We start from the raw sequence: 53,822 nt of genomic DNA on the forward strand, positions 1-53,822 counted from the left end.
ATTCGAATTTGAAACTTGCTTGCAATGACGGCTTGCTGCAACGGCTTTGCAATGACGTAAGTCTTAGTTCGGTACATTAATTAAGAGTTGAGATATATCAAATTAAAAAAAGCTAATATATGGAATTTTTGGACCAAAATTGGGAACTTCGAACCGTAAAATTTCGAAAACTAATCAACCTTGAAGATTGAAATTTGGTATTTTTCAATCTTGCTATGATATCTTCATGTGACGTAAAAATAATCAAAATCTGAAGGGGTCAGTATAAAACGGTGTGTTGAGTTGATTTGGAATAACCCATTTGTGTTTTTCATCTACAGGAACCATATGCTTTTTCGACAGGAATAGTGGTTTGAGGAGCTTCCCATTCTCATTGACCACGTCGACCTCTCGTGGATCTTTCGGAGAGTTGTATCTGCAAAAGTGCTAAGACAGTAAGATTTTCTCCTCGTGAAAACTTCCGTAAGGGTTTTGTGATGACCGGTAATTTTCACTTTAAGATGTTTCATATAAACAGATTTATACTACTACAAAATAATTAATATCAGTTCCAGTCTTACCCTCTTGTAAAAAGGCTGTGAGTGAAAGATAAGCTCAACCTATTACAAAGAATGTGGGAAAGAAAAGTATCAGACTCATGCAGTCCAATATGTTGCAATTAAAGAAAAAATATAGTAGTACACACGCTGAATCAAGCTGTCCCAGTAACTTAATGGCATACAAAGCCGAACAGGTTGAGCACATCAGAAAACTTAGAAAATGCAGTCCGTTGATGGAAATGTTCAATAAGAAACTAACTGAAGCTACTGAAACTGGAGAACTTTGGGCATCTTCACGTCTCAGTGGAATCTCATCGTCTACTAAATGATAGTCGCAGAGTAATTTCATGTTGGAACCTCCTGAACGCAACCGACGAGAGGATTAAATTGGAGGCGGAGGACCAACATGTAGTTGATGTAGCTCAATCAAAAATAAGAAGTCAGCTAGACTGATTTCAACTCAGCTTCTGATTTTTACTTACAGTCTGTCAACTCTCTTGCAATTCGTGAAAGTTGGGTATTATCATCTGGAAGTTCAACATTCATATTCAACATAGCAAGGTATGTAATCCACATTTATTTTCATGTAGTATGTTTCTTTACTTCCCATTTATCAATTTATTCTTTAATGTTCTTTGTTTAGGAAATTTAGACAAATATATCTAATTCCATCTTTCATTTTAATTTTCATAGCGAGCTTCTCCGTGACTAAACGGTTAGCGTACGCGCCTTTGGCGTGGGAGATCCGGGTTCGATTCCCGGCAGGAGCTCATGTTCGGATTCCACGTTAATCAGTAGGCCCGCGTCTCATATAGCCTCACTGCTGAAAAGGGACGTTAAACTCAAAATTAACTCAACTTACTTTTCATAGCTCAATACAGAAAATAACCTTTGTAAATCTCGTATGTAGCACATTTCCTTGAAACTTATCAAAAATAAATGAAGTCGGAAGTATGTCGGAAGTCGTTGTAAGTTCTGCAAGTAGCACATTTCTTTGGAACCTAACCGAAACAAATTATGCCGAAAGTACTAGTGAAAATACGTCATGCTTGTACCATCCAATGTAAGTTTCGTAAGTAGCATATTTCTTTGGAACCTAAGCGAAACAAATTATGCCGAAAGTATTGGTGAAAGTACGTCATCCATGTACCATCCATTGTAAGTTCCGTAAGTAGCATATTTCTAAGGAACCTAACCGAAACAAATCATGCCGAAAGTACTGGTGGAAGTACGTCATCCATGTACCAACCATTTTAAGTTCCGTAAGTAGCGCATTTCTCTGGAACCTAAGCGAAACAAATTATGCTGAAAGTACTGGTGGAAGTACGTCATCCATGTACTATCCATTGTAAGTTCCGTAAGTAGCAAATTTCTTCGGAACTCAACAGAAACAAATGATGCCAAAGTATTGGCAGAAGTACGTCATAGTTGATCCATTCACTATAATTTCTATATGTGTCGCATTTCTTTGGAACCCATCAGAAATAAATGATGCTTGAGACGGCATCCATTGGTTCGCTGAAATTACTGACAATTAAAAACAGCAAAGTGGACCCATTGAGTGGATATAATATACCTTTAGTGCAGAGTACAAGAAGATTTACAAGTAAGTTCCTTACTAAGGAGCAGAAATTTATATTGGAAAGATCCACGCAAGAAAATATTATATAGGTATATAATTCATTGCATCAGACGAAGTCCCAGCGCAATAATGATTTGAGAGCTATTATTTTATTATTTTTTGTTTCTCTTTAAAATAGAAACAAAACTTTATAAATATTAAAGTTCCTAATAGCCGCGATATCTCAATGAGTTTTTAAAATAATTTCCATAAACTTATTAAACTACAATTTTCTTGTTTTTTAAGTGCTAGTAAAGTATTCATTACATCAAGGTGCTTAGGACTAATATGAACCAAACCTTTTACATGCCTAAATGATCTTGAACTCGGCAACTGATTCTTTCGAATGTTTACCAATATATGTACTTCATATCCTCAGGAAAGTACTCACTAAGAAAAAGCGAATAAAAGGAAGGTGTACATATCACTCTTCTTTCTTTTTACCTTTCAAATATTGCACAAAAGTATCTGAATGCGATAAGATACAAGCTATATAGAGCTTTTTACCTTTCAAATATTGCACAAAAGTATTTGAATGCGATAAGACACAAGCTATATAGAGCAACTTAGGGTGAACACAAATAAGACCTTATACGTACCTGAATGGTCCAAGATGATGTATCTCGCTGAAAATTCGAAAAAAAAAAAAAAAAAAAAAGTAATTGACGCTGAGTTTAGAATCATTCAAGCCTGTACGTGCTTTTGTATAATGAATACCTTGCAACATTGAAACGAAACTTTGCACAGATTTGAACAGATAAAAACAAATAGTTGTCAATTTGGAGGACTATCGTTTAGATGTTTTTTTCTAAATACTTTTTTTTTCTGAAAATACCAAAGTGTGATGGTCTTTGACAAAAATCGAGAAAATAAATCTTACGACGCATTTAGAATTATTCAAATATTTAGAAAGCAATACAAGTAAAAATAGTTACATCAATTTCTTTAGTGTAGTTTGATCAAAAATACTTGTACATTAGAAATATAGTATTAATAATGAGGTAGGGGTTTATAAGAATAATAAATATGAGACTTATTTGATGTTATATATTCTCTATTCATTTTAGATATTGAACAATGCAAATCATTAAATTTTTGGTACATTTGTACATAAAAATTATCATTTGACATTATTTAAAATATTTACTTACAATAAGCATATATCACTTTCCTCAACAACAATAACTTCCTAATTTTGTTCCTATACCACGGTATAACGAAATCATCACCAAGATATATCTTGAATAACCACACCGGTTACTCTTCCTCTCTCGTAGCGGAAGTTTGAAAAATTGTCTTCTTGGTAAACTGAGGCAACACAATACAGTATAGAGTGATTGCTATTTAACTACTTTCAGATAAAAGCTTACATATGTATATCCTTTACTTACTTCTTAATATCATATCATTTCTCCCCAGTGGCGTATTTACAATTTTGTCTTGAAGGGGGCTTTGCTAACTTTATTCCTGGAAATATGAAAATTCAGCAAGATACTTCATTTACTTTAAAATAGTTTATTGAATAAAAATGAAATTCAGGCGGATTAAGACCGGAAGACCCCTTAAATACGCCACTGTTTCTCCCTATTCAATACCGTATGAAGACTACTGGGTAATAAAGATGAAGGCCTATTTTTTATCTAGATGAACGCAACAATATTTTTGAGCTCTGCACAGATTTAGAACATTAGAGAATTAGCAGGAGCAGATGCAAGAATGAGAGTTCAGAGATATTTGCTTTCTCTATTGACTAGATGTACGCAAGAGGGTTGAGGATCACAGACAAAAGAGTTCGATTCATATACGAATTATAATTATTAGACCTCCATCTCTCTTATCCCGTAAGATGTAAACACAAATATTGTAATGCATTGCCAAAAATCTTATATATCTACACTTTAAACAGATGCTTCTCTCTTCTTCACATTATGTACATAAAGGGCATTCCTACTCCAAATACTTTCGATGAACTCAATAATATGTCATCCCATGTGGAAGGCCTTCTTAATAAGGACATTCAGGATGATCTTTCGTTCTGCAAAATAAATAAATATCAAAAACTAGTCCGAAAATTCATAACGTAATCTACGTAAATCGTATACTAACATTGTACAATACTTCTGGATAAATATAGTTATATTGTAACAGTAACAGATAATGAAATAATGATAACTGATACCAACAGGTGCATTCATAAAGTAGCTAAATGGTTCACAAGATGTAGCTAAAAATAGCTAAACTTACATAAAACTATACCTAAATTTATGTTCAACAGAATTTAACAACAAAGTAAGTAAATACATTTCCTAATATTAATGTATTAATTTAAAATTAATGTTATATTCTCCCTGATATTCTCAAATCAAATATTTCTCCTTTCCTCTCTCCCAGTCATACTTAAAATATTTACAGTAGGCTTTGTTCCTTCATTGAGTAGAAGCACTAAAATCCCTTAAATTCTTTTGTTCGTTTCAAATTTTTATGGTAATGGTGGGTATATTTTGTTGACATTATTAATTTAGCACAACAATGAAAACGCACAGTTCGATACTAAAATACACTCGAAATAAACCATACAGAAATTAAATGTGGTTTCAAATAAAATATGAAGAAAACAAGAGTTTTCGTAACCTTGATTTGTCGTGAGACCATGAGGCATAGGCGAGAATGATATAAATAAGATACGTATTGTCGTGTGAGAATATAAGTGGTGCTGCAACTAGAAGGGTTAGAAAAATAACAACCTTCGTTTCAGTTTAAATTTTCCAAATAGTAATTTTGATCGTTAAAAAGTTTTAACTATTGCTAATAACAAATTTGTAGAAATTGGCAATTTTGGATGTAGAATTGGCCAAAATTATAGCTAATAGCTAAACCAAATTTTATCTAGCTAAACAGCATATGAAAACTACTAGATTTTGTCATACAATGGCAAAGTTGACAATACTGATAATGACCGTCTCAAAAAACAGTTGTGTCGTGTAAGTGGCATTCCGTGCACATCCCTATATACATATATTTGGAGAAATTTTGCATATTTGAAGGGTTTTTAAATGATGTAGTTGCCCAGATGGATCTTTCATGAGCCTAACAGTTTGACTTTATGACTTTTTTTCTTTACAGTGAAATGGTATCCAATGTCCTATCCAGAAAAAACTGACCTCATGACTTCAAGTTTTCCTCTCAGAATGGCCATATTTAACTTTTAGACTATCCCGACAGATAAATTTTTGATGAGTGCCTGTGTTGTGTAAGTGTAAATTAGTATCAAAAAGGAAATCACAGTGTATCCCAGAAATTCAGCAAAATGGTGACAAGGAAACCACAATAAATACTATATGAACAGATGTAGTTCGGGTGTACTTGCAGTATTAATAAGAACTAAGTTTCCGTCTTTGACTGAAGACAAGAGAAAGCATGCATAAAAATGCATAGTATTCAGGTAAAGAACATACTATAAAATAAAATAAAACTTAAAAAGTGCAATAGGACAGTACTAATTCTCATATTTTGTGTGAAGTAAAATTTCACCAGTTCAGAAAAATAGCATAAATAGTGGATAATATTAATAGTGATTTAAGAGACGTGGTTTTCCCACGTCAAGGGAATTGAACTATTTATTGAGGACAATGAATATCGGATTACAAAAATGTTACTATACTATTTACAGTATAGGAGTTAAGACAGACAATTAGTTATAAGATTTGTCAATGTCAAGAAGGTTAAAGCAGAAAACGTATGAAAATTAGTGAAACTAATGCAAGATTATGTATATCCGAAATCTAATGTTACAGCGAGCGAAGAGCTATGAGTCGAATTGAACTTACTTAGATTTCACTGAATAAGAATCTGAATTTTTGTACCTAGGTATGACCACGAAAAATGTGTTGCAACATTGAAGAAATCAGGTGCGTGTATTGCAATTTAAGTCCTTGTGGGATAGAGTAGTCGCTGATTTCAAGAGTGAACGCTTGAAGCGTATTTTTGGTAGAAAACAGTAGAAATTAACTTTTGATAATGCGATAGCAATTGCTACAGTAAGTGTGTGGCGTATAGATTCAGTAACTAATGAACAAATAATAACAACAATAAAAAAATAAATAAAATAAAATAAAAATGAAAAATAAAAAGAATTGCGAAGGATGTTACCGCTGAAAGGGGAGCAAATCTTAAGAACAGAGTATGACATACCACTAGCAGGACACAGAAGTCATTACATAAAGAAAGTTAAATTATAATTATTATAAAAGGGACGGACATCTCAAAGCACAATGCGCATATAGAGATTCACAATGTAGCTTTTATACGAAGATAATCGTTTATTAGAAACCTATTATCGTAACCCTACAGTAATAAGATAAATAACATGTCTTTAGGGGCACGAGTTTATCGCACTAAGCTTTTGAAAATATCGCGTTACGTTTTACATATTTCGCATTTTGCCGCATTTCCCAAATAAAGTTTCGTATTTTGTAGCTCTTGTGGAAAAGAATTTCCTGACATTTTTACAATTGTTCCTTTTATTCATAGATCACTATAAAAATAAACCATTAACTACCTAAAAACAAAATACACTAAATATTTCACTTGACAATGTCAATTTCATTTATAGAAAATTATATATATTATATTTTAAATCAAATTGAGGAAAGTCAGTAACTAAACTTACTATGAGTAGGAAAGTTTTGCTATCTTTTAAAAACACATAAACACAAGTTACATTTAAGCATTAAACATAAGCATGTTACATGTTTCCACATTCCCTCCTTCACTGTTGTACATTTGTCACTTATCATCAGTCCATACTTAGAAAAAAAATCTCTCACAATTAGCATTGCTTGTTGGAAGCCACACGTATGTAAGCGCATTTACAAAAAAATGAAATGAAATGAAATCTTTAAGTTTAACGTCCCACAGTTATGCCAGTTAGGCTAAAGGAGACGGTGATAATGAGAAATGAGTGAAATGGTGGAATGAAGAAAGTGGGAGGAAACGTGAGAACCCCGAGAAAACCCACGAGCACGGTGTTTGTCCACCACAAAGTCCACACGGCACGAGCTGGGATCGAACCAGGGAGCCCAAGCACCGGAGGTGAACGCTCTACCACTGAGCCACCGCGCCCCCAGCGCATTTACAACAAACTTCAAACAATCCACTTCGGTACTCCCCATCTAGCGTCAATGGTGATAGCTAACGAGCAACATGTTCGCTATAGTCGTATCCTAATCACTCAAAATACACAGTTCATGCCACGTTCTACCGTTCTATCAGCGGAAAACTAGCATTTTTAAAGTAATGAAAACGTATTTTTAAAATTTCGGGTTATATCGCGTATTGTTAGAAATTTCGCGCGAAACTGTCAATTTCGCGTTTTATCGCGCAACGGAAATTAATGAAAATACACATAGAATATCATAAAACGTCAAGAAACTGAAAATTACTTAATTCTGACGCATTTCGTTTTATCGCGCATTGCGAAAAACTCGTGCCTCTACATATCTTAAAAGACGGTAGGGAGAATCAACAGAAATAAGATTCAATGATATTTTGTAGATGTAAAGTCCGAAACAGCAAGTAATACTTATGATTAGGTATTATAAAGGACATTGTGAATCTATTTCGTACAGACGATGATCAAGTAAATGTTCAGCAATGATAATTGTACGAATCATTCAATACTAGAACGACTATCATGTTGAAGTAGAAAAGAACAACATATTGTTGAAGCAGGTTGTGATATTGTGCTCTATAGTGAAGAATATTATGAGAGAATGTTGAAACCTTGTAGATTATAACCTACTGATAACACTAAAATGTTATACTAATGAATATTTAAATCATTATATAAAATTGATATGTCAGGGTAAATTACTCTTGTATGTGTAAACAACTTGAATTGTAAAACGATAATCGAAACTTCAATGAATAGATTTTAGTTGAAAGTTTTATTATTTACTTTTATTTATTTAAATTGTCAAATAATTTCCGAACTAATAAATTTAATGTGTTCTAAAATAAAAGCTACTTATAAAAAATATGAAGTAAAGATCTTCCTGAAGTTTTCATGAACAAACTACTCACAAAAGCGAGTGATCTAATGATGACACCAAAAAATTTAGTTGAAATAGAAAAGTCGACTTTTTGTTATTTTCCATTGCATCTAAGAGTAGAAAAAACTGTTCTTATTAATTAATGTAAACCAAGAACAGCGTCTTTCTCTTTGAATTAAGCAGACTAAAAACAAAACTTGGTCCACTACTCTTTCTTATATACATTAATGATGTGACACAAGAAATGTTGCCTAATAAATGTGTTTTATTTGCTGATGACACCAATGTTATTATTACAGGTAACTCACTAACATGATATTGAATATAATCTAAACACTACATTTTCACGATTAAATAACTGTTTAAATAGAAATAAATTAGTTTTAAGCAATAATAAAATTTCCTTGCTAAATTTTTATTATCCTCTTCAAAATAAAATTTATTCCTTATGTAATTGAAAATAACAAAAAGTCGACTTTTCTATTTCAACTAAATTTTTTGGTGTCACCATTAGTTCGAAACTAACTTGGAACGAGTATATTTCTTAACTCAACAAAAAATTAAGTAGTATTTGCTTCGGCCTCCGTAGACTAAGAGGTAATGCCACAACACAGGTTTTAGTTTCAGTGTACTATGCAAAATTCCATTCTTTAATAAGTTACGGTATTATTTTTGGGGGTTATTCTATTGAATGTGTTAGCACGTTTCGCTTACAAAAGAAATCACTAAGGGTTGTGTTTGGATTGTTACCAAAGACTTCTTGCAAGCTCATCTTTCGAGACAAAAATATTACCATTACCTTATGTGTATCTATATAAAATTATATTGTTTACCGTAAGTGATAAACACTTGTTTTTTTAAAAACAGTAATGTCCATAAATACAATACTCAATTAGTTAATAATTGGCATGCTATCCCTAAAAACTTCTCGTTTCTTTTTTCTTTCTTTCTTTTTTTTTTTTCAAAAAAACGTATATATTAACTGTACAAAAATTTTCAACAAGTTACCTGACTTTCTAAAGCAAAATAAATCATATACTATGTTTAAGTCTGATCTTCACAAGTTCTTGGTACATAAATGTTACTACTCGGTAAATGAGTTTATTGAAGACAATGTATAAATGTATTTTCTTAATTATGTTATGAAAGTCATGGTTATTTTATAATTATTTTGTAATTTTTGACAACTGTATGCGTACTCGAGAATACTCTCATTTGTATGCAAAACAAGCAAAGAAATAAATAAATAAAAAGCTTTTAAGTTTGTTATGATTTCAGAATGGTGAGCTTCCATTGTGCCAGTATATTAAAACCTAATAGTATTTTTAAAAAAAGAAAGAAAAAAAAAGAAAAACCCTCATGGCAACTAAATTACAGACAGGCATAGATCACTGAAGATAGAAGATATCTTTGGAAGTTTACTTTTGTGTAACGAATTTAGTATAATTGATCTGTCTCAAGCATACGAACAATACTGGTAAATGAGGAATTTCGAAACTTTACTGCTATCACTACTACCAAAGAATTCCTTATTGCATAAGGGTTTCTAGTAGTTTGGCATCAGCCCATCTATTTTTCAAAGCATTCTGGATGAACGTTACGAAAGTTACCAGGTTATATAGTAGATTTAAATGATTTACTAATTACAGGCGAAACTGGCGAAGAACATTAATAGATTAATGAAAATGCGTAAAAGATTAGAACATATAGGTTATATAATTAATATAAATAACTATCAACTGTTTCAAGCTGATTAGTACTGATTGGCTGATCCACTGGAAACTTAATGGGAGTGCCAGCGATGAGTCACTTAGTATATTGATGATTGTAACTGAATAGTCTCCATATATCCCAGAATAAAATATAACCAATAATAGATGCTCCAAAATCTGGGACAATGTGGTTGATGATAATTAATGTTAATGCTAGGTTTCTTCCAAATGTATAATCTTTGTTAAATTTAGTGTATAATCCCTTGAAGAAAAGTGCATGTTTTACGTAATTTGATATAAAACATTATACACCTATTTATGTACTATTTTCCATATAGATAAAGTTTGATATTTCAATATATGAAATATCCATGATTTCTAGTAAGTCTGTATATAATTAATATCATTAACAATTTTTGTCCCCTAGCTGTTTCTAACATTTTTTGAATATGAATAAGTATAAGAATTTCTACTCAAAGAGCTCAATGTTGAAATGAATTTAAGACAGGAAAATCATCTAAGAATTTTGCAATTATTCTAATTATTCTCTCTTGAATCATGAATGTTTTTCTTAAATTAGTTTGAGCTAACTAGAAGCTAACTAGGAATTAAAGAAAAGAACTAACGAATACTTACAATCTAAGAAAATCAAACGTTCTTCCTTCTTCTCCTTTGTCAAGTTCATTTAGTTGCTTCATTTCCTCATCAGACAACTCAAAGTCAAAAATCTAGAAGAAGAAAACCAAACAATACAATTATATACATGAAATTTACAGTACACGTTATTATTATTATTATTATTATCATTATTATTATTATTATTATTATTATTATTATTATTATTATTATTATTATTATTATTATTATTATTATTATTATTATTATTATTTCATACAAGTTGAATTTTTACCCGTTCGCATAGGGTAGTGTGACAGAAGATTGCCAGAAAGAATTATGAACTTCTACATAGCGAAGAACTTCGGGAAAATTGTTATGAAATATGGACTTCTCCTACAAAACTTTTACGTTAAAATGTTCGATACAAATCCAACAGGAAAGTGACATTTGAATGACAATACAATCGAATAAGGCAAACTTCTTAGTATAAAGCAAAATAAAGAAATACTGATTAATATTAGTCAAACTATCATATGACACGGTTCTAGTTGCTGGAAAAAACTTCGTAAGAAAAATACCTCTAAATGTGCAGGCTTCAATCTCTCTAAAAATGACTCGCAAATTTACCTAAATCAGTAGTATTCGTAATATACCAATTATAAGATACAGATTGAAATAAAAGAAAATATTCGATCTGGACTTTATTACAAAAATTTAAATATTTTTTTTTTAAAAAAAAGATTTAACAAACCAACAATAATAATAACTTGAACTCTAAGAATGATTTAACTAAAATAAAGCTTTAAATGCGATTAAATATAATTGAACAAGAAGTTTATATTGATTGAAAAATAGCAGTCAAATATAATAAATTACTTTTCGTTTTATATTTTAATTCAATGTGAGAACAATCTGATCCCTCTTAACAATTTCAAAGGTTGCCTGAAAACAACCAGAATAGAAAGACGCCAAAAACTAAATCAAATGACCACGACTTTAACGGCAAATCTAAATATCACAAAAATTTAAATACTAATAAACGCGTGAAGCAAACAAGAAGTAATAATTCGACGTCGAAGAACTATTTCTTCCAAGATATATTCGCGAAAAATGAAAAAAGTATATGACAAAATGGGACGCTAGATACAACTTATTTTTTTAAAAAAAAGAAAGTTTCTGAAATCAACGTGAATAGAATTTTCTTTCCAAGATTTAGTCTAGTAATCTAATAATCTAACAAATCTAGCTACTTGGGTTAGTAGGAAAAAGTATTAGCAGAATTAATAACCAGGGTTTATAGGAATTAAGGTTCTAATAACTACACTCAGGTTTATACTCACCAATTCAAGACTGCTCCATTCCACCTTTGGTATGGTCTGTCAAAATTCTCCTCTACTAGCCTCTACCCTTCCAAATTAGTTTTGTTAAACATACGACTCTTGGCTGAAAATTCGATATAATCAACGAACGCAAAATCAAATACCGAACGCAAAATCAAATAACGAACGCAAAGCCAAACGGTTGCTTTTAAATTCTTCGTATTCTATAGAACACACTTCCGTCAAAAGCGATCAGATGTATTCCACTAGGTACTCCCAGACAAACATTCCAACCAGACAGACATTCCACGCAGCAACTGACTCGCTCACGGCTCCCGCACACGAGCGAGGCAGCCGCCCACGCGCAATCGAGCAGACACAACGTCATAATTTAACCTTGAAATTGTCACAAACAAACTCGCTTCTATGTCCTTCGTTCATTTTTCTCATTACATAAGATTTTAACTTTTTTTATATACAAAAATTAGGAATAACTTATACAATCAGAAGTTATACATTTTTCCTTTCTTTCTTTCATATTCTTGTATATTCTTAATATTAGTCCATTTTTTCCGATTCACTTCAAAACACCAGGATATACAGGATGTTCCAAAAATTGAAGGCAGCTCGAACTCAATGTAGCTGACTTGTGAGCATGCTACAACCTCCTTCCTAATAAGTGCTCTTATCTTGCAAAATACATACATTTTGACCTCACGACTGTGCTGGACCCACGAGAAAACTCCCCGATACCAAAAATGAAGCGTGTATCTAAATAAGTAGTTACTTCAAACTTTTTGCAAAATCTGCTCAATTTTGAGACTTTAACACTCATAATTGAAACACACTTACGATCGAGGATTTCTCCGTTTGCATAATTGTTTCATGTGTAAATCAGTTGATTGAGCATAGTAACGATATGAAGTCAGAGTAACACCTCACGACCTTCCCTAGTGAGTATAGGATCCAGATTAATCCCAATGTTATCGGAAATTGTAATGAACAAATGGGATCAGAAGCTGAAAGAAGGAGGAGGAAGATTGGATATGTTCATCAGATATGTGGACGATTATATAGGAATTTGGAAAGGAACAAAAGGTAGGTAGAATAGATTGTGAGAAGAATCGAGGATAAAGAAAAAGGAATAAGCCTAGACGTGGAATTAGAAGAAGACGGTGAAATCAACTTTTTGGATATGACAATAAGGAGAGATTTTACAGAACGTGGTTCAGGAAAGAATGTTCAACAGGTGCGTATTGTCACAGAAGGAGCGATGTAGATGAAGTGACTAAAGAGAATTCTATTAGAAATATGAAAAAAGGATAGAAATGGATAGACAGTGAAAAAGAGAAAAGAAAGAAGACATAGGGATGTTCAATAGGTTATTAGTGCAGAATGAGTACAATAGAGCAAAGTTAAAGAAGGAGAGCAAGAAAGAGGAAAGAAAGAAAGAAAAGAGAGTAAAAGAAGGAATATAAAATAGGAGATAGTTTGAAAGAGAAAGCATAGGAGAAAAACGGAAGTCCTGAAGAAGCTATTAAAGAAACGAGGAATGAGAACATACAGAAAAAGGAGTAGAAGAATATTAGATTTATTGAAAAGGAAGAAAAAAAGAAGAGAAATGGAGATTTGACAAAGTGAGGAAGGGGTAGTATATAGAATTACTAGAAAAGTATGCGAAATGAGTTATATAGAAGAAACAGGAAAAAAGTTATAAGAAAGGATTAAACAACACAAGAACGACATTAGATTGAAGAGACTGGAAAGGTGTGGAAGGATTGGAAAGAGAAAGAAGAACCATTATAAGAAAATTGAAAGAGGCGAAATGAATACGAAGAGAAGAGAGAGAGAAACTGATGAATGAAATAGTGGACTGAATATCCACGATTTGTGGAGAAAAATTTTGGATTGAGCAGGAAAGAAAGAAAAGATAATACAGGTATGTTGAGGTTTACGAGGAGTGAAGAAGGTATGAAATTAAAAGTTTAAATTTTCTAAAAATTAAAACTTTCATTATTAAAAGTTGAGATTTATATGCAATTTAAAGTTGTTAAAAACGAAAGGATCTCATTGGTTCCTTAGAAATAACCGCCTCTGATTTTCTGATATGTATAAACTGTAGCATTTAGATTTTATTTCATAATGTGTCTGATGAAGATAATGATACATTGCCGAAATTGCAACATCATTATTTACTAAAAGTGATTTGCTTTGATCAGATTTTATTTTTTAATTTTTTTATTTATTTTTTTTAATTAAGGCAAAGAAATTTCAAAGCTACAATGAACGGCATTCATTTGCAACTTCTGCATTGAAAGTAGAAGGAATTATAATTGTGCACTACAGTAGTCGAAATGGTTTCATTAACCTCTTTCTGCATGCTTTTTTTTTCTTTTACGAATTAATCAGTATTGGAAATCCTCATATGGGAACTTGAAAAATGAATTAAAACTTGAATTTCAGATTTTTCACTTAATTCCGACGAGAAAAAGTAAGTGCCATATATGACACACTTACAACTCACAAAGAACATGCCAAATGACACCAAAATCTCTTATTCATACACGTCAATATCTCACACAGCAGACAAAACAGTCATTTGATGCCTTTGATAAATCAGCTAAAGTGAAAAAAGGGTATGTGCCATATATGGCACGGCATGCGGTAAGGGATTAAAGATGTCCTTCTTGTAATAATGAGAAACATTTTAAACTTCTTGCCAATTACCATGACACAATAACTTTATACGTTTTCGAAGAACGGTTTCAAAATTCCTTATTAAAGCTATTATAAAATCAATCTGTTATAGATTTAGCGTCCTTGTTCAGCAGCAGCGTTCAAATTTTAATGTTCTCCCATCGGGAATGAAACCCAAGACTCCTTGCATCAAAGCCGCATATTAGTCCCTAGACTAACAGAGAAGGCTCAATATGTTATAGTGATGGACAATACAAAATATTACTCTCAACTGCTTGTTTTACTGAAACTCATCCAGGAAAAAGCTATTCACCAACAGGATAAATTTGTAATAGATGAGCTTACCCGTATTACGATCTTAAGACTATTTCCGTACATTGTGTGCCCAACCCCATCGACCAAGTTTGGTCAGATATAAAATACCTGTGCCATTTTGCAACTTAAAAAGCCGTTTAACATTAGAAATAATTACACTTTTTAAAAAAACCAGTATACTATATTCCTCGTACAAAATGAAAGAACTATATAAAGTAAATCGAGAAAAGGTATCATGTTTTACAAAATATATTTGATGTGGACGTTAATCATGTTGCTATCTGAGGATCAATCCTCATCAGAGAGCGAGAAAAATCCAGGTGAAGATATATAAATCTTGAGAAGATAATAAAATATATTTATTTTATCTATTTATGTCATTAATAACTTCATAATATGTAATCATTCGTCATTCTCAGCAGGAATGATCTAGTATATAAAATGAAATGGTTTTCAGGATGTACGAATAGCATCAACGCTGATAGGGTATAATAATAATTTATCTATACATTTGAACGCTGCTCGTTCTAATTTTTAAACTACATATAGCAAATCAAAATAAAATCTAACCAAAAATCAAACACTTACAGCCACTACTGGCAATGATATACGATTAAATACTAAATCAGGGATGCAAATTAGCACTCGCCAACTCGCTTGGGGCGAGTGGTTCATCGGTGCGGGCGAGTATTTGATATCATACCGAAGGTAAGTAGATCGTTTCTATTGTGGGATGTGGGCTAGTAGCTTTTTTCTTGGACGAGTAAAATTGTGTTGCTTATTTGCATCCTTGTACTAAATGTTTGCTTTGATCAGATTTTATTTTTCTTTAATATACATTTAATATATACATATACAAATTAAAGAGTAGAAAACTATAAGTAGTTATTAAACTTCCTCGTCAGTGTTTGAACTTCATATCTATTTTTCAGTTTCTTAAATTTTCCTTCTTTTATTTCTGTCTTCCCTTTCCCATCTAATGAGTTACTTAGCGAAAGTACTAATAGTGTACTTTCTTTTTTCACACGTTTACTGCTATGTAACTCATCGGTTGGTAGCCATAATTCGGTTCCAGATGCCTCGTGACCCACCAATGAATCACTGTAAGTTTAACGTTGTGATTACATGTATCACTGGTGGATAACATTTTCTGCAGTTTTATATGGTTATATAATTTTCGGCGGCCTGGAAAGCAATCTATCTAGATCAGTTTCCGAACTATGTATTTCTAATTTCAGACATGTATTTCTTTATTATTCGTAAAAATGGTACAAACATTCGAAAATCCTGGAAATAGAACTATTTTTGTCTCGTACAAATTTATGTAAAAATTCATAAATATGGGATGTGGGATATACTGTGAAAATGTAAAACGTCCTCTCCAAGGTACGTTGCTTTCATTGATGCAGATCTCTTCTTCAGGAATATAGGATTCCTGAAAACTATTTTGAAGCTTTTCGAGAAGTAGTAGATTCTTATATAGTTGATCAGTTTTGTTGGTGGTGGTATTGTCACAAATGTGAAACATCCGCAATAGCAATTAGAATTTTTTACGGCTCATAACATTAAACAATTCATTTTGAACAACGGTTTCCTCGACCAATAGTCAGGCAAAGTGATCATGGAAACTATACCCATCGACAACACAATGACTAAAAATGTTTTCATTTCACAGACAGTTGGTATCCATTGCTCCGAATGAGACATTCTTCTGGAAGGCTCACATTGATCAGACAGTACTTGATTGGATCAGAGAATATCCAGGCGGGCCCGGATTCGAAATATATTCTACGGATCTACCGACCAATGAACTAAATCAATGGGCTCAAATATTGAATTACCTGTAATTAATTGTCTAAGTGGTTTTTGTCTTATAATATATGTTACTTAGTTGTTGTTAGTCATTTACAATGATTATACTTTTATTAAAATGAAATGAAATCTTTGAGTTTTAGTCCTACGATTATGCCGGCTACGCTAAAGGAGACGGTGATGATGAGAAATTAATGAAATGGTGGAATGAAGAAAGTGGGAGGGAATGGGAGAACCCAGAGGAAACCCACGCACACGGTGTTTGTCCACCACAAAGTTCATTTGACGCGAGCTGGGATCGAACCAAGGACCCCATGCACCAAAGGTGAACGCTCTATCACTGAGCCACCGCGACTCCTATACTTTTATTGTAACAAACGACAAGGTTTACTTTCTTTTCATTGTTACATCTTTATTATAGTACAGCATCAACATTTAATTATTTGATAGAGGTGGAATGAAACTTGAAATTGGTTTCTATAGAAAGGACTGTACAAGAGTATTTTGTTTGAAATATGTAATATTATCGCTTGGTGGAAGAATAGTTGTAAATTATCGAGTGTCCTTTAAGAGAAAGTAGGTGCACCGAACTTGATCAAAATATTACAGTATATTCTCGCTATACCAGTTAGTAATGCACACGTCGAACGGTGTTTAGTGTAATGAAAGTTTTATGGTCAGATTATTGAAAGAGAATGTCAGCAGAAATGGTAATGGCCGAAATTTGTGTTCAGATGAATTTCAAAATGACCTATCAAGATTTCCGTAAAACGGCTCTGGAAAACAGGATTCTTGGCGCAACAGGAATCTCCATAAAATATGAGTAATAAGGTAGGCGTCTCTAATCATTAATTTATTTTCGTTTAATTCGGTTTGGTTAGTTGTACTGGTAGTGTTAGCAGTTTTGGTTATAAGTGCTAGAAATAACGGTGATAATGTTATAATATGTATAAATCTTCAGTTTTAAAATCACAATTCAGTTAAATAAATGCCGCTTATCTCCGGGCATACCTTTAGTTTGGTGTTGTAATATTATAGAGGCAAAGAAGAACAACAATCGCTACGTGATTGGATGTAATATTATTAAATCACTTTTTCAAAACAAATCCTTTCGGAAAAAGTTTTTTTTTCTTTCTTTTTTTTCACTTTCTTGAAATATTGTTTTTAGTCATTCAAAATATGACATATCATTAAACTCAACCGGAATTTGGCCTACAGTCGGTTTCTTTAATTTCTGTACAGCAATTCGTATTTCTTTTCGGTTAGGCTCTGGAATATACGTTTCTGGTGTGTGCATTTCAGTTTCTTCAGGAACATTATTTTTGGCTGAGTGTTAAGCAAATCGTTAAAGAAATCTTTTCATCTATTCAAAATGTTATCCGTATTAGTGATAATTAGTTGTAAAGGCGAGGTTGATAGCCTTTCTTAAATTTGTTGATGCCCTTCCATAGGCCATAGGCCATAGAGTTAGTTAGTTAGTTAGTTAGTGTCCGAGTTCCATAGGCCATAGAGTTAGTTAGTGCATTCCTGGTTGAACCATTGTTTGTTTTCATGTATTTCTATGTAGCCAATTCTTCTTTTGTCTGAAATTTTAATGTTATCTCTAATATTAACTCAAGAATCCTCAACATTAGTGTATTCTGTACCTTCTAAAACAGAGAATCTATTTGACACTTCAATCTGGTATCCTCTCTCGCCTGGCCCTTCTTTTCTTTAAATTAAACCTCTCTATTTTCAGATGTTGAATATTCCCTTTTTCCAACGATGACCTGTCTCTCATCATCGCTGCTGCCACGTAGTGATCAGTGTCACAGCCAGTTCCTCTAAACAACCGAACATCAATTGTGAGACTGTCTTCTTCTATCTACTAAAACATTGTCAACTGATCATGTGGTTTTCCATGTCGTGAGGTTCAAGTATATGAATGTCGAGATGTGGGAGTTTCGTACTCTTCAGGATAAAATTCACAACTTTAAAACCATTGTCATTACTTTCCTTACTCAGACTTTCGTTCCCTGTAATCGGTTTAAAGTATCCTCTCGTTCTACCTTCGCATGGAAGTTACCTAATAGAATTTTCATATGGTGTTGTGGGAGTTGGTCAAATATAATTTCTACTCCTTCGTAAAACCTGTCTTTTTAATCGTCATTCTTATCTTCTGCCTGGACACGTACATTCAGAATAATATCATACCAGCATGAAGAGTAATAAAAGAAAGTCTATCATTAACAAATTCAACATGTTTAATTGCTGATATTATTCGTTTTGAATGAATATCATTTTGTTCTTAGCTGGCCATTCTTTTTCCTTCCCATAAAAGATTGTAAAATTTCCGGTCCGCAACTTTCCCTTTTCTTCCCATCTAACTTCCTGTACTCCTACCAGTTCTATCCTATATTTCTGTAACTCGTTACGGATTTTAATGCACTTGCTCTATAAAGCCTTCATATATTCCATGTTCCAAATCTCGTGTCCATTTTACTTTGCTGAGGTCATGCAAAGTTATCAGTTCTGGTTCGAGGCTTCTGTGAATGTTTCCAAAGAAGCATTAAAAAAAAAAAAAAAAAGAGAGAGAGAGAGAGAGAGAGAGAGAGATTGTTAGCCTTACGCCAAACCCCAAGCTGGAAGATCATCCCTTGTCGTCTGTCCACGATTACTTATTCAATATATTCACAACCAATATATATCTAGAGGCCTTCTGCTCGATCTGTAACCTGAGGACACTCCATGTCTGGTGGCAGAACCCACTATTATGGACTGACACAATCTCAAACGTTTTTATATGATGAGATCATGACTTAGTGCATTCTTGATCTCATACTACTACTCTGACAGCCAACAGAGAAGAAAATGATTTTCGAAAATTCTTTCTGGTAGACAATCAGCAACCATAATTATTTCAATTACTGTTGTATTTCAGGCAATGTGACTTAATCACAATTCATTATTAATAATTAGTATGCAATGTAATCTCCACGGTCATTAAAATTGCTTAAGTCGACCCTGTAGACTCACCCCTTCCCCTCTCCTGTTCGCAGCAGCCTATCCACAGAGACCGAGATCAACGGAGAAACCACACAACGTTAACACAGGTTGATCCAGGATCAAAGAAAGATAATCTGAGAATGCGGAGAAGCTCAATTACTTATCATCTTCATAAATTAAAATAAAGCGCACAAGAGAATACTTGTGTGAAAGTTGTTTCTTTACGAAGTGGTTAGTTTTGTGAATACAGTGCACTGATACAGATAGAGCGATGATGTTTGATGAAAAAAAAAAAAAAGTATATAATAAAAGATAATGATTTCAAAAATCTTTGGAAAGTTCCTTTTCTAACCGAAAGGAGCTCAAAAGTTCTACATGTTAATATATTATGATATATGACATGTTCAGTACTAAATATGTAATGTTACCCTCGTATTAGCAAAAGATACATATAAAATTCAATAATGAATCTATTGACAGTACTCGTATACTATTATGTGTTCAGTATCGTAGGGAGAGCCGGTCCACAAATTTTACAAATACACATGTTATTCGTTTTGCGTCCTTGCACGAATTGGTCCACAGAAGTACGAACCAACTCTTTTTAGACGACACAGAACCGGAATCACTGAATGTTTTCAAGCAAAAAACAACGTAAATCAAACCACTATAACTTCAAAAGTTACTTTAGTATGCATCGCACTGTCCGTCTCACTAGCGTTAATATTGTTGTAGAGGTCTTCAGGGTTTGGATGCTTCTGATATTATAGCATCCTTAGTTCGTAACACTAAATAATAAATGTAGTATTATGAGTTTTCGTTTGATGTGTAGCTATCAAGTGTGTAATAATTGAATGTAGTGCCAATTAAGAGATACAACTTTATGTTAGGTTGACAACACTGTTATTCTAAAAATTGTAAAGTATGTTAAACAATATCTCGCTGTTGATTTTTTATTCATTAGTTTAGAAGTTATTAGAGCGTTTCAAGATAAATGGTCCATCCTGAATCTCTCTATATATAAAAATGAAAGTGACTATGTTTGTAACTTAATAACTCTTGAATCACCCGACCGATCTCGACCAAATTTTTAACATAGATGAGGTTCGGACTTGGAATTTATTTTTTTTATCATTCCACTTTGACGGTGTAACTTAGGGGAGGGGGAGGGATATATATATGCATAAAAATGATCGAAAATGACAAATATTAGTGTCGAGTCCATAATTCTCGATATCGCTGAGATGAACATTGACACTTCCGATGCCATTTAAATCCAAATTCAGTTTCGCAACTTTGGGAAGGGGTGTGTGCATATATAGACAGTCATTTTTTACTATTACTGAAGCGCTCTCTGATAGACGATATTTTCTGTCTTACCGGTCATTTTCGATCATTTATATATATATATATATATATATATATATATATATATATATATATATATATATATATATATATTTGGGTGTTCCTTATTTAAGGTAATTTCATGTTACGATACGCACATCCACGAATGTATTTTATGTGATCGAAAACACTCATTAGTGAAATGACAGATCCATACGAGAACGTTGACCGTACGTGCTTTTTCTCTTATTCGCATCTTCCTTCACCACCCCTTTGTCAGGGTAGTGTTCTGGCCATTGACATCCAAGAACAAAGCATGGGAATCTCTGCTTCTCTGTCTCCAGTAACAAATACAGAACATTTGACTCTCATACGGGAATACGAAAGCGTTAAGAAAAATAACAAAACCTATTCGTGTGGCCAAGATACGCAGGAAATTTATCATTATCAACATAGGATAAACATTCCTTCAATGCGGCCAACTTCTAAGATAGTCAGGTGGCCAACAGAGTAATAAGTAACGAATGTCTTAGGGGAACATACAGGTTCATTACGAACCAGGCCAAGATAAGCAGGTGGCCAACTTCTAGAGGTGGCCAAGTTGACAGGTTTTACTGTAGATAAATGTGTTTTAGGGGAAAGGAATAGAAAGAAGAGGAGAATTTATTAATTAGATATTTCTATTCAATGAGCATAGGTAAGGTTCCTTCCAAAGAAGATAATTTGTTTGGTCATAATTTGTACTGGCTGAAGTGCAACGCAACTAACAAAACACGAAGAGACTAGAGCTAAGAAGTTTGAGCTACAGAAAGAAAAATATCTGAAAACAAGGGAAAGAAAAGTGCGGAGACGAAAATACATTAAAGAAGAGAAATAAATGTATAGATAATTGAATTCAGAAGAGAAGCCAGAGAAGCACACACGTAGAGTGTTGACAAACAATTGCTTAAAAAGAATACGGAAATTTGAATAATGTATATAACGGTAAGTTCAATGAAAATAAAAAGGAAGCAAAGGAGAACTATTATGAGCCAACGTATTTACAGAAATTTTACAAGTGGTTCTACAATATCCAGCAATTTCCAAATATATTTAATATTTCTGTTAATGTTTAATATTTTCTTTTGTATAATAATATTTCTTTTAATTTAATTAACATTGCAGACACTAAGTATAGAAAGTTTTTTAAATGAGCGAAATGGTATTTGGGTAGGTAGAAAGGATACATTAAGGATTCGTGTAAGAACAAGAATCAAGTGTGAATTTTAGGCATTAAAAAGAAGAAAAGAAAAAGAAGTATCAATAATTATAAAAATAGTATAGGATACTGAGGGATAAGCTCGAGAAAGCTCTATTCAAAATAAGATTAAAAAAAGCAACTGAAGTCAATAATATATCTATTGCACCTATTAAGAATAAGAAAAAGAAATTCAAATTTGTAATGAAATAATGAAAGTTGCCATAAGATTTATTAGAGAGAGTTTAAGGTCCTATTAACGAAGAAATTGAATAGAAAAAATTGAAGACTTTAGAACGGAATGCTTTGCACCTTATGAATCCAAATCTTAGTTTCTAGAGTTAAAGAGAAACGAAGAAATTGAATAGAAAAAATTGAAGACTTTAGAACGGAATGCTTTGCACCTTATGAATCCAAATCTTAGTTTCTAGAGTTAAAGAGATTATGTAGACAAACGAATGAGAGAGTTGAAGAATAGTTTTCGTTTAATATGGTAAAGGCCACTAGATATGCATTTGGATGCACCTAGTAATAGGTGAAACGTCTTTAGACAATGGAAAGGGACTGTAGGCAGTATTCATTAATTTAGGAAAGGTATTTAACTGGTCGTTGTTGAAGGAACTGAATGCAGTATGCAAAGATCAAGGATTTCAAAGAAACTTACATATGACCCAACCACTGGAAGAAGAAATGACAGATGATAAGTACAATTGGAATAAGTGTTCAACAAAACATTGCCTATCACCGACATTATATATATTCGATCTTCAAATGATATAGCTGTAAGAATTACAGAAGTGTGAGGAAGGTAAGTAGTATAGGGAAGAAGTTTTTCAGTGTTAATAACAAAGATTTGAAATATGAAAGAGAAATAGAAAGCAAGGGTAAACGGCGAAGTCTGTTTAAGAAGAAAAACAAAGATGATGCTAAAGTAAACATATATTAAAAAGATATATGAAAAAATATGATAAAGAAAAATGGACCAAAAAATAAAAAATAAAAATAAAATTACTCATAAAATGTTGAATACTTTACTACAAAGAGAAGAAACGTAGACATTACAAAATTGTAATGAAGAAGATAGAGTTCTAAGAAATTTGTATGCTGATCAAGACGAAGGAATTTACTTGGGTAGAAAGATAAGGTAATAAGAATAGGTTAGGATATCGTTGGAGAAAAGATGATGTGGTAAGGGTTTGGTGGAGGGAAAATGAAGAAGAAATGGCTACAACTAAAATACATAGTATTAAAGTAATAATCCCTGTCAAGAAGAAGAAAAATAGTGCAGTTGGGGATGAGGGCAAAACAGTATATAAACTTCTTAGATTTACAGCAATGACAGAAAATTGTGGTTATGAATCATATTGATAGAAGTAAAACTGAAACAGATATCTCTTAAATTGGAAAGTAGTTCCCAACTACCTCAAAATTTTGACTTAAAGTTAGTTACAGTAGAAATTATTCTATATTCTATACATCCCCCTCAATTTTAACACTCCAGATATGCCCATGTAAACAATAATATTTACAATTAAATATTTACATTTTCTCACTTAAATAATGTTTCATCCTTCTATTCCAAAAATACTTGAAGATATAGATACAAAAGATTAGTCTTATCGAAATGATTTCTAAGGCATTAAAATAATAAAAAGAAAGCTTAAGTTTCCTACAGATTTGGATACTTGATTGATTCAAAGGATATTTCAAGTTTTATTCACAACAGGAAACATTCATTTAACAGTTTTGTGTATTGTGCTCTATAATTGAAAAACAATTATAAAATATGCATATATTTGTTAATCTTATTCATAACATTTCTATGAATTTATTTATTCTTTTTAAATCGCAAAACCAAACAATTACTTCACAATAAAATTAGATTTATCTTCCGTGTTTGTGTACTGTATGTATATTTATGATTTTATAATTTACTATTAGTTTATAAGAATGCGCAAATTACATTCCCGGAGTGATTTATAAATGAATTCAAAGACAAACATTTTCTACTGGAAATTCCTTAACGGTGGCGAGAACTTACACCATCTTTGTTTTCTAACTCTTAAATTTACATAGGGAATTATTTTTTTCTGTTTCCTTTGAGATGTTTAAAATGAACTGCAATTTTAATAATACGATTTTACCCATTTCTTCTTCAATTTTACTTAAACATCTCTTGCACTTTCAAAATCAATGTGCATTAAATATACATTTAATAATTATTACTGAAATTAAACTTGATTATTAAGTATTAAACTTAAATATGCACAAAATTTGTTACAAAGTAAGGAACATTTAAATAGATTTGAAGAAATAATCAGTAAGATTAAACGATTAAAATGCTAGGTTAATTTTAAAAAATAATAATTTCTAATGTAAATCAAAGGGATAAAACACACAGGTGGCGCGAATCTTAAACATCGTTGATGTCCGCAGAAATAAGAGTTACTTGTTGGACTGCACTCAGTTGAAGAACTTCTAGCTGTATACAGTGGTGGAACTCGAATAGTTTAAAAACCGGTTCTATGATTAGCAGTAGATCGTACTAGAATTAATATGATATTTATATGATTAAATTATTATAATTATTATTTATTCCAATTATACTGGTAACAGTGACTAGGATTAAACCATGCAGAATGCTTAGATTGACATTTCGTTGTCAAAACTATCCGCCAATTAAACTAAATATTTCCTCTGACCATTGAGACACAGCAGCAACGCCTGTACACCCAAAGACGCTCCATTTGTACCAGTTTGAGTCAGCACAACGCAAACATTGTGTTTCTGACAGGAAACTAAATACATATTACGGAAACGAATTGCATCTGCACATCAATAAAATTACTTTTCTATTGATGAGATGATATAATAGAAGAATTAAAGTGCCATGTCTTAATTGTCTCTTTAAAAGCTGGAAAGGTAAAATGTCACTATGTTCTCAAAAATAGTACTAGTGAGTTATTGCATGCTTTTCTTTAATTTACAATGTTTCAATCGTGTCCTCAAACTTTGCAACCTCAATTTAATTCATTTTCCGACGTTATACAATGACGAAACTTAACACAGCGACATAGGTTGGGTGACAATACAATATTCCATGTAAATTTTATATATTTACATATGTGCAAAATTTCTTATATACATTTTGCACATATATAAGTTAGATCTCTTGTTTTATTTTAAATACCGATATCAGCCTTTTCGTATGCAGCCAGTTGAATTATCTAGTACACAAGGATTAACATTCACAAGTTCGAACAAAGATTACATTTTCATGTTTTTTTACAACACATTTGAGAAAATAAAAAGTAAAGTAATATTTAAAAAATATTTTTAATTTTTTAAATATTACTTTATTTAAAAAAATTAAAAATTGTATTCTACATTTTTACATTTTAGTACGATTTATTTTAATTTGTTTGTGTTTTTTATAGGAGCCATATAGTTTCTTTAAAAAAGTAAACAAATTAAAGTAAATCGTACTAAAAAGTAAAAAATAAAACTATTTTTAAAACATGCTTTTTTAAAAGGAATTTAACAAACAAGATTAAATAAATCGTTCTTCTTCTTGGATCAGTGTAGAGCACTTACTTTTGCTGCGTGGGGTCCCTGATTCAATTCCCGGCCAAGTAAGTTTGTGATGAAGAACATTATGTCCGTGCGTTTTCTCGGGATACTCGCATTTTCTCCCAAAATCTCATTCCACAAAATCTTCCCTCATCATTCACTTGCCTTCATCATGCGTCTCATTTAGACTAAATGGTATATGCGTGGGACGTTAAACTGGAAAATTCATTTTTTATTTCCACCTTTCCCCGTGTTTGTATGGGATAGGAGTTCCGTTTTTGTTTGTTTGTTTGTTTGTTTCTTTCTTTCTTTCCAACCAGTCTGTTCTCTCCTGGATGTCCTCTATTTTTCATCTCCTCTCTCTCAAATCATCTCATATTTTGACTTTCCATCTTATCTTGGATCTTCCCCTTTTTCTTTTTCCGATTGCGTCTATCTCTCCTAAATAAAATAAATCACACTAAAAAATAAAAATAAATTTTATTTTACTGAAATTATTTTTGAAAAATCTGTGAATAATTAAATTTGAAAAGAAAAGCATGGGGAGCGCTCTCACATACAATCACTTGTTTTACATGAAAATTAAAGAATATATAAATTGATTGTATAGGAGAGCGCTTTCCATGCTTTCCTGTTTAGTCATTCATAAGAAAATTTTTAAAAATGATTTTCCTGAAGACAGAATTTATTTTTACTTTTTAGCATGATTTGTTTTATTTTGTTTGTTAATGTTTCAAAGGAAGCATGTTTTTTAAAAATATTTTATTGTTATTTTTTAAAATTATTATTTATTTATTTAATGCAGAATCTGCAAATAGAGAGACAATTGTAACAACTGGTTCCGGAAACTAGAAATTTTAACAACCGGTTTGGGCGAACCGGTTGAATGATACCACTGACTGTATATATAGAGAGAAGTTCTAGGAAGTCCGAAACAATAGTGGGAATCAATGTCCAAATTACACATTACCCAACTAAAAATTATCTGCCTCATTTTAACGTAAGTGACCATATCTTAAGAGAGTTTAGTTTATGTGAAAAATTCATTTTCCACTTAACTTTGTACATGACCGTAAATTCAACTCACCTGAAAATTTTCCTTAATTCGTTCAGCTTTGGTGCTTTTGGGAATAACAACAATACCATTCTGTGCAATGTGTCGCAACAAAATCTGCGCAGGTGTTTTGCCATACTTCTGAGCCAGAGACACAACAGTTGAGTCACTTAAAACGGGAGGGATTTTAGGTTCCCTGTAAAAACAGAGAGCATGTAACCATTCGTAAATTGTAATGGAAACTACATAACAGTCATTTGCAACTCATCAGTGTCAGTGTATGAGGTAGGAGCAGGCTCCTGTATGATCAAATCTAGGAGGAAAAGACTAAGTTGAGAAGAAAAGGGGAGGGAACGAAGTAGGTGGAATGAAATAAAACCAGATAGGTAGTATTCGATTAGTAATCAGTCCGCTACAGAACTATCAACTACAAATTATTTGCCTGTCGCCACTGTCTTCTATCAATGCTAGATTTGTTGTATTCTCCTTGCTCTCTGTGAGTGATTTACTGAGAATGTGCGGACAGAACTGCGACGTCATGGAGCGTCCAGTTGAAAATGGCTGCTATATACAATGTTTATGCATACTTATTCACTATTAAACGATATAGTTGGTAAGATATATATATATATATGATATAGTTTGTAATACAAGGTTTTCATCAAGTCTGGACGGATTTAATTTGCTTATAATTTTTATAAAAATGCTCATAATGAAATCAAATAAAGTGCAAACGGTAGCGGAAGGATTAAATTTTTAGTTGGCAACACTGTTAGATAAGCGGCAACTCAGAGAGATAGCCCTAAAGTGAACGTTTGGTGCGCTGTGTCCTATGATCATCTGATTGGACCGTTCTTTTTTGAAGAGGAGACCGTGAATGGAGATTCGTACCTGGATATGTTGCATAAAAAACCTCATTCCGGAACTGGAGGCACGTGGAATCCAGAACGACATCGTGTTCCAACAGGACGGGGCACCCCCTCACTATGCAATCAAGGTGAGACAGTTCCTTGACGAGAAATTCCCTAACCGATGGATTGGGAATGGCGCCCAGTTGGAGGTGTGGCGGTGAATGAACTGAGCTGGTGCAGATTACAGGTAAAAATTTAATCCTTCCGCTACCGTTTGCACTTTATTTGATTTCAATATGAGCATTTTTATGTAAATTATAAGCAAATTAAATCCGTCCATACTTTATGAAAACCCTGTATATGTACCATATATGTGTTAGAAAGGAAAGAGAAGATGAAATCATACTTAATGGCGCAACTTGAATTTGTTATTACAACAGAATCTGTCGTGTTGAAGTATTCAGCCTTGGCAGCAAAAATAGGTACTGAATTCAGCCATATTGGTAACGAAAATTATAAAAATTCCACGTGTTCTCTTCTTAGGTTTAGTTCCTATAATTTTGGACGACTCACGACCTTCTGTTATCTTCAGAATAACTAGGAAAGATCGATTAATGTTTAGATGAACAAAAGGTAAGTTTAATATTCGAAATTGTTCACTTTCCTATATGACAAGAAAAATTATCTTCAATGCAGCTTATATTATTCACAATCTTCTATTTTGTTCTGTGTTATTCTTTTGTATCATAATTGCTAGATTAAGTGATGTAATTAAAAGATTTCTGAAAAGACCTAAATGGATTTTTATTGTATTGTGGAAGCCAACATATGGTATATAATTAAACTTATATGTAATGTTGTCCCATTCTTCATTTAGATTACCTTATCTGTGTTAGGTGCTATTTTCTGCTACGTATATAGAGCTATTCGTATATGTTTCTTTCTGTTTGCAATGACAGCTTATGTAGAATTCTGAGTCTGAGTTCTTGTGTTTGTATTTTGAAAGAGGAAGCAAATGAATCTTCCTCTTTACAATGCTAATATATTTCCTTCCCCTGGCTCTTACGTTTCATATCATTCAATTGCATTCACAAATATCTTCGTAAGCTCCAATCGAGTGTTCTTCTTTACACAGTAAAGTTTATACCCTGTAAGAAATTTTCCGTATTTGAGATAGATTTATAGTTGTATTTTTTAAACGTTTTTTAAGCCTATAAGCTAACATGGAGTATGAGAGAATCTCAATAAAAATTCTGTTTAGTTTTTGACTTTGTTAATTGCAATGGACTCTCTATATTTTTGTATTTCTGTAATTCTCTTTAATAATTACGACAAAATATTATTTCTATCTTATTTTAAACAACAATAATTACTTTTATACAACCATTCATTAAATCGTTAATAAATTGCTTCCTTCGTTAATAAATTTGCTTATGAAGTCTGCACTTATAAATTTGTTTCTAATCTCTTCAGTTTTAAAGTGCAAGGAAGCTTTTTCTTCAAACTAAGCAAATAACAACTCAGCTAACGGTACTTCTTTTATTTTTTTTTTAAAAAAAGAAAATCAAATCAAAATTAAAACTGATGAACGGAAAACCTCATTAAATTTGTTCGGAATATGTAATTTAGAGAAGTTTACCAATAATTTGTTGCTGATTTGTTATTATTGTGAGATGCTATCTTGAGACTAAAGATATTGTTTCCTCAATATACTGATAAGCTACAACATTATTATTTTGCGAGACATTTGTTGGGTAGTGAAAGTAACAGTAAATCCCTACGATCATAGACACCTGCCTTGTAACGAATGTGTAGAGAATTACGTACTATAGATTGGTTATGTGGTGGCTATCACATACAGAAACCCAAAAGTTATATATATATACATATCGTAAATTATTTTCGAATACCTTAAGTGTTGTGGGAAAGATACGTAAAGATGTTTACGCAAGTTTATACGAAGTAGTAAAACGTGAAATTTACGAGAATGATAGAATGAAAAAAGAAATCATGAAAAACGAGATTGGTGTTACTCAAGTTTTTGATAAGATAGTAGAAATATTTGTCATCACATAGTGTTCAAGCAAAAGTTAATCCACTGTACTTTGGTTTCTCTGCAGCGGTGTGAATATCCATCTCTCGTGAGATAAAACATGGTATTAGGTTACAAATATACACATTTCTCTTTTTCCCTCTGATAATACTTGGCGTAATCTCATAGGAAATAACTTACACAGCACAGAAAGTAACATAAAACCAACAGAGAAAAAACGAAACAGTGCTTTTCGTGAAATAGGAGGAAACTCCATACACAACTAAATTGAATTGAAATGCTTTTATTTACGAATTAATGGAGAAACATTCATTCAGTTACTGTAAGATGTGTTTACTTCGGTATCCTACTGCTATATGTCCTGAATCATCAAGGTTAATTTTAAATGCAAGTCTAGGAGACAGCCTGGTGCGAGCGATCCCGGGTTCGATTCCCGTTGGGGCTACTCGGTCGAAAAACTGTAACAACTTTTTCAGGCCCTCATCTTGAGTGAGGTTTATTCTGGGTTCCCCTCATTCACACCAGGCAAATACCGGGAGAGTACCTAAAATAATGGTCCCAGGCCGCTTCCTTCCTTCCCTTTCATCGATAGTGTGCTCGCCGATGGACGTCATCCCTTATATGCGTGACAGGCTAAATTGCCTTTGATATCGAGAGTCCAGAAATCTAATTCCTAATTCTAGGGAACAACAGTAGCCTGTCTTAAAATTAAAAGTATGTCTCGAGTTGAGAGTTCCATAATTACAGTTCAGATTCAAGAGAGAGTTACATTTTCGAAACTACAATTGAACAAGGAAACGAACAAGATTTAGTCAACGCAATCCAATTAGATCCTTTTATCTTATATTCGGGGGCGGAAGATAAGAATAGTCATATCATGTTAAGAGTAGTCTCTGGATTAGGTTCAATACAGGTTTTCATATCTTCAGTTACAATATTATAGAACACTAACAGTGCTATAGAAATAAAAAGGTTCTGGGTAAGGCAAACAACATAATAATAAAGATAATCAGAAGAGAAATAGGTTTGCTACACGTTAGTTGAAAAGCGATAAAGAAGAAAATAATTCTAAGGGAAAGAAGACAAAGGAAGATAAGAAAAGCATGGAGGTAGATGGAAATAAGAGGAACACCAAACGGGAAAAGAGATAGGCAAGAAGAACACGGTAGTAACAGAAGAAAAGAAAAACATCACAAAGGAAAGAAAAATCGAGGAACTGACGAAGAAAACAAAAACGTCGATCAGAGCATAATCATGATAGTGGCATATATTGCAATAAAAGAAATGTTTGATTATTTGTGAAAACAATGAACGTAATAATAATAATAATAATAATAATAATAATAATAATAATAATAATAATAATAATAATAATAATAATAATAATAATAATAATAATAATAATAATTCAAAACGAAATGAGATTATGATGATGTGTAAATAATGTTTTGAGTGTGTGATAATTTTAAAATGATGATGTTCTGCAGTATTTCTTATTATCATTAGAAATTATTCTTCTTTTCTTTTACTTCCAGGGGAAAAGAGAGTATTTTGATAGCGACAATTATCCCGTTATGATTGTATCTGCATAACTGGTAAAGAATATTTAGAGAATTGTATACTAGATTGGATATGTGACTACCACGTAGAAAACATTCGAAGTTAAAGTAAAAATGTGGTATAATATCGTGAAGTCGTTTTGTACCTTATCAAAGTGTATTGTGAACAAGAGTGTCCGCAAGAATTTATGCAGGTTTATAGGAAGTATAGCAGAATGTGAATTTGCACGTGAATAAGAGAATATAATAAAGTAGATAGATAGAATAAAGTGATAGATAAAATAGGAAATAATAAGAAATGAGTTTGCGTTACTAAAGACTTTGTAATGGTAATAACTATTGACGCATTGTACTGTCTCCGTCACGCATTGTATACTGTCTCCGTCAGCAGCCATTTTCTCTCATATCACATCTAGCAGCAAACTGTGTAACTATGCGATAGTGTTACCAGTCGCAGAAAACTTTTTGAGTTTCTCTTTCTATTGACACTTTTTTATTTTATACAGCTGAGTGTCATTAAAGATGAGTTATGAATGCTTGTAATCGGAAAGATCATTTGCAGTTACACTATTTTTCAAACGTTAAGCTGTTTAGAAATATCTTTCTTAACAGTGAACACTTTAACTTTGATGAGAAATTTTTTCCGCCTACTGTAACATATCAACGATTATTTTTATTACTGACTTGAATATTATATATCTGAATACCACTCATACTAGCTTAGGAACTTCTGTTTAAATTAAAAGACAAATTCTGACCAAAGCATATATTAACTAATAAATTATATTAATATTTAATAATAATTATAACTAATATATTAACTAATAAGGCAAAGTTAATTTGTCGAAACTGTAACGCTATTATTTATTAGTTAATATATGCTTTGATCAGAATTTCTTTATATATATATATATATATATATATATATATATATATATATATATATATATATATATATATCAGAAAATTCTGATGAATTCAGTTAGTGTGCATGAAGACTATAGCCGTTAAATAAAGGTCTTAAAGAAAAGAACAAACTAATATAATAATATTTTAGATACACAAATCACTTACGGCCTTCTTTGTTTTCTGTAGTACTCAGCCCTTCCAGCAGATCCAAGTGCTCCATAGGCACAAACAGTGATTCCATACTTTTGACAAGTTTCTCGCAATGGTTTTTGTTGGAAATACAAATGAAGTTCAACTTGAAGGTTGGCTGGTGGAATTCGAGCCACTTCCATAATACGTTCTATTTGATTACTGCTGAAGTTAGAAATTCCAATGGACTTCGCCCTTCCAGCGTCTACTTGGGCTTCCATTTCCTACAAGTAAAGCTGACATGTCAGCTGAAATAAGTGACAGAAAAGGTTGTCAAGTATTTTTGTTAAACTATTAATCAATAAGTTTTGTCAAAGGATGAAATACCGTACTACGAAATTTCAATATGCTTCTTACTGTTCATCAATAAAGGCTTGTTTCACTAAATACAAAATTCAATTGACGTGTAATTTGTGAAAATCTAAATATAATTATATTATTCTAGACAGGACCGGCCCTAGGCAATTTTCCAGTCCCCTTTCTCCAGAAAGAACAAATCTTAAAAGCCACGATTTTAAATATGCCACCCCATCATGAACAATGAAATTAAAGGAAAGTGCACTCGCACTCAGAAAGGTCTGATCACTACAAATACAATCTAGTCGTGTCTGTTTTTTCTTTAAATAAGAATCTATTATGTTAGTGAAAGATAAAGCAAACACACCTGCAGAGGAAAGATGGTAATCCTTTTTATAGAATTCAATATTAAGCTTCAATCTCAATATATCAGTTTGCAATTCAATGCAACTAGCTCTTTCATCTTTATTTTTTGATTTTACTTCTACGTCTCCTAAAAATTAAAAAAAACAACTTGTTTCCATCTTCAACGATAAGGAACTTGTTTATGACAAAGACAAGACTAGTTTTCGTATCGAAACTGTGATAACTAACTAAATGAAACAGTGTTCGCTACTATTGAGAATCGAGTTCTTGTATTTGACAACAATCAAGCAATCCCTGCTGGGATCTGTTTGACCATTTGCTTTAGCACTGTCCATGTGACCTTAAACTAATGCGACTTAAATATGATTTATGAATGTAGTATTCAAATAGAAGGTCAGCTTAGTAAATTTAACTATCATCATCATGTAGTCTGTTTTCAACAAGAAATATTTATTTTAAATAATATACTTACGATAGATTTTGTCGCCCTACGAAACTTTCCGCCCCGTGAAAATGCACGTGTTGTACATATGGTAGAGCCGGCCCTGATCCTGCATATCTTTCACTAATGAAAACTCAGTATAAAATGAAAACGCAGTGAAAATTACTTTAACCCTTAAAGGATCCTGGCTTTTTGGGCTATTTTTTAAACTTTCAGTCAAGCAGCTACTGTATCGTCACTATTTATCCTAGGATCATGGTTCATACCTCATTCTCTTCAGAATAGAGCTGGCTTTCAAATGGTACCACTTGCATGCTCATACCATATACCAGAAGCGGGAAAAAATGTCAAAGTGAAAATTTCGGAGGGAAAAAATTTTCTCGAACTTTGGCCACCCTGGACCCCCATGTGTGATCGTAGTCATCTAAAAAAAATCTGATAAATAGTACTTGGTATACTGAATGTGTGTGCCAAATTTCAAGTTTCTATCTTGAATAGTAAGGGCGGGAGAATTTTATCAAAAATTCCCACAATGCCCCAAATTACCATAAAACACTATGATCTCAGGGGAAAAAAATTCCTGAGACATCCCTAATTACCCTAGGACTATAATTCGCCAATCATTCTCTTCAGAATAGAACTGTCTTTCAGGCGGTACCATTCACATGTCTCCATCATGTATCTAAGGCGGGAAATTCCTGAAAAAGGGATTTTCGGGGCAAAATTTCCCTTTTTTCAACTTTTGCCCCTCTGGATTCCCCCTGTTTTTACGCAGAAATCGGAAAAAAACTTCTGGTAAATACTACTCGGTGGACTGAATGTTTGTGCACAATTTCAATCTTCTACGTGGAAAAATAGGCCCACCAGAAAAAATTTCCCTACCATGCCCCACTTTTACCCCATACAGAAGTATATTTGGATAAAAATTCACTGAGACGGCCTTAATTACCCTAGAATAATAATTCGACCGTCGTTCTCTTCAGAATGGAACTGCCTTTCAGACGGCATGACTCACGTGGTCCTATCATGTATGTAAGGCGGGAAAATGACGAAAAACGGGATTTTTGGGGTAAAAAATCCCTTTTTTAACCCTTTGCCCCTCTGGTTCCCCCCCCTGTTTTAACACTGACATCGGAACAAAAAATCTGGTAAATACTACTCGGTGGACTGAATGTTTGTGCAAAATTTCAATCTTCTACGTGAAAAAATAGGCCCGCCAGAAAAAATTTCCCTACCATGCCCCACTTTTACCCTATACAGAAGTATATTTGGATAAAAATTCACTGAGACGGCCCTAATTACCCTAGAATAATAATTTGACCGTCGTTCTCTTCAGAATGGAACTGCCTTTCAGACGGTATGACTCACGTGGTCCTATCATGTATGTAAGGCGGGAAAATGACGAAAAACGGGATTTTGGGGGTAAAAAATCCCTTTTTTTACCCCTTTGCCCCTCTGGTCCCCCCCCCCCTGTTTTAGCACTGACATCGGAACAAAAAATCTGGTAAATACTACTCGGTGGACTGAATGTTTGTGCAAAATTTCAATCTTCTACGTAGAAAAATAAGCCTGCCAAAAAATATTGAACATAGGCTTAGAAAATGAGAAAAGAAATTTTTGATTTATGACGTCATCACCTCCTATGTCTGGACGCAGGACGGTCTGAAACCATACGTAATGTCTTCTACAAGGCCTCTGGACTTGGAAAACAAAACAAAACAAAACAAAAAAACGGATGAAAAAGCTCAAATAGAAGAGAAATAACGCAATGTACCATGAAAAACGCGTATGGTACAAATTGTACCATAGGATCCCCAAAGGGTTAAAACTTAGGGAGCGTCTCGTGTCTGTTAGTGGAGAAAGAACAGATTGAATCAATGTGGTGTAAAGAAGATGCCAAATTTAAACTTCATAAAATTAATTTAAAACGAGTATGGAAATATTAAGGAAATGAATCAGGTCGAAAACGAACGGGAAAACTCATGTTCAATTAGGTGATTTATGGCATTAATGATAACATTATTTCTACGTAGAATCCTCTATACATTTAATGCAAATAGTTCCTAATTTGTCCTCACGACCCTGGGTAAGCATCAAAGAAACTTCAGCTCACATAAGATCGAGCCCAATACTTTGTGTGCTAGCCCTTTCGAAGACCAATAATGTTATAAACGCTGAACAGTAATATTACAAACTATATCATTTACCTTATTTTCTCTTTATTTTATTTTTTTACTTAATTATTATCATTTGTTTAATACCTAAACTAATATCTAATGAAAAAGCTTGAAAATGATCATGAAATCGAAAACTTTATCGAAGTTATTAATAATTATACCAGTTTTTAGGATTAGTATTATCTTCTACTGCACCGCAAAGTTTGTTTGCTTTTTGTTTGGAAAGCAAGCTGGTGTTAACAACATTCTCTTTACAAACTTGTATTTACAGTATCTCTTGCAAGGTGAGTAGCTGAGATAATAATAATAATAATAATAATAATAATAATAATAATAATAATAATAATAATAATAATAATAATAATAATAATAATAATAATAATAATGATATAAAGGATTCACTAAGGAGACATATCGTTTTATAATCATGCCACATTAAATAATCAATCTATGTTAATAACATCTTATCATTGTTAATGGAATATGAATAATGCTATTCGTTTACAAAAGTAAATGAAATTGAATTAGGTTGTAGAAGTGTTTATATTACGAAATCTCGAAAAAATCGTCGTGCCATGTTCTCGTCCAACTTCTTCTCCCAAAAATTAAAGCTGTAGAAACTCATCAAAAAGGTATTAGGAGACTTGATAGGAATGGACAAGAGAGTGACATACGTAAGTCTCAGCTGACTTGTGTGTACTACTGGTGTCTTATGAAAGTTTAATCAGAATACCAACATTTCAATAGTTTGTTCATGTACTTTCAGGTCTTAGATCCATTACTACCTGGGCTGTGAAAGACAAATTAAAGACTCACTATGTTTTTCTGTGCCTGGAAATAGATTGTATCATCTTAGTACGGAAATGGACATGGTAAACAATTAACACGGGGATAAGGATTTAGGAACATTCTTTGACATTGCATTCTGAGAAGGATAGAATTTGTTCTAATCTTACTCATATCGCATCAAAACAGAAACGCATCAATGATAACATCTCACTCTTGACATGTTACTTTTTGTATGTTGTTTATACAAATCCAATGCATGATCTATTTAAAATCTTATATTTTTGAGATCCGAATTTAACTTTATTCTAGAGTATACTATGTTTTGTAACACACTTAGTGGGACTACTCTTAACGCATTGCAAATTATTAAATGCTATAGATGGTACATTAAGTATTCTTTGTTCTATATATTGATATAGAAGTTGGTTTGCTTTTCTTTACTAATATTTAATTAATATTTGCATATTGTATTAACACACAGCCTCTCAGTAAAACAATGTTTTTATTAAAATGTGTAACAGTTTCGCCAGCTAACTAAACTTTTGGGTTCATCAGACACATTAATTAATGATTGATAATCTAATGGCAATGGCACATATTTTCATAAGGTGTCTGATGAAACCAAAAGTTTAGTTAGTTGAAGAAACCGTTACACATCAATATTTTAATAAAAACATTGTGCTTCGCTTAGAAACTGTGCGTTATTTCTATTTTGAATTACTGAAACAAAGCTAACGTTAAAGAGATACAGTATGTTTTAAATTATATTTAACAGTAGTTCTCGATATTCGTTGCATATTACAAAGTACTTTACATTTGCATGCTTATATTTTAGTTACATAACACAAATTTCATGTAAAAGAGTGTTAATCTCAACACCAGAGAGCGAAACAAAAAAAATTTCCAGGCTTATAATTAATCCATTAATAAGTTACTAATTAAAATAATCAGTTAAAATTCTATTATTTTTAAAAAAATAATTGATTAGAGTTTGCAGAAGTTCATTTTTAAGTGATCAGTTCGATAATGACACGATTAATATATATATTCGGAACATATGAAATTAATATTTTGCCACAGAACTGTTTGTGGCGTATTTCAAAAAAAAATTGTGAGGAGTTCCATAACACTTATTGTAAGAAATGGATTATTACAGACTCATTTTCCAAAGTGGACATCGTGACCTTGACTTAGTTTGAAGTTTGTCTGTCAATATTCTCTTTCCTCAAAGAAGGGTGATTCTAGAGTGGACACGAAAATCCAGTACGTTAGTAGTTGTAGTAGTTTTTTTATTAGTCGAAGAGCCGCAGACTCTTCCAGAATAATAATTGAAAAATGGCTATATAACTCATTCTCCCTTGCATTAAACAATAAATAAATAAATAAATAAATAAAAATTTGATTTAAAAGAAGTTTTGAAACTTTCACCATTTTCCTCTTATCTTGCATTCGGTTAAAGAACAGCGGATGAAATATAAAATATCCAGGGTTTGAATAGGATACTATAGAATATCATTGCCGCTAATGCAAAAGGGTGGAAGAAGCAAGAACAATAGAAGAATGACAGATGTATCGAGTTGACTGATCTTAAGGGTCTATGTCTTGTCAAGATTTTTTGTTTCGAAACCTAGAATTCAGAAATAAATAAGGCAGCAAAATACACAATTAACAACGAAGTAATATAACATATTTCCCTGAATGTGACACCACATGTAAGGAAGACACGATTCTGTGACATCATTACAAAATTGTTAGGTTTCTTATTAGAATAGCTTGAAGAAATTGTCTTAGAGCAATCTACAGTGCACATCTATTAACAACAAACACTATGAACAGTTCTCTATTAATGTTTAATAGGAAATACATGGAGTTCTACTGTACTATTAAATACATTTTTAATTGAAGTTACCTTCCAGATAGCCACAAGGTCAGTATTCACATCAAATGCTATTGATCCATCTTCATTACGAGGCGTTAAGGTATAGTCATCGACGTATTTGAATCCAACAGGAGTATGAATTAGATACAAGTCCACGTAGTCCAACTGTAACTTTTCCAGGGACAATTTTAGGAACTTCTCCACATGTTCTGGTCGATTTCCAATTGAAGGTAACTAAAAATTTGATTGAAACAATAATGCATAGATATATTATAAAAATGCATATTAAAAGTAAATTTAATATCAATTTAACATATTTCTTTAAATAAACTATCAAGTAGATTTACGTTTTATTCTAAGCTTCCAAATATTTTCTTTCGATATTTAACATATTAGTTAAAAAAGTTAAAAACAGAAAACAGTAGTAGTATTTTAAAGGAAAGCCTCAATTTCGGTAAATAACCGTTGTCAGAAACAGGAAAAGTAATGAACAGAAAAAAAATAAAAGCAACGTGTTCAGATGTTGTAAAATGAAATGAAATTTTTTAAGTTATACGTCCCACGGTTATGCGACTAGACTAAAGGAGATGGTTAGGCTACAGGAGTCAGTGGTGATGAGAAATTAATGAAATGGTGGAATGAAACGGGAGGAAACGGGAGATCCCAGAGAAAACCCACGCATACGGTGTTTGTCCACCATAAAACTCACTTGGCGCGATCTGGGATTGAAACGAGGACCCCAAGCACTAGAAGTGAACGCACTATCACTGAGCCACCGCGGCCCCTCAGCTGTTATAGCCCGCTGTTAGTGTATGTATGTATTAACGTTAGTATCGCCCATGATACGGGAGATACCTTTGTAAATTCGAAACGAGACTGGAAATTTCTCCTCAAGTCTCGTACACAATACTAGTCCCCCAAATCTTTAATCTCAAACACTGGTTTAGACCATGTTTGGAAAACCATGAGCGGTTCTGAGTATAAAAATTGTAAATTGATAAAAATGATCGTACAAACTTAACGAAGAACATTTTATCACCATTTAAAGACACGCCTGTCACTATACAATATACTCCAATGATAAATATGGTCTAAATGTTGTTATATCGCACTCTTCATGGACCTCTCGTGATGCGGAGGGATTCTAATAACTTCTAGATGATATTAAGAAAAAATCAGGTCATAAATGTTGTACGTAAATGAATTTACAAAAAGAGACGAGACCTTTACAAAATTTACGAAAACGAGACGGGAAAATCATGTTTTGTATCGTTTTGTGTGTAACATTAGTTGATGTATTAAGTAATTTGCTTGGTAGGTTAAGTTATAATTTCCACGTTAAGCTATAGATTGACATTTTGTTGGCGAAAGCAAATTTGAAACTACAAAATGATTAATCAGTCAAAATTTGATGTAAAGATATTTGGGAAACAAAATTTATTCCATAGACTAGAAGTTTAACCGAACATTGCTCGTATGTATCAAGAAAGGTGGCTCAGTGATAGAGCGCTTACCTCTTGTGCATGGGGTCCGTGGTTCGCTCTCCAGCCAAGTAAGTTTGTGGTGGACAACATCGTATCCGTGGGCATTCTCGTGGTACTCCCGTTTCCTCCCACTTTTCATCCCACGAATTCTTCCATCATCGTTCACTTGCTTTAATCATCGTCTCCCTTGGCCTAACGGGCATAATCGTGGGACGTTAAACTCTGAGACTTCATTTCATTTCATTTTTTCGAAACGAGATATGACCTTATTTAGGCCTACACATACACCACACAAGTGAGTAAACTTGAGCAGCGAGAAATATATTAAGGGGTTGAATATGTAAAACTTCAATTTAATTTATTTCTATAAAACTAAAACAAGATTACTACAGAGTACCAATTCCGAATGAAAGTGGGGCCGAGGTGGCTCAGTGGTAGAGCGCTCACTTCTGGTGTAATGGGTTCTTGATTCGATCCCAGCTCGTTCCAAGTGAGCTTTGTGATGGACAAACACGGTGTGCGTGGGTTTTCTCGGGATTGCCCCGTTTCCTCCTATTTTCTTCATTCCATCATTTTATTTATTTCTCATCATCGCCGTCTCCTTTAGTATAGACGGCGTAACCGAGGGACGTAAAACTAAAAAGATTTCATTTCGTTTCATTTGCGAATGCGAATGATAAGTGATTTTCTTTTCCTTTTAGGACTTCGTGCATATTCAAATACATATTTCTTTCAAATGTTTCAGTTTTCCGTTCACAGTGAAGTGTATAATTTTCTTTTCTCTTGTTTATATAACTACAAGAGTTACAATACATATGTGACAATAACAAAATGAAAAACTTATTGTTTCAGTTGGTAACGTTGAAGTTGCTTCAGCAATATGCGTTACATTTTTTACAAAATATTTCGTTATTATTACAGATAATTTGTCGCATTACAGAACAGGTATTTGTTTTCATACAGTATTTTGTACATAAAGCTTACATAAAAGTCGATATTAGAATATTAAATAGTAGTGATTGTATGTTTTAGTGCATGAATATTAGTGAACTTTGTCTACTGCTCTTCTTTTCAGAAGTAATTTGGTTAAAATTAACAAAACTTCACTTGGTCAAAGAGCCTCAGTTTCATTCAAGAGCCCTATTTGTTGCAAGAGAAACGCTTCATGATGGTAGACTTGTAGGTAACTGTAAAAGTTTTGCAATTAATGCACATCCACGAAGAAACAACTAAAAACCACACAAAGGAAATGAGTGCAGATTATAAATTTTCAAGAATAATTGCAATAGTTTTATTTTCGAGTGTTTTTTCGGTCATTTTTTTTCAAAAACTGTTCAGTTAATTTTGTTTTTATTTTGTGAATAAATGTTTCATTAACAATCTACAATACATCCAATATCATTTTTCATGAAAAATCCACAGAGGATAGTTTGCTCTTGAAGTGAATTTTCTTTGACAAAGTTTTTTTTTCTGAAAATGTCTATTATAAAATTTTGTTCAAATTTCGTAAATTAATATTTTCATAGTAAGTACAGCATGAAATTATTCAATTTAAGAAGTGAGACCAAGACAGTTTAGTGTGGTGGTCGTATCATTTATTCTATTACAAACAAAGAAAAGATAGTTAAAACAACAGTTTGAAGTTACAAAAATTATACTAAGAAAATTAAGTCAAAGCTGATTTCGAAAAGGGAAATAAAGAATTAGAATTAAATTACCTTAGTAACAACGAATAAATCTTCTCTCTTCCCTTTTCCAGAGTCAATCCATTTCTTGATTGCTTTTCCCACGTGTTGTTCATTCTCATATAAATAAGCAGTGTCAAAATTCGGTATCCAACCTCGAGAGCACATGTTACAGACGCTTCCGTTTCTTCAGGGCCTCCCTAAACAAATACATAAAGAAAAATCAACAATACCTGTTTAGAATGTTAGTTCTTTTCATAGTACAGTTCATACACACTTAGGATGTTTTGTCTAGTAGAGCAAGTATAGAACTATTTTCAGCTTATTCAGTTACCTTCTGTTCGTTTCACTATGTAATTCACTAACCACAATGATGGAATTAAACTTTAGATGATAAGTACCAAGTTTATTTTAGTTGTACGAATTAAGCGTAGTATTTTTGTATGTTATCTCAATAAAATTAAAAGCAGGGAACTTAGGCTTTCAGAATTTAGCAGAAATCCTGTATTAAGACCAGACTTTTAAGAATCAACTCTTGTGAGAACGAGTACACAAAAACGATGAGTAAACCGTGAACTTCAGAGTATCCAGTTGATAATGATTGGATATGGAGATTATATAAATGTATACCCTCATTCCTTGTTATTCACAGTTTCGTTGTTCTCTGAAAGGAAAAATATGTTCAATACGGAATAAATGGATGTGAGCTTTTCAACTTCCAACAATTGAAGTTAAGAAATGGAATGAAAATAAGTTGAATTTTTATGTCTTCAAGAAAAAGAAATAAAAGGCACGGCCCAGCGCACTAAAGCTTTCCCGCTCCTATTACTTACACTAAACTGCAATTAACGAAATATTTTCTTGTGAAATAAGAATCTAACTTAGGAGCTATTTTTGGGAAACTTCGTACGAAAAAACTAACCTTCAAAATTATACCATTTCGGAATTTTCGTACGAGATGCCTTATGCCATTTGCAAACACGTAGCCAACGGGGGGGGGGTCCGGGGGGTCTGCCCTCCTCTTCGAGACCAGGAATAAAAAAATAAGGAAGGATGAAACAAAGAGAAAGGATAAAAAGAAGAGTCAGCATTAAAAAAGCTACAACAAGCTTATGGTTACTCTTTCTTATGAGGAGATTTGTATTACTTGCAATGCATATGGTTGCGAATGAGCGGGATATCCTGGAAAAGTCAGGGAATTTGAAATTTCTACAAAAGTTACGGAATTCTCAGAATTTCTGCTACTAATCAGGGAAATATCAAGCTTTCGAAAGCATGGTGCCATTCTGTAAAAGCGTGGACATTTTTTATTGTAATTTTTCGTGATCGCTTCTCTGCAGTATCAGACATGTTACAGTTTTCTACCACTCCTTTGATTTATCATTTGGAACAGACAGTAGTTGACGGAATAATAGAAACCAAAAAAAAAAAAAAAAAAAAAAATATGTGGAAAGATATTCAAAAGAATAAAGATTATTGAATATTTACTTTTATAATAGTTGAGGTCAGAATGAAAGGAAAATTGTTATATTTGAATCAAAAAAGGATGGAACGTAAATATTGTAAAATATTTTTCAATACTTTTTTAAAGATTTTTTTCCATCGAGATTTCTTCATAGTTTGTTTTAAAATACTTACTAACATGTCCTGATTTTATTGTCCTAACAAACCAATATATGTTGCCAGTAAAATAGTTTAGATTGATCGAGCTCCTAGTGTGATAACCACAGTATTTTATGTCACGCCCCCCCCCTTACGAAATCCTGGCTACGTGCCTGCCATTTGTTAGGGTTATTACAGAAATGTTTGTTTTCACATTGAGAAAACTATCAGAAAAAAGGAAAAAAAAAAAAAAAAAACACTCACTCCGAAGAGTAAACTACCCATTGTGGATATTTTCGTAGGAAGTAACCTGTCCCACCAGACCTGACCTCATCAAATACATATCTTGAAAATTTGGACATAAACAGGGGTTTTGCCATAATACATTTTCAAAATGGCAGTTGTTTTTATTTTAAAATCTTAGATATACATTTTTTACTTTTAATGTTGTAGATAATCAAAAATAGGGATGGTACCGAGACCGAGACGGCCTTTTATATACCGAGACGAGACCGAGACGGCCTTTTTTCTACCGAGACGAGACCGAGACGGAGCTCTATAAATTGAGACGAGACCGAGACGAGACTTAGGTCAGTCTCGAAAGTCTCGGTCTCGTCTCGAATATTGATATAGACAACTATTAAGATTGACTTTTACTCAAAATTTCTTTCGTTGCTGTATTGGATAATATGGAAACAGTTGACTAATGTTCAGTGGCGTATTTAGGGGATGGCTATCGGACTGAAGCCTCTCCCGAAATAGAATTGTGATCATTTTTTCGCATTGCACGTACAACACAAATATTTCTTACTCGTTCGCAAGCCTCCCCCGAAACAAAATCCACTGCTGATCTGCTGATCTGTATAGTCATCTCTGTCTCTCTCTCCCTCTCTCAATATATATATATATATTATATATATACCAGCGGATCCAGGATATGATCGAGGGAGGGGCTAAACCATAGTTTGACATTTTATCCAGTGTAAAGAAAGAAGTAGGATTGAAGCCCATTTATACAGTGTATAGCTGAGCATCAAGGGGAGGTATAACCCCTTTAACACTCCCCTTGGATCCTCGCCTGTATATCATATCTAATATAAGTAAAAGGAAGAGTTTGTTTGTCTGTGTGTCTGCGAGCCTGTCTTTCTGATTGCCTGTGTGCGGCCTGGGGACCAGACGAGAGTCCAAGAGTTACGAAATTTGGGTGACAAGTATCATGTCCCAGGCCTCAGACCAAGAAGAAACGTTTTTTTTTTTTTTAATTTTGAATCAGGAGGGGCGTTTACCGGAACATGTAAAAGTAGTAGAAAATGACCGATATTAGTGTCGAATACATAGTTTTCGCAGTCGCTGAGATCAATGATGATACTTCCATTAGCGATGACTTTCAAAGTCAGCTACCAGTGCATACGGGCCGTGGTTCACTTGCGGGGGAGGGGAGTACCGAGACGTAAAAATAATACAAAATGACCGATATTATTGTCAAATAGTTTTCGCGTTTTCTGAGATCAATGGTGAAAATCCGATCGCATTAACCTCCAAATTCACCCCGTTTAGCTGTGTGCCGGAGTTCACAGGAGGGATACCGAGACATGTAAAAGTAATCCAAAATGGCAGATATTAGTGTCAAATGTATAGTTTTCTGCGGTCGCTGAGATCAATGGTGTCACTTCCATTAGCGATGACTTTCAAATTCAGCTACCAGTGCATGCGGGCCGGGGTTCACCTCCTTGGGAGGGGGTACCGAGACATGTAAAAATAATACAAAATGACCGATATTAGTGTCAAATATATAGTTTTCGCGGTTGCTGAGATAGTGATACTCCCACAGGCCTTGACTTCCAAATACTGGTCCCATGCGAAAAATGGGTATTTCATCTAGTTATATATAATAGTCATATATATTAAAAATGCTGAATATTTTTAACATGCTGCGTGAAATATGGAAGGGGAAATTCTTCTAGATACTCTGCAATACCATTAGATAAACAAGCAATGTTGCCAACGCAACATAAAGTTGTAATTTCTCAAATTGCACTACGTTTGATATTACATATTTCTGTTCAGTTAATTTAGTTTAGTGCGTGGGTTTTTTCGGGGTTCTCCCGTTTCCTCCCACTTTCTTCATTCCACCATTTCATTCATCTCTCATCATCACAGTCTCCTTTAGCCTAACCGGCATAACCGTGGGACGTAAAACTCAAAAATTTCATTTCATTTTTAATTGAGTTTAACGCCTCTTTCAGCAGCGTGGTTATATGAGACTGGACATGCTGATTAACGTTGAATCCAAACCACATGAGCTCCCGCCGGGAATCTAACTCGGGTCTCTCACGCCATAGGCTAACTGCTTAGCCACGAAAGAGTTCTACATATTTCTAATTTAGATATTAAATTAAACCACAAAAGCACATATATTATTCAGTGTAACAAATGACAATACATATCACTAACATCAATATTTTGGAGATCTCTAATAATTCAAATGGCAGGAATTATAACATTAGTGTTCAGTAGTTTTAATTACAACAAGTCGCAGTTACATTATTTTAAGCAGTGTTGCGAGCTTAAATAAATTGCTAAATATTATTATAAATATAGTGCAAATAACGTAGCTAAAGTGCAAAATATTTTAAAATTACTCGTAATTTGTTTTATGGTGCAAGAATGTTTTCAAAACACGATGTTTTTCATAGTCTTTGGGCTACTTATAATGTTAATGTCAAAGTTTTCGTTCCAGCAATACATGTAAAAGCAAATTGTAACTGAAATTAAACGTAATTGACAACTTTTCAGTAGCACTAGTTGTTCTCCTTTAGGCCTGGTGAATTTTTTAGATTAAAACACTGCTTTATTAAAATTTTAATTACACCCTAACTGCATTTCATTTGTTATAGTTTGACCACCGACCACCTCAAACTCGATCCATACCATATAGCTATATGCAATTATTCAAAGACTTACAGTTAGTAATACACATTGTGTTGATTTTTTGTTTGTTTTGTTTTAGTTTAACGTCTCACGTATTGCTAGGGCGGCTAAAGGAGACATGGAGTTACTGATCATAGTGGAATCCGAAAAACTTCGGTCGTTGAACATTACCGCCACCTGGAATCGAACTCATGACCATGCGAACCAAAATCAAGTGTACTAGCCATTACAGCAAATGGGCGTCTTACATTGTGTTGATTTAAATAATTGAGTCAGGGTTGCCAGATCCGAAGATCAAAAAGTAGTGTGTCTGTGCTCCAAAAGTATATGAACTATTTGTAGCCCAAATATATAGAAATGAATTATTTGGCAACTAATGACTGGTACTAATGAAATAATGTTTAAAATAGACCGGAAAATGTGATGGACATATTGCAAGACGAAATTATGATTGATATACGAAAACAATTTTAGAGTGGATACCACGTGACAGAAACAGCCTAGGAAATGTCCGCATACAAGAAATTGTGACAAAATCAGGGACCACTGGGGAGTAACCTGGAAAAGAATTACCCAAGGTAGATAGTTGTAGAGAAAACTTGGGAAGACTTCATCCAGCAGTGGATTGATAATGCTTGATTATGATGATGGTGATATTTTATATCGAGACCTCAGAGGTAAACTAAACCAAGTCATAATTTCGTAATTTTACAGGAGAAGCGAAAAACCGGTTCCTTAACTAAGATCTATAATACTGTTTTCAAAATATACTAAGTTACAAAGTAAGACTTACATTATTACACCACTAGAAAGAACATAGTCTATTTTAAAAAAAGTATTCTAACTTAGCTAGTGACTGTTTTTCAAACTGTACTAAGTAGTTACAAAGTATAAGATGGCTTTAGATTTACATTATTACACCAGTAGAAAAAACATAATCTATTAAAAAAAGTATTCTAACTCAATTTGACCAAAAATTTACTTAACATAGTCTACCACTAATGTTCATATATATATATATACCAGTGGTGCCCACTCCCCTCATGTCCATGACGCACCCCCCTCAATTGTCTATCCGCAGGTGTTCTTCCATGAAAAAAATCTTTTCGATTAATTTTTATACACCCTCAAACATATTTATATAGATTTTTACCCCCCAAATATTTCAATGACGCAGTTTGCGTCATAGCCCCCCCTTGTGGGCACCCCTGTATATACTGTATAAATTTACTAGGTAAGGTAGGGTAAAATTGGATCCAAAATTTAACGAAAGTCATACATCGAAAAAAAATATTTTTTGACTACTTAATACTTCATGTTGCTGCAAAACTACGAAAATGAATACAAAAGAAAACTAGAAAGTTAAGAATCACTTGTTTTGGCGAGAGAGAGAAAATAGATACAGCTAGCTCGAATTACCTATACTTATATAATATGTATGTTCATGTTTCGCAAGTAATTATCAATCAATATAAAATTTCAACGTAATGAACGCACGATTGGTTTTCTCGAATAAAGATCACATGCACCGCTAAGAGCTCAGGAATAAGCTTAATCTATTACGGCAGTAGATATACGTATGCGTATGTAATGCATTACAACTTTAGGAACTTGTATAAGAAACAGAATATACTTAAATTTAGATTCGAACTATGCGAAACATCTTACTTTGAATCTAACTTGTTTCGTGATGCAACCCGAGGCCACACATAGCAAAGATGAGTGCCGTAGCTCTCACCACAAAGTTCAGGAATTTCGTGTTATAAGGTGTCAATTAAACACGTAGATGTGAAACGGTAATAAAGGATTTGATCAATTTTAAACAAAATATATTGTAGTAATAATTTACCCTATTTGTTCAGATAATGAACGTTATATTATGTTTTTAAAATGACAGTCAAAACAGAATGTATTGGATAATAAATGAGACATTATAAAATTTCAATTTCGGTACGATTAAATACAATCATGCTGCTATGTGTTGCGTTATCCGTTAGAATGTATTGAACAATTCTTATTCTAAGGAAGGAAATAAACTACTGTATAGTACTGAAGTTAATTTAATAGAGTTTAATTGTATAGGCAGTACTGAGGCCATATGAGAAAGTCTTTTGCTGAAAGTGAAATATGGGTTACTATTAGAGTTTTATCCCAGATATGATATACCCACTGATGATTGAAACTGGAACACACGCATGGAAGGCATCAGGGCTAGCAAATTAGCTCTGAAGAAGTACACCATACTATAATTCTAAGTCAAGAATAAGGCCAAAAATAAGAAGCAAAAATGACAGACTTTACAATAATAATACTTTTACAATTTTAATTTCACCTATTTATTTCGAGACTTTCGAGACGAGACCGAGATTTGGCCCTCGAGACCGAGACCGAGATCGAGACAAGCATTTGTTGACCGAGACGAGACCGAGACGGCGATTTTTGACTCGAGACGAGACCGAGACAGCTATTTTTAAACCGAGACGAGACCGATACTACAAAGTCTCGTCTCGTCTTGTCTCGATACTATCCCTAATCAAAAAAGTTCTCTGAAATATGCATAATCATAATGCCTTGTTACACTTCTCTATCTCTTCTATTGTTGTTTATATTAATGAAGAATAATTTTTATGTGTTATTGCATACATGTCAGGGGCTGACTCTTCCCCTCCTTGTACCTCCCCTTTCAGTGCCTACTTTTCCAAAGTACTTTTGGAAAATTCAGTATGAGTGAAAGGATTTACATATATCAAGCAGACCAAAATCTGTGAATGTCGATAAACACCCATTTGCGTGATTTGAAATAAAAAGAACCTTTACCAAATATTTGCTTTTCCATTCCATAATACCTTGCTCAATGGGGGTTAAGCTACGATCCCCTGCGTACGCCACCAATTTCAGGTAAACTGGGGCCGTTGCCGTGATCCTGTAATTTAGTCCTCTTGGAGGCGAGGTAATGTAGTGGGGAATGACTTTTACTGTGAGGGTTGATCTTACCTGATGGTCTGTGCACCTGGCAATTGAACCTGATTCAAATCCTGCCGTGGCATGGAGCCCACATTAATAGTAGGTCGCGTCCATCATAACCTCGGCGTTGAATAAGGACGCAAAAATAAACCAAACTCAATTAAAGGTAACAAAGATTAAAAACTTGATGTATCAGATAGGTGTCATACCAAACTACTTATATAATGAATTTCATACTTGTCAAACTAATTCTAAATATTAGGTTTGAAAGCCAGATTAAAATTATTGTAACCATTGGCCTGTTCTACAGGGTGGCCACAAAGTCCCGTTACCCCTTTATAAATGTTAATGTAAGTTTTCCCGAGGTTTTCCATTGTTTCAGATTGTGTGAACGATGGTTGATATTTCCAGTTACAGCATTGAAGAACGCGTTGGGTTCATGAGATAAACCACACAGATAAGACACGCAGAAATGCGTGTAGACTTTCGGACAAGATTTCAACGTGATCCTCCCCTGAAACAAACACTTTTACGATGGAAACAGAAACTATTCGCCACAGGAAGTGTGAAGGGTAAGGAAAGAAGTGGCAGACCGTCCACATGAGCAGAAGCATGTCATTTCGTTGCGGCGTCCGTGGAGAGATCGCCGCAGAAGTCGACGCGTAAGCGATCTGCGGAACTGGGTATACCCCAGGCGACTATGAAAAAGCACATGAAACAAGACTTAGGCCTGCACCCATATCGACCTACCACCGTGCAAGAATTATCGAACGCAGACATAGATCGGAGAGTAGAAGCGCGGCACTTTTTATCCTTTGTCTTGAGAATGACGGACGACAGACTGATCCTTTGGAAACTTAATGTTTCCTATCTCAGTAAAACTTCTCGAAAGCATTGTTGTTCATGTCATTCAGTTCTTTCCGTATAGTTATTTACGTACTGGTTTATGTTACTTATTTTCAGGAGTAACAGGACTTTGTGGCCACCCTGTATAATATAGAAGACTGCCTTCAATCAACTCTTTCTGTATTGCATGTCACTATTTTAGAATTAGGTATAACGTAATAGCATCCTTAGGACTAGGAATAGTCTATGTAAAGTGTTTTTTTTTTATTATTACTACTACTGCGTATTAATTAAATCCCTTGTACAAGTGCGGATCCCAAGTCCAATTCGACTAGAGCAGTGTAAGAGTTCTGTAGTTAGTAAAATGAATCACATAATTGGGAACTAGCGTTAAAGTATAGATAGTGTCTGATATAGATTCTACTGAAAAAACACGTTAAACTTCCAATGAAACAAAAACAAAAACAAACACAAACACAAACACATACCCTCAAGAATGTTCCAAGACCGATAATAGGCATTTTAATACCATTCTGAAATTCAACGAAAGTCTTCATGGTGTATCATTCACTATTCAACTACCGGTATTTGTTCTTTTTTGCACTGTTCCAAAATCAAAACATGAGATTATAATAAAAGTCTTAAGCAAACACTACAACTTGTTTATCGTGAAGTCTTTATTATGCAACTCATGATGATAAAATATTTCTATCACGTGAAGAGATTACAAATAAAAGAAGCAAAATAAAGATCTGCTCTTCGTTGTGAGAGATCTTGTTCAGAATTGCAAACTCTAGCCGTTAAAATTATCCTTAATTTGAACACACGTACTTGATAAGTAAAACCAAGTACAAGCGATCCGCAAAATTGGGAGACTACAATAGAGCATATTTACAGAAAAATGAAGTAAATACATAATATTGAGAAGACTAGTATCAAAATTATTAGTGCTCCTAACTATTAGTGGAGTAGGGTAACGTCACGAGATAGGGGAATCTTGCAAATCATGATACAAACATGCCACTTGGTAATGTAGTAGATATATACCTAAGAATACAATTTAGATGTAGACCCCAAAAACTAAACCCTTTATTTGCCCCTGTGACGTCATCATACAATATGGCCGACATGGACATTGCAGAAACACAGTAAAGGCAAATAAATCGTTGATTACAAACGATACATTCTATATTTTGATGTGATGAACTGAATTATGTCTTGATTAAAAACTTCCACATTGCCATAATAAAAAAATCACTATATAACGAGTATTAAGCAGAGGCGGCTCGCGAGGGAAGTCACACAGGTAAGATTTGGATTTTTCTATTAAAACTAAAAGATGGAAACTTTCCTAATTTACTGATTGTTATATATAACAATTATTATATTAATTAACTTTTTTACTTAATTTGAAGAGAAAAAACTAATTTTTACCGGTGCAACTTCCCTCACAAGCCGCCTCTAGTATCAAGATTATCAAGAGTGTGCAAATTACACAATATTTCTTTCCTCTAACATTAGCATACCTCCATCATTCACAGATCACTAATTTCCATTGGAAGTATTTGTTTTACACTGACCATCGCACACACACAAAGGTGTGCAGGGAAGAAATAATTTAGCACATTTACGTGCACGCGAACAGTTATTTACACCCACAGTGAACAAGCTCTTGGCAGTGTTCAGACATTTGTTTCAGTAAAGACCATAAAGGTGAGTATGAAGCACCAGCTTTCTTCCAGCCCCATTACTGAGGATCGGGTATATTAGGTTTTAACTTCTGCCACTGAGACCAAATATGTCCACCTTGAAACACTGCTCGTTTCATATGCTGAAGAAGTGTTCCCTCAGTTGGAGGCACACTTTCCAGTGAACGACATTTCTTGGTGACGAACATTTTCCGACATTCGTTAACACTCTCTGCGTTGCTGCTGCGATCATACAAGTACACAGTAAAGCGCTGCACTTCTCTAAAAGAACTGTCTACAACTTCCGAAGGACACTGTGAAAGCTCCACAAATGCATCAGTGACATATGAGTTTGCTTGCCAAGCTTCCCAGGCTGTTTTCTTCCCACGTCCTGCAAAGGCTGATACTGTATCACAGCCAGTGAATGCGTGCCAGAATGGAATTGCTTTGCAAATCTTGGTTCCAAGCTTTTTTTTTTTTTTTTTTTTTTTTTTTTTTGCATACTCATGGACAGGGAGGTATGTTCGATTCCTTCCAACTCCGTAATCAATCCATAGATGAGACAAGGTTACGTTGGGAAAGGCATGTAAAGCTAGCACCACCACATCAGAATCAACTGTTCTGATGGTAATCGATTTGTGACCTGAGTCACTGGCCTGTTTGGCATGCAGGAGTAGTCAAAGCAATGGCGAATCATGGCAGGCGAGTTTATGGAGTCTGGCAACAAGGGTAGTAAAACACACCGACTTGTAGGTTGAATCTTACCACGAAGTTGCTGCAAATGGAAAGCTGCCCAGGTAACATGTTCTTCAAAAAATACTGCCGTTCTCTGTGTCAATAATCTCGATTGCTTTCAACCACATACTTGATAAAATATCTTTCTGTAGCGGTAATTTAACACTATTAACGGTAGAAAGAAGCACATATGATTTCAGCATTGACATCTGAGGAACATTTTTGCATGCAGCCAAGTCACCTTTGCATTTGCGGGACCACTTGTTGATTATAACCGCAGTATCGCTGCTGAATTATAGATATCCCTGTGCCGTGAAATGCTTGCGTAGAGGTTGCTGACGACGGGTTGTGATCGATATTGTCTATGGCAGCACAAGTAAAAACGCCTGTTTGAAGGTTATCTTGATGTACTCTCTTCTTGGTTTTCAATTGTTCACACAGTGCATTGGTCATGGTGGCCGATACCTCCCGAACTCGATCATATGATACACTCACACCTATTTTATTCAGTCTATCTATGATCCGTCTGTTCCACGTTTTTGAATGGATCATTAATAAAATGTACAGGGCCAGTGGAGTCTCGCTAGTTAGTGGATAGCGTACATTTCCCTGTCCTTGCTTTCTTTCTCGTTTCACTGCTTTAAACCGGAGTAACTGAGACACTGACAGCGCAGCACGGCTTACATCAACAGTTTCTTCATTTGCAATATTCATTAGGACCTTCAAGAATCATCCGTACAAGTGTTACAAGTGATTGTGGAACTAATTGCTCCTGGCAAACTGTGGTAAAATGCCCATTGAATTGTGGGAAAGCTTTAAACATGTGCTTCCGCACGATGGATGCAGCTCTAGCCAAACACATTCCATCATCTTCTGTATTCTGTAAGCAAACACCGTAAATCAATTCTGCAACGTCTCCCTCACTCACTAAAAACACGTCCCTCCTCCGCGTTTGTGCAGTCAGTTCAGGTACGTAGGCTAGAATAGTTTCCTTCAATCTGGAGCTGTGAACCATTTTATCAGCATCTCTAACTTCTAATTCTGTCATATGTCGAGTTACAAGACGAACAAGCTCTGACAGCTTAAATACTGGTGAAGATTCACTGCACTGCAAAGTTTCTTGAACGAGTGTAATCACTTCGGATAACACAACACCATAAGTAAGTTTAGAGTTACTATCTTCTGGACACTTTATTTACGCTTTTGCTTGGCACACCCGATTCTGTAATTGGACCAAGCATTTTCGGTGATATTTTGCTTCCGTTGCCACCATGTCACCACTGCTCAACTTTGCCAATAGCTTCATGTCGCAAAGCGTCACAGCTGCTTCACGAACACTATTGCTCTCTTGTAAAGTGCGAGCATTACTTAAATCTTCATCAGCTGATACACTGTCACAAAAGAAACACTTGTCTTTCACGTCACCAACATGCAATGATGAACGAGTAGAGGGACCTCCTTGCTCATTTTCCCCGTTTAACAGCACTAGCTCTGGCCATT

At 33.6% G+C, this 53,822-nt stretch overlaps 1 pseudogene across 1 annotated transcript; it reads right to left on the bottom strand.

Annotated features, from left to right (window-relative positions):
- Positions 1-3,177: 3,177 nt before the first annotated feature.
- LOC145664184 (aldo-keto reductase family 1 member D1-like) lies at positions 3,178-50,684 on the bottom strand (annotated as a pseudogene). Its single transcript, XR_014127329.1, has 7 exons — positions 50,388-50,684; positions 41,590-41,756; positions 38,418-38,621; positions 32,414-32,661; positions 26,910-27,072; positions 10,559-10,650; positions 3,178-4,195 (listed from the first exon to the last, which is right to left on the bottom strand). The product of XR_014127329.1 is annotated as an aldo-keto reductase family 1 member D1-like (transcript).
- Positions 50,685-53,822: the final 3,138 nt, after the last annotated feature.

The sequence above is a fragment of the Thermobia domestica genome, chromosome 11 (genome assembly GCF_964235325.1).
Source record: "Thermobia domestica chromosome 11, izTheDome1.hap1.1, whole genome shotgun sequence".
Lineage (NCBI taxonomy): Eukaryota > Metazoa > Arthropoda > Insecta > Zygentoma > Lepismatidae > Thermobia > Thermobia domestica.